A 72,089-nucleotide genomic window follows, 5' to 3' on the forward strand; every position below is an offset into this window, starting at 1 on the left:
TTTCAGTATTGTTTTATTTTTCCCCATTGCTCTCCTTTTGAGTAAAATGTACCAGCAGAATAGGAGGGGACATTTCTTTTTATTTCAGCTACTGTTTGTCTTTACATCTTCTGTTACTAAAGTTGAGCTCATTGCTACAGAAACAGATGGAAGGAAAGTTTCGAAAGAGATGAGATTTAAAAACCACGAACCTGTTAGGAAGTAGCCTTATTTCCTCATTCCCATGGAAACAAAAATTTGTTGGGAAATGCAGACACGACAGAAATCCGCGACTCTTCTGTTTCTGCTGCCCTCTGTCTGTATCCAAGGAAATGGACTTCAGGTCCTGCTTCCATTCGATAAAGGGGACATACCTCACCACTTAGTTTCCATGCCTTTCTTCCCCGCCATTCATTTACTGATCTTGATGTTACACCACACCATGTGAATTCCTTTTCACCTTGGAATCGTTGATTGTCCTTAGAATCAGAGAATGTTGTACCTGGGAAGTCCACAGAAATCATCTCGCCCGAACCAATTACATAACACATGAGAAAACAGAAGCCTGGAGAAGGGATGTAGAGGTAAAGATAGGATAGAGTTCAGGCTTGCGGCTCCTAGCCCATGATGTGTCATGTCAACTTTGCTTTCTTCCTGTAGTATGTCCATTTCCCAAAAAAACAGATGTCTCACCAGCTCTCTAGGACACTAACATCATACTGGCCCTCCATTCCTAGTCTGCACTCCCAGGCTCAATGTGCCACAACCCCTGTTTACTCCTTCAGCCACAAACAACCCTTCTAGCATAAACTATTAATGCCAAGACCTGCGTACCATCCCACAGTTAAATTTAGATGCAATTTGACTCTTATTTGGGCCCTAAGTCAGACATGAGCTAGAGCACTCTGTAATAGTACATAATGTTTTACCTGTCTGAAAATCCCATTACAAGAATATTGGGCCTTCCTCTCGACAACCTTTCTCTCATTTTGACTGAATGTTAGTGTGTTTCCATTTATATGAAAATCTCCCAAGTCACATTCAGCAAAGATGTTTTCTCCTCCAGTTAAAAGTGTGACATAAAGTATTATGATTTTCTTGATACTTCTGGAGTTATCCAAAGGTTGTAATTACTTTTTTAGTGTTTTTTCTTTTTTAAATTTATTTATTTATTTTGAGAGAGACAGAGACAGTGCATTTGGGGGAGGGGCAGAGAGAGAGGGAGAGAGAGAGGATCCCAAGCAGGTTCGACACTGCCAGTGCAGAGCCTGATGTGGGGCTCGAACCCACAAAGGCATGAGGTCATGACCCAAGCCAAAACCAAGAGTTGACAGTTAACTGAACCACCCAGGTGCTCCCGATTAGTTTTTAGCTTTTCGTGATCAGTTTTTAGGGTGGCCTTAAAAATTTTAAACTTATTTTTTAGGATGTTTCCTGTCACTCTCAGGGAAAGAAACCGCACCAAATACCTGATTTATTAATGACATTGTGCCAAGTAACTTGGAGTTTCTCTCTAGATTAAGGGTTTAGAAGCTTGGCAGGCTTCCAACCCTGTTTTGTTTAGGAAGAAACAAATTTCATCATAGAATTAACTGAGAAACTCAGGGCATAGACTAAAAGTGAATTTTTCATTTAGACTCTTTGTTTATGAAAATATAAGCCCATATTCCGATAATTGGGAAGTGTAAGAATCTTAACATGATAGGATTTGGGTTGATTTGGGATCTCACAGAGCCTAACTGACATCATTTCTGGAACCAGTGATCTTTATAGAGCCTTTTAGATATTAATGTAGACAAGGCTGAATGTTTATTGATCCCAGGATATAGCTAGTGGGTTGTTTGGTCTTTAAATATAAATCCTTGATATCAGGTCATTTTTCTTACTTACCTTGTTCTCCTAAACATTCAGGCCCACCCAAGCCTATTTTGGGTGAAGCTAGCCTGTAGTTGTGATGACTCTTAGGGCTCCTACCACATGCAGGAGCCCTGGGTGAAGTCTGAAGTGACAAGAAACCGGTGTCACCTCTACACTTTAAATAAAGACCACATCAAAAGGGTTAAGGGAGAGCCAAAGCAGACCGTCCTGTAAGCTAGAAAAGGCAGATTGTACCTAGATTACCTTCCACACACACAACTAAACAAGATTTATTCCTTTTGATTTCTAACATTTCTAGAAAACATAAAACTCTGTACTACCCTTTCATCAAGATCAGATTCTATGCAATATGGCAGTCTGCTTTGATCAATGGAGAGCTAGTGAGCAGACACATTACCCATAAATGCCATTGGATGACTAAGGCAACTGAAAGAACCAGGCTCTTTGTAATTAGCTTTGGATCAAATATTGACCAACCTTATTCTTTCATTTATTTATTTGTTCCTTTGTTCAATGAATGAATCATTCATTCAATAAACACCCAGTGAGTGCCTACTTCAGTGATCTTTAGTGAAAGGACCTCAGTTCTCTGAATCACAAACATTTTATAAAGGAGCTGCCAGATTTTGGGCAATGCATTAATTTTATTCTGATACAGATTAGAGTGTTTTATGATTATGGTGATGTCTGAGCAGGCCCTTTAGGACAGTACAGAGGGAGACACAACTTGCTGCAAGGGACAACTAGCACAAGTAAAGTCAATGCCTAAGAGAGACCATTTCCTCGTCAGAGAAGAACTTTGACTTCAGGAGTATATAAAAGAGTGTAATCAGGGATATAAACAATTTTTCTTCAACAGCAATACTGTTCTGAAGGATCATCAAAGGAAGACTGCAATAACTGCAAGGTTTTATAGACACTATAAAAATTGTTATATGTCAGTGGCGCGTGGGTGGCTCAGGTGGTTAAGCGTCCAACTTTGGCGCAGGTCATGATTTCATGGTTTGTGAGTTTGAGCTCTTCATCTGCACTGTGCTGTCACTGCAGATCCTGCTTAGAGTTCTCTCTCTCCCTCTCTCTCTCTCTACCTGTCCCCTACTCATTTTCCCTCTCTCTCAAAATAAATAAATAAGCTTAAAAAATTGTTATATGTCAGGTGTGATTTTGGTAATTTATTGCTGGCTTCTTCACCTCATAGTTTTAAGTCGTACACAGATAATTAAAACAGAACAGTTGACAAAATGCTAGGAGTGGGGAACAGAAGAAATTTCTTTTTAACTAAGTCACAAAGGGCAGGAAGGCAAGTTCAGGGAAGTGATCAAGGTGAGCAAAGGCTGGTCCAGGTGGAGAAAGTAGCAGACAGGTACCATAAATAAGAACCCTCCCTTTCTCCTATTTATTTATGTATTTTTTAAAATCATCAGTATGGGGGCACCTGGGTGGCTCAGTTGGTTAAGTGACAGACCTTGGCTTAGGTCATGGACTTAGGTCAAGATCTCACGGTTCACAGGTTCGAGCCCTGCATCGGGTTCTGTGCTGACAGCTCAGAGCCTGGAGCCTGCTTCCGATTCTGTGTCTCCTTCTCTCTCTGCCCCTCCCTTGCTTGTGCTCTCTCTCTCTCTCAAAAATAAATACATATCAAAAAAAAAAAAAAAGAGAAAATCATCAGTATGGATTGACATATTATTTTTAGTAGTTTATCATTGTACTTAATATTTTGGTGCTCCAATTATACTGATTTGGCCAGTGGGACTCCCAAGTTCTTATAACATGCTCCATTTAGTCTTCCATTTTGTGAAAGAATACCATATCTTTGGGTAGAGCAGAGGAACACCAGGTAGAAACTATGCTCTCCAGCCTCCCTTGCAGCTAAGCATGGCCATGTGACTAGGTTCCGGCCAATAGGATGTGAACAAGAGTCATGTGTGCAAGGAGACAAAGTCACTACCCCGGGGATCTCTTTTTGTCAGACATGAGGTTAAGCCCACTTCGACGCCGAGGATGACTGCAATACCCCAGGAGATGGGGAGGTAACAAGCTGTTGGGAACTTGGGTCCTTGAATGATGGTATGAAACAGTGTTGACTTGCCAGCTCTGTGCCACTCACCTCTGGACAGCTTCAGAAGAAAAACTAGTTTTAGGCCCTCTATTTCATTATCTCTTTGTTATATCAATGTCACCGCAAAGTCTAATACACCGCTAAAAGACACAGCGATATGAAGTGGCAGGATGTATGCAGGGAAATCTTGTAACTGGAACATCAAGAAATGGGTGGGGGAGTGGTGGGAGGTGGGGCAGGAAAGGTTGGAAAGGCGAGATTCAGCGCAGCTTTGTGTTCTAGAAACTGTGGCCAGGTGTGATTTCTCATAACAGAGGAATGATGGGTTGTGTAGAGTCAGCCTTCGTCTTAATAGGCCTGCTGTGAGGTGTCTTCTCTTCTTCATTGTGAGTCCTGCCTCCAAAACAGCTGGCCATGCACTGTCATACGCCATGTGTCTGCTCTTCCTTCTAAGCCCCCAACTTCCCATTTTGTCATTTATCTTCCAGTTGATAGTTTCACCTCATCCCTTGGATTTTCTTTGTGAACCAGCTGTCCTGTCCTGTCAACATCCTGCCTTGTCCCCCCTTTCCTCTCCAGAGAACTCCACTGAATACACCACAGATCCTAGATCACAGTTTGCTGGAGCACTCCAGAAATTTACCACCTTTTTGGCAAATCTGGCAGGTATTCTACTTCTAGGAAAAATTAAAGGAGAATTTTTCTGTCCATATTGAATTTTACTGCTGTGTTGTTAACAAACTCTCCCATACTTACCTTCTTGCGGGCTGTGGTTGACAATTTGGAAAATAATTTGTTCAGAGAAAATAAGGACTTTCAGAAACCCCATTTCCAATAAACAAGAAAGCAGTACTTCCCCCCCCGCCCCGCCCAGTTTTCTTATCAAACTCTTTAACCACTTCAATTCCAAGGACGCTCTATATACCAATCAGAACTCTTTCGCTTGGTGATATTGAGCGTCAGCTCTCTGTGCTTCCATAAAACTAAACATTCACTGCAGCTCTATGTAACTGATTGTTAGATCCATCTTCCCTTCCACATTCACTTTCTGCTCTTCTCTACCCTGCTCTGTGCCCTGGGAGTCTGACCTGTGTGGACTGCATCAATAGGTTCCTTCGCCCTCTGGTTTCCAGGTGGATTTGGCCAATGGGAGATCCTGGTGGGAGATCAGAGGGTGCAGAGAAAGTGTGGTCAGGGTGTTTGTTCTACACATCTCCCTCCCTGCTGGGTGGCCAGGGCTTGGCCGCAGAGTTGGGTACATCCCTCTACCAGAGGATCCGTCAGATCTGTACCAGGTGTCCATACAACTCTTCTCTGGACTTCAGGTTCTGGCAAATGCTCCCTCCCTTCATTTTTTCTGACAGTCCTAGCCTTCCCACTACTACTCTTCATGGGGAGCTGTACCTTCCCTTGTTGGTTTCTCTACCTCTGCCCCCCACCTTTGTAGATAGTCCCTTTATTACACTGTCCTCAATATCTAGTTTTGGTGTGCCATCTGTTTCCTACCAGAAAACTGACCGGTGCGGTGATTAAGCTGGAATTGTATAAAATGCATCATAGCACACAGACACTCAAAGGGGCTAGGGCATCAGGTATATTCACTTGGTCTAAATGACCTGATTGTTTTTCTTTAATGTTTATATATTTTGTTTTTGAGAGAGAGAGAGAGAGAGAGAGAGAGAGAGAGAGAGAGAGAGAGAACAAGCAGGGGAGGGGCAGAGAAAGACAGGGAGACACAGAATCCAAAGCAGGCTCCAGGCTCTGAGCTGTCAGTACAGAACCAGACGCAGGGCTCAATCTGATGAACTGTGAGATCATGACCTGAGTTAAAGTTGGATGCTTAACTGACCGAGCCACCCAGGCATCCCCTAAATGACCTGATTGTAACCAATGTCCCACCTTCATGTTATATATTTTTAGTCATTTCCTTTTTCTTATTTATTTTATTTTGAGAAAGAGAGAGAGAGAGTGTGAGCAGGGGAGGGGCAGAGAGAGAGAAAGGGAGAGAGAGAATCCCAAGCAGGTCTACACTGTCAGCATGGAGCCTGATGCAGGACTCCAGCCTTTGAACCATGAGATCACAACCTGAGATGAAATCAAGAGTCAGATGCTTTACCAACTGAGTCACCCAGGTGCCCCATAAGTTTTCATTTTTTTTTAATGTTTATTTATTTTTGAGAGAGAGAGAGAGAGAGAGAGAGCCTGAGTAGGGGAGGAGCAGAGACAGAGGGGGACAGATGATCAGAAGCAGGCTCCATGGCTGACAGCAGTGAGCCCCATACGGGTCTGGAAGTCATGAATGCTGAGATCATGACCTGAGCTGAAGTCCAATGCTCAACTGACTGATCCACCCAGGTGCCCCTAATTTTAGTCATTTCTTTAGGTCAGAGAACTAGTTTGTCCATCTTAACATGGGCTTGGTACTGGAATGAGTGCTTCTACAGGCAGAGGGAGCAAATGTCTCTTCCCTACAGGGTGCTTTTCTTCCCCCCCACCCCCCAGGAACTTTGCCAGGCCTCCACCCCCTCCCCACCTCTTTCCCTCTCTATCTCCATCTTTGTCTCTCTCTCTCTCTCTCTCTCTCTCTGTCATCTGTATGTGTATAGACACATACATATGTGTGTATGAATATAAAATTCTGTTTTCTGAACGAATTGAAGGTAATTTACATTATGGCACTTTACCTTTAAATACTTCAGTGCATATTTCCTAAGAATAGAATATTCTCTTACATAACCACAGTACAGTTATCAACTTCATAACTTTACATTGATACAATATTTTTATCTAATCTGGCATCCAGTTTCCAATTTTGTCAGTTGATCTAATCATGTTCTTCTTAGTGCCTCATCCACACAGGATCCTGTCTAGGGTCGGATATTGCATTTAGTTGCATGCTCTTTTAATTTCCTTTAATCTGAAATGCTTCCACAGCCTTTTGTATGACATTGACATTTTGAAAAGTAGAGTCCCACCCTCCCACACATGCACCTTTCTTTTTAAAAATAGAACAGTCCTCATTTTGTGTTTGTCTGATGTTTCTTCACGATTAGATTGGGGTTATACATTTCCAGCCATAATGCTGAACTGGTAAGCTTGTGTCCTTGGCGGGGCACCATATCGAGAGGCACACAATGTTCTCTGGTGAAAGTAATTCTGATCCCTGTGGAATAACTCTTAGGTTTTATTTTCTCCCCTGAACTAATATGCAGTCTGTGGGGGAGACACTTTAAGGCATGTGAGTGTCCTACTCCTCACCAAAATCTCCCCCTGGATTCAGCATCCATTGGTGTTTCTTCTTGACCTAATTTTCACTCTGTGGCTGCAAAATGATGATTTTCCTCCCCAGCACTCCCTGGGCATCAGTCATTTGCTCCTTAGTATTCTACTGTAAGCAGAATAATCTTCTCCTCTATTTACTTATATATTCTTAAAATATCATTGATATGGATGGATGTACTCCCATTTTTCAATAGTTTAGTATCATACTTAATATTTGGTGCTCCAATTGTCTGCAGTTTAGCCAATGGGATGCCTTTGAGCTGTCTCCTGAGGCCATTATATGTCACGTGCACTTTTTTCTGACTTAATACCATGTTCCAGGCTCATCTTACATCTCCCCTGCCCTAGACTTGGAACCAGCCATTTTTCTGAGTGGTCCTGGTCCCCTCCTTTTTAAAAAACTTTTTTTGTGTGTGTTTATTTATTTCTGAGAGAGAGAGAGAGAGAGAGAGAGAACGGGGGAGGGGCAGAGAAAGAGGGAGACCCAGAATCTGAAGCAGGCTCCAGGCTCTGACCTGTCAGTACAGAGCCCTATGTGGGGCTTGAACTTGTGAACTGCGACATCATGACCTGAGCTGAAGTTGAATGCTTAACTGACTGAGCCACCCAGGCGCCCCTTTCCTGGCCCCTTTTTGTGGGCAATGTCAGAGAGCACTGTCTGGGCACTGACCTTAACAAGCTATAGAAATGATCCCTGGAAGGATAGTCTTACCTGGGCACTAACTGAACTCATTGCTGCTTCTGGGATGTCTGCTTCTTGGAGCTTTTAGCAGGTGGAACTAGGAAACATAGGCATTTATGTACACTTACTCATATGCATACACACACATCAACTTCATACACAGGCATATAAACATGTATATACGTACACATGTAACATTTTAGAAATCCTCAGTTTGCGCAGTCCCTCTGATTCCTAGCCATTCTCAGAGTCCTTTCTTGCCCTGCCATTCTATTTTTGCATGACTCTTCTTGCACAGTGAGAACCCTGCAAAATCAGCACATTTATTCTTTTGCTCAATTCTATATTGCATCTAAAATATTTTCCAAATTGTTCCACCCATACCACTAAATTTAACAAATCTACCATATTTGTTAGGGCTCTCCAGAGAAACAGAACAAATAGGATGTGGGGTGAGACAAGAGAGAAAGGGAGAAAGGGAGAGACTTATTTATAGTAGTTGGCACATGGGGAGCCTGGGTGGCTCGGTTGGTTAAGCATCTGACTCTTGATTTTGGCTCAGGTCTTAATTGATCTCATGGTTTGTAGGTTTGAGCCCTGTGTGGGGCTCTGTGCTGGTGGTATGGAGCCTGCTTGGGATTCTCTCTCTTACCCCCCCCCCCCACCTCTCTCTGCCCCTTCCATGCCTCTCTCTCTCTCAAAATAAATAAATAAACTTAATAAAAAAAGTAGTTGGCACATAAGATTGTGGAACCTGCAAATTCAAAATATGCAGGAAAGAAAGAGAGAAAGAAATAAAGAAAGAAAGAAAGAAAAAGAAGGAAAGAAAGAAAGAAAAAAAAAGAAAAAGAGAAAGGGGTGCCTGGGTGGCTCAGCCAGTTGAGCATCCAACTTTGGCTCAGGTCATGATCTCATGGTTCATGGGTTTGAGCCCCACATCTGGCTCTGTGCTGATAGCTCAGAGCCTGGAGCCTGCTTGGGGTTCTGTGTCTCCCTCTCTCTGCCCCTCCCCCACTCATGCTCTCTCTTTCTCTCTCTCACAAAAATAAATAAACATTAAAAAAAATTCAAAATATGCAGGACAAGCCAACAGGCTAGAGACTCAAGGAAATGCTGATGTTGCAGCTTGAATCAGAATTCCTTCCTCTTTGGAGGACTTCACTCTTTTGCTCTTAAGTCCTTCAGCTGATTGGGTGAAGCCCACCCACAGTAGGGAGGCTAATTTGCTTTACTCAAAAATGTATGGATGGAAATGTTAACCTCATGTAAAAAACACCTTCACAATGACATCTAGACTCATGTTTGACCACATCTCTGGGCACTATGGCCTAGCTACGTTGACACAGAAATGGAACCATCATGTTTACTAAGAAAAAGAAAACTCTTTTCACAAAGGTATCTCAAAGAGAAGGTTGGTATATGACATAGAGGAATTGGGAGCGCCCCTATTTAAAGTGTGAGAGAAGAACACCCCCCCCCCCCATTTTCCTGGCCTCGCTTGCCCTGGATCCCCTAGAGCTCTGTACAGCCCAGATTGAAAACTACTGCTTTAGCCCAAAGGAATCTGTAATGAGGGAACTGAAGGCAGGATCACTGGGGAAGGAATCCCTTTGGGACAAGAGGACAGGGAAGAGGCCTTTTGGGTCCCTCAAGTCACACCTCATCTATGCCTCCCCACTGTGAGACAAGTCTCATCCACAACTCTGTTTCTTTGCTTCTTTTCCCTTGTTAGGAGCCACACCGAACAAGCTCTTTTCAAATTCTCCTCTCCCCCACCAACCCCTCCCCCCACCTCCCACCATTGTACACTTCCTCTTAGCCTTATAAGGCAAAGTAATACTATTGAATTTTTTTTTCTTCTTAAGTCCAGCGGATGGAGAGTCACTGCTGATATGAGGGATTCCCTAGGAAATTTTGTTATCTGAAAGTACATGGTTATGGTACTCCTCAGATAAATGTTTCTCTCTTGGGTCAGGAAAAGTATTCCAGATAACCATGCCTCCCACAGCCCGGATCTTGTGCTTATCTGTTTTGTGTGACTGTGTTCATTTTGCTTCAGAAGCATTTTATTCCGCTGAGACAGTGGGGAGCAGCTGTTTGATCCTTGGCCGAAGATAACCCTGGAAAGGTTCTATCTTACATGCTGGGAAATCAGAGTGAAATGGCCATTCACAGAATCCTTGAGAGAGAGGAAGGTCTTGGTTCTAGCCTAAAAGATGCCATCGAGTGCCACGCACACACCCACTCACTGGGCAAGATTCTTAAATGCACGGTGTGTGAAGGGGCTTGTTGGATCTCACAGGGGGAAACATGTGCTTCATCCCCTGTACGTCCATGGTCACTGTATAGGGCTCATGGTCATAACCCAGGCTGCAGCTGTTCCGTATCTGAGGCGGGAGAGTGGCTTGTGGTGGGCAGTCTGTGCCAGGGCATTCCTCAGGGCCCTGGAACGCTGCAGGCATGTCTGCCTTTGTCACAGGCAGTGACGTGCTTGGGGAAAAAGAGGGGCAGAAATGGAGGAGAGTAGAGAGCTAAGGAGAACTCCACCAGCTGCGGAGAAGGTGAGGGGGGAGGGGTCGATGGTAGAACCCATTTCCCAGGCGCATGCCCCTCTGTTCACTCCCCTGAGGAGCAGCAGGTAGAGCAACGTCTGCAATCCAGATTCAGGACATCTCTTCCCCGATTGACATTCTTCAGGATAAGGTCCAAACTTGCTTCTAGTTCTTGCTGTCCAGCCCGATTCTAGGAACCTTTCCAGTCCCTTCTATACACATAAATGATACGTGTCTGCCACATCAAACTGCCCTCTGTTCCCCAGGCAAACTCTCTTCCCTTGCGATGTCACGGCTTTGTGTTATGCCTTCACCTCCTGTCATGTCCTTCCGCGTTCTCATCTGCCAGATGTCTCTTCTCCACGGCCCAGTTCAGACCTCACCTGTTCTGCAGCACCCTCCCTGACTTCCTTTCCCTAATCTTCTCTGTGTTCCATGGCACCCTGGGCATGGTTCTCCCACAGCTGTAATTATTCATTCCTGCATCTGCCTGGTTCCTCGTGTATGCATGCATTTGTCAGGTGAGGCCCTGAGACTTGAAGCCTGTTTTCTTACCTGGTTCCACTCAGCCAGACCCTGCGCCCTGCTGTGTTCACAGCCCAGGCTCTAAAGAAGCTTCTCTTCTGTAGCTCATGCTGACTCAGTGTCCTGCTGGGGACCCCCATGGCTCCTGACTCCATAACTTGCCCTCCTTCTGTGGCCTCGTACTTTCATCCTAGATCCGTGGCTGGGCATTTTCGCTCCAGGACTAAGCACGCATTTTAGTTCCCATTGGCACTTGCCCTTTGGTTGTGATTGTTTTTGTCTCTTCCAGGTAACAACTGTGGTCATTCCCATCTGGCCGCAGCATCAGCCTCCCCTTCTGTTGGGAGTGGGGGTGCCGATCCCAAAGACAGGAGCCAGGCACCAGCACACTGTCAGCACTAAGGTGCGAGATAGCACCGTAACTTTCTTTGTACACTGACCCCGGCACAAGGTCTGCCATATAGGAAGGGGTCACTGCTCAATGAATAGTGAATACGTAAACCCTGATACTCTTATATGGTATTTATTTAACATAAAAGCCTGTTAATAGTACTTACCTCAGGGGAGTGACTATAGAGGGCTTAGGGGAGAAGAGAGAAATTTAAATTTTCAATTTTAAACCCTTTTCCACTGTTAGGATGATTTTTTTTAACCATAGATATGTTTTAATCAAAACCAAGTAATAATAAGTCAGATAACCATATCACCAACATGATGCCTATGCTTCGTGTATTTGCTAGGGCTCCCATAACAAACACTGGTGGCTTCAACAATAGAAACGTATTTTCCCACAGTTCTGGGGGCTGGAAAGCTGAGACTGAGTCAGCAAGGTTGGTTTTTCTGAAGCCCCTCTCCTTGACTTGCAGGTTGCTGTCTTCTTCCTGTGTTTTCATGTGGTCTTCCCTCAGTGTGTGCCTGTGCTCAAATCTATTCTTATAAGCACAGCAATCATATTGGATGAGGGCTCACCCTTATCACCCCATTAAAGACCCCGTCACCAAACACAGTCACATTCTGAGGTACTGGGGGTTAGGATGTCAACCTATGAATTTTGGGAGACCAATAGGTATTAATCACCACCAGTGGGCAGCAGGTGTGGGGGTTACCATAAAGTCTCCTCCTGCCTCTAGCCTGCCCTGTTTCGCCATCAAGAGCAGTCGGACTCACTACCTCCCTGCTCCCTAAAAGATCATTCGGTAGGTCTCTCTAGTTCCCATGGAACTAAGCCAGGCTCCCTAGAAGATCATTCGGTAGGTCTCTCTAGTTCCCATGGAACTAAGCCAGGCTCCCTAGAAGATCATTCGGTAGGTCTCTCTAGTTCAGACGGAACTAAGCCAGGCTCCCTAGAAGGTCATTCCGTAGGTCTCTCTAGTTCCCATGGAACTAGGCCAGGCTCCCTAGAAGGTCATTCAGTAGGTCTCTGTAGTTCCGATGCAACTAAGCCAGGCTCCCTAGAAGATCATTCCATAGGTCTCTCTAGTTCCGATGGAACTAAGCCAGGCTCCCTAGAAGATCATTCCGTAGGTCTCTCTAGTTCAGACGGAACTAAGCCAGGCTCCCTAGAAGGTCATTCGGTAGGTCTCTCTAGTTCCGATGGAACTAAGCCAGGCTCCCTAGAAGATCATTCAGTAGGTCTCTGTAGTTCCGATGCAACTAAGCCAGGCTCCCTAGAAGATCATTCCATAGGTCTCTCTAGTTCCGATGGAACTAAGCCAGGCTCCCTAGAAGATCATTCCGTAGGTCTCTCTAGTTCTGTTGGAACTAAGCCAGGTGGATGTTCAGATAGACACACATACTGTTCTCCATTCTGGCTGTGTCCATAATCCCTAGGAAGGCTTACACATTCTGATGCTAGGCTCCCTCCCTCAGAGATTCTGATGTGATTGATCTGAGAAATATCTGGGACATTACTGTTTTTAGAGCTGCCCAGGGGACTCTACTGTGCAGCCAAGGCCGAAAGTCGTGGATATAGACTCTCTCAGGTCTATGGAAATGGGTAGAATTTCAAGATAAAGGCAAGTGCTGCTGTGCTCTCTCTGTTATAGGTGATGATTTGAGGCAGGTGGAAGCCAAGATAGCACAGGATTTTGAGGCAGAGCTTTAAAGTCATTTCTAGAGTTGGTCAAAGCAGTTTCTAAAGAGTAAATAATGGAAACCCAGAAATTCATTTTATATTGCTAACACTTGGCAATAAAATCATAGATGCTTGATAAAAAGTTTTGAATAAGTAAACAAGGAGGTGAGTGAACACGTGAATGCATGAATGGTTACTGTCCAAAATGAAATACTCTTTGTTAATTCTTTTATAATAGAGTCTTCTGGGTATGAAGTCCTTGGGTGATTCTGAATAAACAGGTTTTCTTTTCATCTCCCCTTTTCTACACATCTAAAGACCACCATTATAATGTCATTAGACAGTTTCCAAGGCCATCAATTATGTAACAGCTTTCCTTAATTTTATAACTTTCCCGCAGGCATAGCCATGGTGTTGGGCAGCTTCCTGGGTCAAGAAGTACAGTCTCTGCACTTTCTACCCCTTCTACTTGCAGTTTCTTACTTTTATTTTTATTTTTACTTCTTAATGTTTTATTTTATTTGTAAAAGACAGAGAGAGAGTGAGAGTAAGAGAGAGAGGGAGAGAATAAGTGGGGAGGGACAGAGAAAAAGGGAGACACAGAATCTGAAGCAGGTTCCAGACTCTGTCAGCACAGAGCCTGACGTGGGGCTCAAACTCATGAGCTGTGAGAACATGACCTGAGCCAAAGTCAGACACTTAACCAACTGAGCCACCCACGCGCACCTCTCTCTCTCTCTCTTTCTTTCTTTCTTTCTTTCTTTCTTTCTTTCTTTCTTTCTTTCTTTCTTTCATGTTTATTTATTTTTGAATCAGAGAGAGAGAGAGAGAGAGAGAGAGAGAGAGAGAGAGAGAGAGAATGAGCCGGGGAAGAAGAGAGAGAAATGGAGATAGAGGACCTGAAGCGGTTCTGTGCTGCAGCAGAGAGCCTGATTTGGGGCTCGAACTCACCAACCCTGAGATCATGGCCTGAGCCAAGTTGGACGCTTACCTGACTCAGCCACCCAGGAGCCCTCTACTTGCACTTTCTTGAGCCTAAACTCTCCTCTGATTTCTGTCTACTCTGGGATGCTCTTCAGAAGTTATAAATTTTGTGTCTGCTAAGGATTTTCATTACAGCTTTACTCCTTCTCAACTAGTGAAGCAACTGATACCCAACCTTTCTGAGAAATAACAGAAAATGAATCTTTTAATGAGAATGTACTCCAAGCCAGACAGGGGACTGAATTCTTTATCCCATTCTCAAAATGACCTTATTCTGTGGATCCTACTACTGTTTTCATTTTACAAATGTGAAGACTAAGGCTCAGGTTTCAGAGTTTACCCAAGGTCACACACAGGAGTTGTCAGAGTCAGGATTCAAATCCAGACTGTGGTCTGTGCCCTTAGCCACCACAATATATCCTTTATAAAGTTAAAAAAAAAAAAAGAACCCACATACAGTTATAACTTTATTGATTTGGTTTATAAACAACAGAGTCACAAATTATTACAGATACAGTTGACAGACCATGGATTCACAAAGCCCTGGGAACGGTCATTCACAGTAGTTTAAGAATCTTCGTTAGAATGTTGACTTAGGACTGGGCTATTGTTATGCAACAGATTTACCTACCAATGTACAAACATACTGGTGTGGCTCACCCCACACTAGTTGATTTTTGTTAGCTTGACTCCCAGCAGGAACTAGAGAGCTTGTAATTTTACGTACGATGAGATACCACTTCACACCCAGTAGAATGGCTGACATGATATACACCTGCTAACAATTCCAAGTGTGGATGAGGATGCAAAGCAACCAGAACTTACGCTTTGCTGATGGGCAGCACATGCCATGTCATGGAGTCATCTGACTCTTTCAACCATGTCCATGTACAATTTTGATAAATATCTATTGCTTTAATTCTCTGCAGGAACATTTTATAAAACAAAAGCCTCATGATCATTTTGATATCTCATGTAAAAAGCATTAGAGAAAACTGGACAAAAATTTTCCTGACAAAAGTCTTTTAGAAAACTAATAAAAGAAGAAATATGCTTATCTCGATTAAGGGCTTCTACTGAAACTGACCAATAACATCATCAGTAATCATGAATAGTGAAAAGCGTTTCATGAAAAATCAGGAAAAAAACAAAATAACCACTATCACTATATCTATTTTATAATACAGGTTTTTTAAAATTTTTAAAGTTGATTTATTTATTTTGAGAGAGACAGAGAGAGCATGAAAGGGCAGAAGGACAGAGAGAGAGAGAGAGAGTGAGAGAGAATCCCAAGCAGGTTCCCCACTGTCAGCACAGAGCCCAATGCGGGGCTGCAACTCAGGAACTGTGAGATCATGACTTGAGCCAAAACCAAGAGTCAGATGCTTAATTGACTGAGCCACCCAGGTGCCCCTCAAATGCAGTTTTATATTAGTTTATATTAATTTATAATAAACTAGAGATCCTATGAGTATAGTAAGTTAAAAGCAAAAGTGAAAAATATATGGATTGCTAAGGAAGAGCTGGACTGCCACTGTTCATAAATTCTGTGATAGGCTACATAGGAAGTCCAAGGGGAGTCTATAGGCTAATTATTAAAACTCACCAATGAGTTTGGCAAGGTTGCTGGGCATGAGGGCATACAAAATCAATTGCATTTCTACATATTAGCAGCTAACTTAAAAAAATGTAATTAAGAAAGATACTATTTTAAATAGAAACAAAAATACCACAGTACTTAAGAATCAATCTTTCAAAAGATGTGTAAGACAACTTTAGAGATAATTATAAAATGTAAAAATTAAAGCCACTGTAAGTAGAAACATATATCATGTTTTTGGAAGGGAATACTCAATATCTAGAAGCTATCAAATGTCCTCATAGTAGTAGATTAAATCCTCATATTAGTAGATTAGTAGAATAAAAATTCAATATATCCCCCCCCCTTTTGTTGAAAGGTTAATTCTAAAGTGTATGTGGAAGCATAAAGGATCAAGAAAAGCCAAGAAAATTTTGGCAAACTAAAAGTTCAGGGGCTCCCTTTACTATATACCCTATTAAAAACCTTTAGTAGTGCAGATGGTAGGTATTGATGACAATGTAAATAGAGCAGCGGAACAGAATAGGGAATCCAGGAACAGATTTGTGAATATGTGGAAACTAGATATATGACAGAGGTGATTGTAAACTGTATTTCCAAAGGGCTGTCATGTCTAGCTCCTTTCTGTCTATAGCTTTAATTTTAAGTGCAGTTTGAGTGTAATATAGCCGTGAGCCTCAAAGACACTGCATAAAGGAAAAACTCTTTTTTCTCTTCTACTCACACACACACCAAATGTGTGTGTGTGTGCGTGTGTGTGTGTGTGTGTGAGGGGGTGGGGGATGGTTTCCACACCAAACAATTGGGTGTCTTACAAATTTAATTCAATTCTGACACTATCTACCTCGAGAGCCCCAGATCCCACAGCTTAAGGGCTCAGCCCCACAAGATTGCACACCATCTTCAGACACCAATCACAAATGTAAGTGGTCACCTAGGCTATAAATCACTGGTAGAACACTTCACGGAACTCAGGAAAGATTTACTTACTAGATTACTGGTATACGACAAAGGATATAACTCAGAAACGCCAGATAGAAGAGATGCATGGGCACCCTCTCAGGGAAGGGGCAAGGAGTTTCCACACCCTCTCCAACCACATTCCCAGTACTTCCTTGAGTTCCCCAACCTGAAGCTCTCAGTACTGTAGAGATTTTTATGGAGGTTTCATTACATAGGCGCAATTGATGAAATCATTGGCCATTGGTGATTGCACTCAGTCTCCAGCTCTTTTCCTCTCCCTGGAGGTGGGAAGGTGGGGCTGAAAGTTCTAACCTTCTAATCATGTGGTTGGTTCCCCTGATAACCAGCCCCATCCTTAGGGGCTTTGCAAAAATCACCTCATTCACATAAACTCAGGCACTGGTTGAAAGAGGTTTGTTAGGGAAAACACCATTATTACTCTTACCACGTGGGAAATTCCAAGATTTTAGGAGCTCTGTGTCAAGAATGAAAAGAAGACTTGGGGCACCTGGGTGGCTCAGTTGATTAAGCGTCCGACTTCAGCTCATGTTATGATCCCAGGGCTCATGGGTTTGAGCCCCATGTCGGGCTCTGTGCTGATGGCTCAGAGCCTTGAGCCTGCCTCAGATTCTGTCTCCTTCTCTCTCTGCTCCCCCCAACTCATGCTCTGTCTCTCAAAAATAAAATGTTAAAGAAGTTTACAAGAATGCAAAGAAGACCAAATATATATATATATATATATATATATATATATATATATATATATATATTTCTTATCATAAATCACACTATTACACGCTGCTTGCTTGAAAGTCAATCACTGACTTGCTAGCACCTCCCAAAGACCCCCTCTTCCATCACCCTCTATCAAGTCTTCTCTTGCCATTACATTACATTTCATGGACACACCCAATTTACTTAGTTTCAAAATATTGCTTGTTATTCATATAAACTTGTTTTCATCGCCTAGTTGAAATATTTTTCTCTCAAACCTACTTAGGTAACCTCAGTTACCTGTGTACTAGACCTTTTCACATTGGAAGTAGTGGAAATATTTTATCCGTTTCACAGCTTTTCCCTTAGCAGCAGAGTTTTCAGGACAGAGTTTTCAGGAGTCTCCAGAGTTGTCTGGAGCAAGGAAGAGAAATATATGGCAGCCTTGGTCATTTTGTCTAGATGGCAAGGAAGTCCTATCACATTTGGAAGGTAGGAAACAAGATAAAGAGAGTAGCAGAGAAAAACAAAAAGAATGGAAGAATCCGGGACAAGAACAATAGAAGACTGATACTTTATAACAACAAAGAGAAAGCATATTTTCATTATAGTTCTATTATCTATATCTGTAGTGGTATTATCTGAAGGGCTGCTGGGTTATTTGTGGAATGGAGTTGGTATTTTAGCATCACAGTGTCCAGGAATTGGGCTGACTCTATTAGCATAGATTAGAGCCAAGCATCTGTAAGGAATTATCTTAGCTACATCTTCCTTAGTTTAATGACAAGTGGTTTGCATTAGAGTCCAACCTGATTACTCCCTACTCTCCAACCTAATGTGGAAGACACAGTCTTTAAAAATATTTTCAGTTATAAAGAGGCATATGGTTAAGGTTATTAAGAGGCACACACAACTATTCAACAGGTAAGACTAGGCAGTGACTAGTATTATTAATAATAAGAGGTACCTGCACAACTGAGTTCTTGCTACACACCAAGTACTCTACCTGTGCGGAATCCTCACCCCAGCATCACAAGCCCAGTACTGTTATTATCCTATTTTAAAACCCAGGCCACTGATGCCATATTAAGTCATATGCTCCCCTCACAGAGTTAGAAAGTGGCATGGATTCCAACCAGGCTTTCAGATTCCATAAGACCTCAGAGCTGGTTCTTGGGAAGAAAAAATGGATGATCTAATGAGCCCACCAGGTATTTCTGGGGAGACATTCCCAGGACCCAGGGTGAGAGAAAAGCAGGGAAAGATTCTGCCTTCTCCAGAACTTGGCCATACAACCTTGCTTCATGGGAGACTGCTTGTTCAGATGAAGTTGTCTGCATCTGTACAGGTGGCTATTCTTCTGATGACAGTGGCTGGTGTAGGGGACGAGGGGAGGTGGGAGAACCAGGAGATGGCTGAGGAAACTCCAGCACTGCGATGGGCAGGTGCTTCCTCTGAGGGCACAGGGCCAACACCAGGCAATGTGGTTACACGGGATGTGCACCTCTGACTGCCCCACTCTTGTAAATGACCCCCTACTATCCTATCAGAACTGTAGACTATATCACTTAATAATGCAGGAATTTCAGGCTGAAGAGGATGCATGAGAGATCCCCTCCCACATAAGGGACTCCACAGCCATGCCACTTGGGGAACTTCCCCTGCCCACCCAGAGGTCAGACCTCCCCAGCCACCCAGCTCAGAGGGCACCATTCCCCGGAGACGTGTTTCATAAGTGAACAGGCCTCTTGTAACAGAGGTCGCTGGCTGACCAGCACATTTGTCCTACCCTGAGGGCAGTGGAGCTGCTCATGCCTTCCCTAGCACATCAGTTGACACGCATCTACTTAAGAATATCTTATGAGGAAAGAAATAATACCACATTAAGTGTTGCTTTGTAGTTGTGAGATGCATCCCAATTTCAGAAAATTAAAATGTGAGAAAAGATGAGTCATAGAAATCAAAAGTTGACAAACAGTTTTCTTTGCTGGAGTTCCTACTGTGCTCTAAGAGAGACCAGGGACTATTTTCTGTGGCAATTTTTCTCTGTTCCCAATCATAAATCTGAACCTGTGTCAGAAACACTCAGCCACTCATATCTTATGTTTGTGTGGGAGTGGAGTTTGCTTGCTGGTAGGATGCTGGAAATTAGGGATGTCAGCCAATTAAGAGAAACTTTGCTCACATTGGCCCCTTCTGATATTTTCATCCCACTCCTGGTGAAGAAATCGGCCCTGCATTAAGATGATGACTCTTTCCCACATCTCATGCAAAGAACAGGTGCTCACGGGGTTCCTCTGAAAAGCCAGGAGGGATATTTCCATTGTTGCAATCAGTCAATCAAGCAGCTTGGAGTGGGAAGTGGAGTCACTTAATGTTCTTTAGCTTCTCCCTGTCACTCTGTGTGCCTCCATGGCACAAAATGGCTAAGATGAAGGAGGAACTCAGCTTATGTAACAAGAATCTCCAAGGTAGGGTGGTTCTGGACTTGGTTACTTCAAAGGCTCACTGATGACACCAAACATGTGGACTCCTTCCATCTCTCTCCTCAGCCATCTTCAGCATTCCCTCTTTATACCAAGAAAGAGGGGAGAAACTCTCTCCCTCTTTATACCAAGAAAGCCACGGGATCAGCAGATGTCACGTCATGATGGAAGCATAAAAGGGAACCATCTTTTCCTGGGACCCTTTTAAATAGCCCAGAAATTTGTCTTAGAATCAAGGCAATCTCCAGAAGATTCTCTCTCATCTCATTTGTCAGAAGTGGATCACATGTTTCTCAGTGAAGCAGTCACTCTGGGGGGAAGTGAGACTATTGTGCTGGGCTTGAATCAGTCAGGATTTAGTGATCACTTGTGGGGAGGGGATTCCTAAACAATATAGAGGCACGAGGAAGGGGACTACTGGGTACCAACCCACTGCATCTGCTAGGAAGATCTACAGCGGACGTGACACCCTGGTTAAGAAACTGGCCTGGTTCTTGAAAGGATCTGTTGAAAGTACTTCATTATGGAAATTCTGACCTGCCCTTGTTCTGGTCAAATCTCCTGGGATGAAGGAATTCTGATGAAGACCCAGAGGTCTGTGGGATAACTGATCAGACAAGCTATCCTAAAGGGGGCTGGTAGGGTGACATCTCCAAATCTATACTTCACCCTATTTTTGTTTTTCTAAAATATAGAACTAAGCGTGTCAAAGCCCAACCAACCAAGTGACATGTCAACCTGTTCCCAAGCCATCTGTCTTCCCCTATCTCATTTCTTTTATGCGCGAATACCCAGGAACATCTTTTTCTTTTCAGTTCTTTTGTCTTTGCTGTGTCTTGAACACCCTTCTCTAGTTGCCTGACTGGTCAACCCTTACACATCCTTCAAGACTCAAATCAAATATCAAGATTCAATTCACTCCCTTCCTTTCATTTCTCCTTCGTTTGCATTTCCATACTCTTTGCTGTCATTGCTCTTAAATCATCCCATTGCTATTACAGCCTCCTGACAAGAAGGTTCTTCTTGCTCCCTTTATTTTCCACACTACAGAATATTTCTAAGGCATTGATGTATTCATGTCACTCTTTTGCTAATAGCCTTCATTGGCTACCCATAGTGCCCAGGATTGAAGCTTTGTAACATAGTTCGTAAAAACCGTGTTCATTAGGGTATCTATCTCTTCCCTTCACGTTGGGTGCTCTGCCATACCAAGTGATCTGTGATTTGTGAGTGTGGTATGCTCTTTCTCACCTCCCAGATTTGTGCAAATCCTATTCCATATTCTAGGAATGCTCTCCTTCACCACTCCTTCAGGCTTCTGGTCTCAGTTGCTGAACTTGATGCCCCCCCAGTCCTGGCAGGTGCTCTCTCATGCCTTTTTAAAGCCTCTTAAGTTTTCCCTATGATGGCACTTAAACCTCTGAGGTTTTGCACATTTTCTGAAGTTCCTTGAGGGCAAGGGCTGCTTTTGCACATAGTTGTAAGTATGACAAATAGAAAGGATTCAAATGTTTGTAAAGGATGACACCTGAGTTGATTCTTACAGAGTAAGTTGTAGCAATGCAGGACTTAAAGATATCCATCTCTTCAACTTTTTGGAGTCTTGGTTCAGGCTTAGGCATAGTGATTAAAGCTGCCAGCCTTTACTTTGGCATAAAACCATCATTTTAAAAAGTTTCTAAAACCAGGGCACCTGGTTGGCTCAGTCAGTTAAGCGTTGGATTCTTGATTTTGGCTCAGGTCACAATCTCACAGTTTGTGAGTTGGAGCCCCATATTGGGCTCTGTGCTGACAGTGCAGAGCCTGCTTGGGATTCTCCCTCACCCTCTCTCTGCCCCTCCCCCACTTGCAGGCATGAGCACTCTCTCCCTCTCTCAAATAAATAAATAAGCTTTAAAAAAAAGTTTCTAAAACTTTGCCTATGAATCATATAAATCGACAAATGTAAACATTTTCAAAAGATTCATCATAATTAAAAAAAATGAAGCCGAAGCATAATGTTAACTTACTATTATTATTAGTAGTGTCATATCAGTAAGAAGGATGATACTTGTTCACTATCTTTCACTAACAGAGCTACAGATACTTTGAGCCATTGGCCAGATTTTACATCTAGTTTATATTTCCCTTTGTTCTGTTCAACGACAGCATTTTAACTCTACAATAAAAGGTTTGGGAGATAGTCAGCAAGTGTTTGGTGTATTTTAAGTGCTTATGGGAGAATTACAGTGAGGCTTTTCACTGAGTACTTTCTCCATTCCGTCATCAATAAACTAGAAATCCAAGGTTGGATATTTCACCTTGGGAGACAGTGATGGATGGGTTATTAAATCCAATCTGAGTGAGTTCAGCTTCAGAAAGTATTTCTCCTCCTCCTCCTCCTCCTTCTTCTCCTTCTCCTTCTCCTTCTCTTTCTTCTTCTTTTTTTTGGTATGTTCTCAAAATTTAAAAATATGTTCATTATGCAGGATCAGATTATTTCTCCAGTGAGTGAAGAAAATCATCTAGGATTAGAAAATATTAAAACACTGAGCAATCAAATCATTTATATGACAATTCAGTCTTTTAAAGAAATATTAATAGCTTAGCATCAACATTAAAAATGATTATATTTCTGCCCTGAAGTGATAATTTTATGCTAGCTATTCGATATGTCAACAATATTATACACATAATATTTAAAGAAATCACTTGAAATCATAAAAAATAGTCTTCACTAGGGTAACCATATATCCCTGGGACAGTCCCAGTTTATGTCTATTATCCGAGTAAAATGATTAAAAGTGCCTCCTTTCACTCTCAAAAGTGTCCTTGATCAGACAACAAATTACATGGGTTCATTAGTCCTTCATGGCATTAATGGTATTATGTAATCTAGAAATGTTTCTATATGTGGGCTCATGTGAGTACTTTTGAATAAAATTAAACTTCTACATATGGTCTCATGTGAGTATTTTTTCCTATGACAGTGTGGAAAAGTGGAGTTTTTTAGTCACTGCCCTTTTCTTCCCCCTCCCACACAGCATGCTAAACAGTTTTATTGCTAGTGGATGTAATTTGGTCCTATTTATGCTTGCCATTATTTTCTTCAATCCCAAATCAAGATCAGGAGTTACAGCATTGAATGTGAATGAAGAATGTAGTAATGTGCAGACAGGTATTCAAGAATAAATTCTTTTACTCACAAGAAAACCCCTTCCTGGATATCCCCATCTGTCAACACCGACCCAATGCATTTTCCCCAGTCAATATCACTTTTCACAAGGGAATTTTCAATTAATGAGAATCTCTTTATAATAGGAGCATGCAATTTCAGTAATAAGTACAACATACACATCAAATATACTTTTTTCCTCACAAATGGACAGCACATATGCCAAGTACAGATTCATGCTCAGTATATCAGCAGTTTCATCCAACTAAAAAGAATACACACACACACACACAGCATGAATGTGAGACAGTACTTAATATATCATGTGTCGTTGTCATTAGATGGCATCCAATGGTTCCATTTGATAAAGAAATTTTGTCTAATAGCTCATTCTGTTTTCTCTCAAGCACTGTATTTTTGTATCTACAGAAGTTTTATAAACCTCATAGCAAAAGTATGGCCTGGGTCTAATTTTGCAAGGAAGAGTGAAATGATTAATAATATCTTAGTAATATTGGTCTCTGCTTTTAGTGACAAAATAAATTAGTTCCTTCCTCCGATGCATTATTTAGGTCTTGTGTTGGAAAAACTTCATTAGTTTACTGTAGAGATCACTCATCTTTATTTGAAAATTATGGGAAAGTTCTGCTGCCTTCATATCACTGTTTGACAAAATTTCAAAACAGAGTGTCAAGGAGTAGGGATAAATGAAATATTAGTCAAACAAAATTCAATTTAATATTTTCACCACTGTATGCTTCTTTTTTGCATTTTCTTCTTAGGCTGTATGTAGGAAATTATCTCATTTGCAGATCACCTTGAAGCAGAGCAACTAAATTCACATTCTATATTTTGCACTGAGTTTCTGATCACCATTCATGTGTTATACAAATTACATATGCAAAATATATAAGGTTAGATATGAACCCATTCTTCTGATAAAGCATAGTTCAAGTTTTAAGAATGAATTGGTTATTAAGACTGTAACAGCAATTCTGTGAAAATCACAATCTTTTATGTCACATTTATGAAATGTGAATTGAACCAAAGCCTCTTTGCTTTTCCCTCTGAACCAGCTGGAGATTAGCAGTGTTTTGAGAGCACATTTTTAGAACAGTGCCTCAAAGGGTGGGCCCACTAGTGGCCTATATATTGACCTTTGTTGGCCAGAAAGGCATAAAAATTACAGGACTGAAGGTTATTCTCCTGGGTGTCATGCTAAAATATCACTTTAGCATCGAGAAAATCATGTTGTCAAATGTGGAGATTTGAGAAGTCAAGAAAGGAGATTGTCTGAATTTCTTTGGTTACAACAGTGTTGTTTCACAGTCCTTGCAGCCTGAAAGCTCTCTCTACATTGCAAGAATGGAGAAAGCTCTGCCCGACAATGATATTAGTCACCAATAGCAACCAAGGAACATGAAGTGCAGAACTCTGAGATTTGATTACAAAATAGTGAAACTGGTTTTGCAAAGCTGTGTATGAAAACCAATCATGTTAAGTTAATCTATTCATTTATTCATTCACGTATTGATCCTTCGATGTACATTTATTGAAAGACCATTGCTCTCTACTCAAACTTACTATAACCTCTGTCTTTATCTTCCCCACCCCCACCCTATTTACTCCAGCAAATAGGTTTTTGCAGCAGATTTTGGGTCTCAGTTTTCAATCATTTTTTTTAAATTGAGGTATAACTTACATACAGTATATGTATAGATTTTAAATGTAGGTTTGAATTGTTTTGACAAATTGATATCAAGAGGCAGGACATGTCTATAATTTCTATAATATTTTGAATTAACATCTACCTGGTCACATTTTTAGGTCTCTTAAATAATGTATTAGATATGGCTGAAGAGAGAATTACTGAACTAGATGATAGATTTGAAAAACGACTTAGACTGCAGCATATATGCACAAAGAAATGGACAGTCCGAAAGAGAGATTACGAGATGTTGAAGCGGTATATCCAGAATATACAAAGAACTCTTAAAAATCAATAATGAAAAGACAAATACCTCAGTGTAAAAATGAGCAAAGGATTTGAATAGACATTTCCCCAAAGAAAATATACAAGTGGTCCGTAAGTCACATGAAAACATACTCAACATCAATTTGCTTTAGGGAAAAGCAAATTAAAATAACACTAAGATATAACTTCCCACACCTTAGAACAGCTATAAGAAGACGGAAAGAATAAGTATTAGGAAGGATGCTGAGATACTAAAATGTTCACGCAAAGATACTATAGCCATTGTGAAAAAAGTTGGATAGTTTTTCAAAAAGTTAAACATGGAGTTACCATATGACCCACCATATAAATTCTTAGGTAAATATCCAACAATAATGAAAATATATAAGTCCTCACAAAAACTAGTACATGAAAGTTTATGCAGCATTATTCATTATAGCCCCCAAATGGAAACAACCTAAATGTCCATCACTGGCACATGGATAAATAAAATGTAGTATATCCATATAATGGATTATTCAGTCATAAAAAGCAGAAATACTTATACATGCCACAACATGGGTAAATCTTAGGAACATTATGCTAAGTGAAAGAAGCCAGTTGCAAAAGGCCACATATTATATCATTTTATTTATATGAAATATCCAGATAGACAAAGGTATTAAAAAAGTAGATTAATGGTGGCCTAGGGCTGTGCTGGAAGTGAGGAGTAAGGAGGAATGGGCAGTGACTGTGCATGAGTATGAGAGTTCTTTTTGGGGTGAGACATACGGTCTAAAAGTAGATTGTGGTGATAGTTGTACAACTCTGGGAATATATTAAATTCACTGAATTGTAAACTTTATTTATTTATTTATTTTGTTTATTTATTGAGAGAGAGGGAGTGTGTGCATGCACACACATGGGAGGGACAGAGAGAGAGGGAGACAGAATCTTAAGCAGGTCCCACACCCAGCAAGGAACCCAACATGAGGCTCAGTCTCACAACCATGAGATCATGACCTGATGCCAAATGAAGAGTTGGAGGCTTCACCGCTTGGGCCACCCATGAATCCCTGAGTTGTAAACTTTGAATGGGTATGTCTTAAATATCTCAGTAAAGGTCTTAGAAATGTGACAAGCAAAACATCAGAAGAAATCTAGGAAAGGATTTTTTATGTTTTGCCTCAGAGTAGGAAAGGATATCTGAAATAAGTTCCCCAAAACGCAAATCATAGAGGAAATGATTGAGAAAATTAGCTACATTGATAAATCTAACTGCCTTTAATTAAGAACTTCTGTTTTTCAAAAGATATCGTAAAGACAGTGAGGAGACAAGCTACAACACCAGAGAAGGTATTTGTAACACACGTTCTGTATACTAAGTCTACAGCAGAATTAAAACTTGTAACCGCTTTTGAAAGGGATTTGATATTTATGGAAAATCCAACAGTGTGTTTTGTACCATCCTTCCTAGGCCTGGAATTGATTTTGCTTATCCACGTCTGGTCACTGCCACTGAGTCACGTTGCATCTCTACAGGTGTGTGGCAGGAAGGTGCTGGGGGTGTAGTAACCCAGGTGTTAGATCCAGGTGGCTAGGCTTGTGACAAGAAGTTTTTCTCAACCACAAGGCTCTCATGATAAGCTGAAGGCCATGGCCACCAGCCTGAGACGGCCTCTTGGAAGGGAGTAAGAGGACTCTTAACAGGATGCTCTCTGAACAGCCCCAGCTTACTGTGCTCTGGAATTTCTTATTAACAATGTATCCTTTCAGCTTGTGGCAGTAAAAAGGTATTTGCCTAGGATTTATGTACCTGTATTAGAATGCTTATTTTCACTGAGCCTCTGCCATTTGGGAGAGTTACACCATCTTCTATTCATCTTCTATTCTATATTTTATAGATCTAGTGAGATCTATAAAACTGTTCCAGTGGCTTCACAACCTTGCGAAGACTTGGCATTGTCCGAGTTTGACATTTGTGCCAGTCTGTGAGGGTATTTAAACATATAACATGCTGACTCCACCTTTGGTATATGTCCAAGAAACTTTGGACATGTGCACCAGGAGACCAGAATATTCACAGCAACATTGTCTGTAAAAGACTGCAAACCATCAATCTGTCCAATGAATGGAGAAAAGAAAAATGCTTTTCATCTATTCACACAATGAAATACTATCTAGTACTTAAGACGGTTGAATGACAGCTGTAAATTTCAACATGGATTTATTTTATATACATAATGTTGATGAAAAATCACAGAAAAAATGACTATAGCACAATTACCTGTGTATAAAGGTTAAAAACTTGCAAAGAAACTGTTTGGTTTTAGATATGTACGTGATACAACTAAAGGTAAGCAAGGGAATATACAATGCCAACTTCAGCATAGCAGGATAATAGTTACCTTTTGCAGGAGGGAAGCAGTTTGATCATGAAGAGACACACTGGGAGCATCAGAGGCATTGGTTTTGTTTTCTTTTTTAAGTTGAATGTCATGGGCATTCATTTCTCTATTATGTATGCTATTTGTATATATTAAACACATATTCTTGAAATGAATGCTTCACTACAAAAATTTTAAATGAGTTGTTAAGAATATATGACACGTTTATATAAAATGAAAAGTATCCCCAGTCTGTATATTTCTATATGCATATAGAAATGTACTTCAAACATAGTAACTATTCAATAGCTTTAAAGATTATTAATGCTCAAAACAGGCAACCTGGTTAAAACTTAGAGATGGGTGACAATACCCTCGAGCACATGTTCTGTGTAAACTCCTGAGCTACGTCCAATACAGTCTAGTACTAAAATATCTTAATGCTAGACCATTTAGCATCTTGGTCTTTCTTCTCTCTCTTGGCAAAGACTTCCAGAATTGCACGACTTAGCTTAACTCTACAGAGTTTGTTTTGTTTTGTTTTTCAAGAGTCTCGTACTTAACTTTACCCCAAACCCTGTCTTATTAGTCTAGCTTGGTGTGTTCCAGAGAAGAAGAGGGTCAATGGGAGAGAAACCTACCACACTTGATTGTAATAAACATATTGTTATGTACTGACATTTAAACAGTCATGTCAAATATTCTGCTTCAGTGGTATTTCAGGTAATAAATACAAAAATGTAAATTCAGTTTACAATGTAGCTAGATCTGTGCATTACTAGTTTTCAGTCTGCTTAAAACTAGAAAGACATTCTGAAAGATAATCAATTCTTTTCTAAAGTGGTTTCACACTTGTTTGTATATTATTTATTACCCTATTAGGACAAAGAGCCCGTATATGTACCAGGGGAAGAGGAGAGGGAATTTTGCAAAATAAAGAAAACCTCCCAAATGTACATATTCACATGGTTTTATCAAAACATATATTATTGTGTTATATATATATATATATACACACACACAAATATATGTACACATGTATGTATACACACACAAATATATGTATGTATATATATTTGTATTTACATATAAAATAACTTCTTTATTTATAATTTGATGATAGGAGATTAGTCTGGTTTGAAGTTTTAGAATTATATTTGGGAATAGTGAGACTGGAATGATAATCACTTAGAAGATAATACTATGTCTACATATGCATAAATGATGACATACATATAATATGTACATATAATAAATCTGTACATATAATAAGGTCTAGTATTTATTGAGCAACTATTTATAGGAACTGCTTTTAGTGCTTACATATACTAATTTAATCCTCACTGTACTCATGAGACAGGTTCTATTATTATCCCCAATATTACTCATCTGAAATTTAACACATTCAAAACTAATCTGCCTACCCCTACTTACATGCCTTCCTCATAGAATTATCCTTGTTAGTTCATGGAAATTTCATCCTTTCTGTTGTTCATGCTAAAGACCTGTAACTTATCCTTAATTTCTCTTTCTCTCTTGACTAACACATATGGTTGTGCAGGTTGTGCACTGTACAACATAAGGAGTCAGCCATTCACACTGTAGGCATCATAGATTGTGTAGTATAATAAATTTCCAGCAGCTGCCAGTTCTAATAGAATAAGTACATTATAACAATTTTCTGAGAGATTGGAGGATTCTGGGCCACTATGCTCTGTCCACCATCTACGCTGAATTATTGCTATGGCCTTCCTGCTTCCATATTCAGCCATTGCCAGCAAAGTAGTCAGCCTGACCCTGGAAAAGTCAGGTCACATTATGTCTCTGCTCAAAACCCTCCAGTGAGCCTTCATTCAGAGAAAAGTTAGAATCCTTACAACAGCTTCGTGAGCTCTATCCCTGCCTGGTACTGTTTCGTCTGTCTTTCTACTCCCCTCCTCGCGCCCCCTCGACTCTGTCATGCTCACTTATTTATGTTGCCTCCCCACTCCAGCTTCGCCACTTCACTCATCACTGATCACTCTCTTTCCACCTTCAGGTCTTTATTCAACTATCCCTCACTGTGGCCTTCCCTGGCCATCCTGTTTAGAATTGCAGTCCTGTCCCACCAGAACCAGTCCTAGCTTTTCTCATAGTCATAGCACTTACCACTATCAACATTATTGATACGTTTAATTCATTCTGATACGTTTTATTTTGCTAAGGGTAAACTCCAATGTGGGCAAGGATCTTTGTTTTATTCATTGAGGATCCAAAGCAACTACAATTCTTGGCACAGAGAAAGCAATTAATCATATTTGAAATGAATACATCTTCATTTTACAGATTAGGAAACTGAGACTCGGAAAGCATCAGGTTAATTTTTCGAGGCCAACAACCAGTAAGTGGTGAAAGCAGGATACAAAGTCATGGAATTGAACTTCAAACCCTGTGCTCTCTAACCTCTGTGCTCTACTGTGATATATCCAGCAACATGATTCTTTAATACTGATGTTGATGATGATGACGACAGTAGCTAATATTTTTAATGGCTACTTGTGTCATGCACTGTGTTTTACATGTGTTATCTAATTTGATATCCAGGAAATGTCTCATCTAATTTAGATTGGCGCCCTTAAAGTTTTGGCAAGTTAACCATCATGCCGTTCAAGTATAACTAAAGATGAACAGAACTTTATTCCCAAACCCTGAAGAGCAACATAAACTTCCCTTTTCCCTGTGGGGAAGGCGGGAAACTAGCAACTTCAAATTTCACATGAACAAACTGGAAATTGTGTAGCTACGTGAGAGACCCCAGTGTAATCATCCTATTATGGTTGGCTTCTTTCGCTCAATTTATTATTCATTTATTCACTCATACATTCATTCACATTCAATTATAATTCACTCACTCAACAAACATTCACTGAATGATTGCCATGTGATGTATTATGCCAAGTTCAAAGGCTACAAAGATAAAGATGACACATTCTCTGCCCCTGAGGGACTCACAGCCTAGCAAGGGAGACAAATGTAAGCACAAATAATGCCAGAGCAGGAAAAGCAGGAGATACCCTAAGATGAAGAGTTCACCAGGCAGGACTGGGGAGGTGGGGCTCCAGGCAGAAGAAGGGATTTGCAAAGGTGCGGAGGCATGACTCCTATAGACACCTGGGGCCCTGCACACAGCTAGGTATAACTGGAGGTAGGAAGCCACATGGGGGAGGGGTGGGAGGACGGAGAACAGGAGCCAGAGGGCTTTTAAATAAGGTCATGATTAGATCGGATTCTCATCTTAAGAAAATGCCTCAAGAGTCTGGACGGAAAGTGAATTAAGCAGGTAAGGCCAGACTGAAAGAGGCAGCAGCTACCTGGCACTTTGAAGCTGTTGCTTTGATGCAGGTGTTTTGGCTGGGGGATATTTTGAGGTGGCCTAAAAATAATTACATTTTCACCTCTTAAAAATTACCAAGTGATGTGCAAAACAGCCGTCTCACCTCATTGCAGAACCTCACCCCATGCCAACTCTTGAATCTGTGGAGGCCGGGAATGGGGTCAGAAGCAGGGTGAGAATTAGACAACATCTGGCAGAGAAGCCACACATAGCCAGGAATCATGTGCTTACTGCAGGCTCCTAGCTCAGAAAGAGCCATTAATATGCAGTGAGCACACTGCTCCTTCTCTGAGAGTTCCCTTGCATTTTGCAAGAGCTGTTACTCCCCAGCAGTTATAATTTTAACAGTGATTTACTTTTAGTTAATAAACATTATTAAGTGCCTTAACCAATATGTGTTCTACTTTCCATTAGAGAAATCTTAAGAATAGAAACCTCTGCTCTTATGGGCTTCCATATAATGTTCAATTTCTTTGGAGGTTTCATCTTATACACTGGAGAGGAAGCTGGAGAGAGGGTATGTTCATGAGGACTGTTTTAATTGTAATTAAAAAAGAAAGCCATTGTCTTATTGAACTGGAGAGTCTGGAATACTGCTGACTTCAGGCATAGCGGGATCCAGGGGCTCAGTGATATCACTGTGGATCTCTTGTTTTGAGACGGATCTTCTTCACATGGCAGGCTAAGTAGTCACTGGCACCCTAACACTCATCTGACCAGCTGAGCAAACCCCGATGAAAGAGAATTTTTTTCAAGATAGCTTTTGAAAAGATGTCCTGGGAAAGACTCTGCTTGGTTGGCTAGCATGGGTCGTATGCTAATCCCCTAAACTATGGTTCAAGACATGGGATATTGTAATTGGCCAAGCTGGAGGCATGTGTCTACCTGTAGAGGGTGGGGGTTGGAGAGCAGCAGTGTGAGGGTTCAGCCCCGTTGGGATCCCATAGGATGGATACTTCCCAGACAGGTTCTTTTCATCAGAAAAAAGAGGGAAATTGTATGAGATATCCATTCTAGGTATAGTGGATAAATAATGATTATTCCAGGACAACAGGCATAAACTGGAACTCTCCTTAGACCGTTTAAGAAATATGGTCACCCTAATTATGTGGGATGGGCTATTTGGGCACAACATGATCCTTTATTTATTTATTTATTTATTTATTTATTTAACTCCAAATAAATCTTCAGTGACATTTCTAACAGTGACAGAAAATCTTCAATGACATTTCTAACAGTTCCTTCAGTGCTCTTATACGCACATTATATATAACATCAAACTCACAGTTTGAGCTAACTTTTTAAGAATTTTTTTTTCAACGTTTATTTATTTTTGGGACAGAGAGAGACAGAGCATGAACGGGGGAGGGGCAGAGGGAGAGGGAGACACAGAATCGGAAACAGGCTCCAGGCTCTGAGCCATCAGCCCAGAGCCTGACGCGGGGCTTGAACTCCCGGACCGCGAGTTCGTGACCTGGCTGAAGCCGGACACTTAACCGACTGCGCCACCCAGGCGCCCCTGAGCTAACTTTTTATAGCTTAACCTTGATTTATCAGAATTTAAACCATCTTTTTTTCCCTGATTACAGTAGTCATCTTTAAAAAAAAACTCATGAAAAAATAATATTAAGTAATGTGACTAAAATAGAAAATCAAAGTGTCTGTAATTGGGCAGTCAGGAAATACGTAAGTGTCAGTATCTTTTAGTAATAGAAAAACTGAATTTTTTTTTCTGTAATTTAACTTTATTTTTTATTTTTTAAAATTTACATCCAAATTAGTTAGTATATAGTGAAGCAATGATTTCAGGAGTAGATTCTTTAGTGCCCCTTACCCATTTAGCCCATCCCCCCTCCCACAACCCCTCCAGCAGCCCTCAGTTTGTTCTCCATGTTTATGAGTCTCTTTTGTTTTGTCCCCCTCCCTGTTTTTATATTATTTTTGAGAAAAACTGAATTTTGGCCATGCAGTTTTGAACCAGATGCTTAGAGACAAATAGGAAGTTATCCTGGGAATCCACTGGTGAAACACCTCATCAGGGCCTCAACTAAGGTAGTGGTTGAGGTCCTGGAAAGAAGGCGACTGAGCTGAGAAATGTATTTAAGAGCTGGGCCCCAGGACTTGGTGATTGGCTCAAAGGTGAAAGGGAGAGACTGATGTCTTCGTCTGTGGACCAGGTAATGACATGGGAAGGATGCTCATCAGAGAAGCAAGAACTGTTGGAAGAAAAGGAGGACTGGAAGACATAAAGGGAAAATGGCTCCAAAACTCCTCTGGGTCTGATTTAATTTACAGCCTCATTCTGGGAAGAAATGCATGCATTCCCTGACAAAATGTGTAAGCAATTTTCTGATAAACTTTAATAGAATTAACACTCATTCTGGGAACCAGTCATCATCCCTCACCTGCCTGACCATCAGTCAAGAGTCTTGTGACCCACAACCAAAGCTTCTTTTCTTTCCCCTCTTTTTTTTTTTTTAACAATGATGATTTAACATTTTTTTTTACCTACAACATGCCCTGGCAAGACTTGGTCTTTGAAATGACTGCAACAGTTCTTTTCTGTCATAGCAGGATGATGATGAAGTTTCAACATGGGCTTGCAACCGGGGTTTGTCGAGGCAGATAGCATCTGCTTCATTTATAGATATCTTAAGTCCTAGTTCCATGGAAGCTTTTGTAAGATAAAACTAACAATTTAAAAATATTTATTAAAGTAATACACATTCACAGAAAATTTGAAAGCCCCATAAAAATAGAAAACATAGGAATCTTATTTTTACATAATCTTTATGCATTCATTTCCCATTATTTGTAGCTCTTTCTGTGAAAAATTTTTTAACATTTATTTACTTATTAAAGATTTTATTTTTAAGCACTCTCTACACCCATTGTGGGGCTCAAACTCACAACCTTGAGACCAAGAGTTGCATGCTCTACCTATTGATACAGACAGGTGCCCTTTTTTCTGTAAATTTTCTGTCCAAAGCCTTTGACTATTTTTCTATTGGTTTGTTGTCTTTGTAAAAAAATTTTTAATGTTTTTATTTATTTACTTAAAAAATTTTTTTAGTGTTTATTTATTTTTGACAGAGAGAGAGAGAGAGAGAGAGAGAGAGACAGAGCATGAGCAGGGGAGGGGCAGAGAGAGAGGAAGACACAGAATCCGAAGCAGGCTCCAGGCTCTGAGCTGTCAGCACAGAGCTTGCCATGGGGCTCGAACTCACAGACTGCAAGATCATGACCTGAACCGAAGTTGGACACTCAACCGACTGAGCCACCCAGGCGCCCCTGTTTTTAGTTATTTTTGAGAGAGACAGAGACAGAGTGTGAGCAAGGGGGGGCATAGAGAGAGGGAGACCCAGAATCTGAAGCAGGCTCCAGGTTCTGAGCTGTCACCACAGAGGTCCACACGGAGCTCCAACTTATGAACTGTGAGATCATGACCTGAGCCAAAGTTGGACGCTTAACCGACTGAGCCACCCAGGTGCCCTGGTTTGTTGTCTTTTTAAAATTAAATAGTTGGACCTTTTTTAAAATGAAGGATATTGCCCCAAATCAATTGATCTTTCTAGATGGGTGCTCGTGTTTTTGGGGAGGACTTCTGCTTTGGGGTGGGCTCCTTAGTAGTTCCTCTTATAGACTTGTTTTAATACTATTGAAAGCTAACTGCTCTTCAGCAGTTACTATGCATCAGGCACTTGTTAACTTGGCCTCCTGACAAGAACCATTGCCTTTGGCTGCAACCCCCAGGGATGAGCACAGTGTCTGGCACATGGCAGGGAATAAATACTTGATGAATCATGATGGCAGTAACATTCTTGAATGATGACTATTTACCAGGAGTTGCTAAGCACGCTGCATGCAACATTTCATTCGAATCCTCAAATTCTATGAAGCAAGTGCAATTATTGCCACCATTTTACAGATGAAGGAATTGAGCATAAAGAAGTTACTAATTCATCTGAGAACCCGCAGTTAGAGCTGAGATTAAAACCCAGTTTTGTGTTATGTTGGAGTATAAGATTTTAATTATGATGCTGTCAAGAGAATTGTATCCAGAAGGCGAATTTTAGACTTGAGGCACAGATCCTTGACTCTGTGAAGAATTCAACATTAATGTGGTCTCACATCACAGAATTTGTGTCCTAACGTTATTTTGAAGCAGTTTTATTTTTAATGAAATTGAAAGCATTGCATTATACAATTAGAAAAATCCCACATCATAAATTTCATGTTTCTCAAAGGTCCCAAATTCTAACCAGGCAGAGTTTTGCAGGAAAAGGACCCAATGGAGAATGAAAAGACCCCACAGGTAATAAAATGAGCTAATGATCCAGACTAGCTTTGTGAAACTACCCAGGAGAGCAAAAGGCAAAGTCAGTTTCACAGAATTATCTCTTACTTTGTTGAACTTTCATAGTAGCTCAGATTGAAACCTTAGTCTCATGTTACATCCAATTTTTGTAACACAAGGTAATTGAGACCATTTTCTACTCATACAATTTTATGAGGGCCGATATGTAAAATCCTTTCCCTATATGTAGAATCAGATTCCGAATTGAACTCAATTTAGCTTGAGTTTATGTTTGTACGTAGAGGGCTGGCCACCTCCCTCCTCCACAGCCCACCTGCCACTTTCTCAGCTCCTGCGGGGCTGACTTGCTGGGGTCAAGCAGATCAAGGTCTTATTCAGTTAGCTAACTACTCCTTTTCCCTGAGATACCCGTGAGGATGTCCCCATTTGCAGGGCATTGCAGCCAGGGTGGGAAGACAAGTGATGGGTCACACTGACTGGAACTACCAACTTTAGTCACAAGTGGGAGCATTTGTCGGTTTGGGCTACCGACAAGCATCTGCATTTTGCTCATCTTCCTTCTAACCCAGTTTCTCTACGGCTAGTCAGCTAGAATATATGTTGTGTGTTTTTGTGGAAAGAGCACAAGACTGTGAACCAGAAAACACGTCTCATGAGTCTATGTGATTTAGGACAAAGCGTTTCAATTTCTGAGCCTCAGTTTCAATTGTAAATGAGGGATAATAATATCTTTCTTATGGAATAATTGCAAAGATCAAATGAGATAATGTATTTGAAGATGCATCAGAAAGGTCTATGTACCTTATGAATATTCCGCCATATATAATTTTATTCTAGTTTTATAACTGAGGAGCCTGAAAGTCATTGGGATTAAGGCCGTGCCTCTAATAAGAGACAAAGCAAGAGTTTGAACTAAGTCTAATTCTAGAAACTCCGGTCTTTTTTTCACATGCTGCTTCCTTAAACAAATTCAATTTTCTACTGTGACTATAATTTTTTTTTTTTTTAGCAATGTATGCTAGAAAATGTTAGCCCTAATCTCAAGAGTCCCATCCAACACTCCTGAGGACCCTGACCCAGCTATCCCTAGTACCTAGCAAAGAGAAGAGTTACCCAGGTCTAGACCTCCTTCAGTAGCACACAGATTTCTCATAGACCAGAAAGAGGGGCACAACATAAATGTGTATCACAGTGGCATCAGCTGCTATTACTCAGTGTGCTATTTTAACACGAAACAATTCAGAGTGAAGAAAACATCCTGTGTTTATTCTTTGTCCATTGTACTCTGGTGCCCTACAAATCAAGTCATATAACAATATTTCATTGCAAGTGGCTTTAGGTAATTCTTTTTACCAAGATGATACAATAGGACTGCAACCTCCTGACCGTAACAAACAAACAAACAAACAAGAAATGCTTTCTGTCAGATGAACTTACTAATTAAAAATAATATCTGCTGGAAAATCTATCTATATGTAAGACACTTCAAAGGGGAGGAAAAGAATGGGATATTTTTCTGCTTTCTTGCCTGAGCTGTCCCCTCTAAAAGTTGATGCAGATCTTGAACTTGGGTAATTACAGTCTCTTTGCAAGTTACAAACATTTCTTTGTTGATTTACAGTTTCTCATTCAACATTTGTCTTGCAACTGGCTATGCGAATTCTATTAATTAAGTGACTCCTTAATAATTCCTCAGTTGCTACAGTATGGAAGGCTCTGTAGGCAGGTGTACATTTTACACACACAGCTTCTAAAATGTAAAAACCCAAGGTAGTGCAAGTGATCACTGTTTTGTGGGTGTCTCCATGTACCTGCTTTCCCTGACTGATGAGGGCCTCGGCTCTCCTTCTGACCTAGCACTTGGCACATATAACGTATAAGCGTCTACACCTCTTGGAAAGGGGGCCAGACATAAGGGAGCTTGGAGAAAAGAGCAGGGCACTGAAGTCACTTAAGGATTTACTTTTGATTTCAAAGCTGTTTAAAATTGAGAGCCCCAAGTAATGATGGGATCACTAGTATATATACTTGTGGCCACTAGATTAGGGTTACTTTGTTCCTTTTTACTGTTATTAAAGACGATCTTTTCGGGGCGCCTGGGTGGCTCTCAGTCAGTTAAGCGTCCGACTTCGGCTGGGTCACAATCTCGCGGTCCGTGAGTTCGAGCCCCGCGTCAGGCTCTGGGCTGATGGCTCAGAGCCTGGAGCCTGTTTCCGATTCTGTGTCTCCCTCTCTCTCTGACCCTCCCCCGTTCATGTTCTGTCTCTCTCTCTCAAAAATAAATAAACGTTAAAAAAAATAAAAAATAAAACCATAGTAGTGAAATTTCTGGGTTAAATTAGTATATTTTAAGGTTGTTGGCGCCTATTACTTAATTGCCATCCAGAAAGGATCCCATTTCACTCCTACCAGTTGGGTGGATGAGTGCAAATCTTGGCACTGTCATATTATTCTTTTTAATATGAGTCAATGTGTTGGATTTGAAAATGGCAGCTCACTGAATTATTTATAAAATTTTATTCTGTTGGGGCGCCTGGCTGGTTCAGTCAGTTGAGCGTGTGACTCCTGATTTCAGCTCAGGTCATGATCTCACGGTTCCGTGAGATCGAGCCCTGTGACTGGCTCTGTGCTAATAGCACAGATCCTTCTTGGGATTCTCTCTCTGCCCCTACCCCACTCATACACTCTTTCTCTCTCTCAAAAATAAATAAATAAACTTAAAAAATTTTTTTTCTTCTGTTATTTTTTTAAATTTTATTTTAGGGAGAGAGAGAGAGCATGCGTGGGAGCAGGGGAGAGGGGCAGAGGGGGAGAGAGGGAGAGAATCTTAAGCAGGTTCCATGCTCAGCATGGTGCCAGACATGGGGCTCAATCCCATGACCCTGAGATCATGACCTGAGCTGAAATCAAGAGTCAGATGCTCAACCAACTGAGCCACCCAGGGGCCCCTCTTCTGTTATTTTTAAATGAATAGTGAAGCTAAACAGTTTTTTCATATTTTTATTCTCCTTGGCCTTTTTCCCCCAATTGCTCATTTATGTCCTTTCTCTATTTTCCTATTGGTGAGTTCCTCCTTTTTCTATTAATTTGAAATACTGGTTATATTTTAACAATAACAACCATTGTTTTACATATGTAACCAAGATTTTCCCAGCACATAATTTATCTTTTGTGTGTGTGTGTTTCATCAACAAACATTTTTACCATTTACATTGTGAATCTCTTTTAATCTTTTCTATAACATTTTTCATCTTTGGTGTTTTGTTTATAATAGGTTTCCCTATCCAAAGACTGATTGGTCAGATCTGTTATGTTCTGGACATTTAATTCATTTGGAGTTTATTTTGGTTTATACTTTGAGGTATGGGTCCAACTTCCATTTTTTTTTTTTCTCAAATAGCCAAATAATTTCCCCAAGATCACTACTGAACAATCTGCTTTTATTGTATTCTAAATACTTATGAATTTTCATGTCTATTTCTGATGGGCCTTTGTTTTTAAAGCAGAGGTAAAGCAGAGAAGATAAGCTCTTTAGGACATGGCAAGGATTGGAGTCACTGCCATGGCTGTTTCTACAGAGCATGGCCACAGACTAGAAATGAAGGCATGAAAGAGAGAGGAACTTTAAAATGCAGATAATTATTTTCAAGTGTCTAGAAGATAGTGAGATGTAATTTTCTCCCAATTTTTCTTTGATGTCATTGGTTTTTAAAATGTGATCCCAGTTTAATTACTATTTTTTTAGACTTAAAAAAATGTTTATTTATTTTTTGGTGGGGGAGAGGCAGAGAGAGGGAGAGAGCATCTGAAGTGGGCTCTGTGCTGACAGCAGACAGCCTGATGAGGGCTTGAACTCATGAACCTCAAGATCATGACCTGAGCCAACACCAGATGCTTAATCAACTGAGCCACCCAGATGCCCCCAGTTTAATTATTATACATAAATAACAAATATATTTTAAAATTCTTTTTTCTTTTGTGTGTGTATGTTTCATCATACTAGTATGTTTTTTCTGTACTAGTCCACACTAGCTTGCCTCACAAATATTATTAACAAAGAACTTTTAGTAGAATCAGTTTGCACTTGGTTACAAATGCTTTGCAGATAACTAGATTAAAGCTAGCAAAGCCAAAATTGAGATTTTTTTCTTTAACTAAAAATAGGGGGGAAAATATCCCTTCTTCCTACTATTAGGACCAGTGCTAAACTATCTAGTAACAAACAAGCTTTGCTTTAGTGACGGTTAGAGAAGGTTCCATATTCTCTTCTTGATATAGCGCATTCCAATATTTAATGATTTTCATTAATATAAAAATCTCTCATGCAGCAATATAAGCCCTTCCTTCCTTCTTTCTTTCTTTCTTTCTTTCTTTCTTTCTTTCTTTCTTTCTTTCTTTCTTTCTTTCTTTCTTTCTTTCTTTCCTTCTTTCTAACTAATTACTCATTGACGGTTTTCTTTGGCTATTGTCCCTCACACTTCTCCAGATTGAGTAATTCCAACCCCATATGCAGATCACATCAAGATAATTTATCATATCTATTTGGTGTTCAAGAACATCAGAACAATTGGAGACACTAACTGAGGACCAACCACACACACACAAGCATATGCACATGTACACTCCATCATTTTAAAAATATTTAAGAATGTCTCCAAAATTTCTATTTTAATTTTGGCAAAATATCTTTCATTTTGTGTAAACACGAACCAACTGTAATATACTGAATTTGCTTTTCATTTTAGTGAAAAATTTGAGCAAAGCCCAAGAGGATCCCTTCATTTCAGAGGGGCCTGGATTTGGCTGTGGGAGGCAGAGAAGCACAAGACCATGTTTGTCATGAACATAAACTTCTAACACTTGCTGTCATTGTGCGTGGAGCTCTGCTCTGAGTCTGCACTTTCAGAAGGAAGTTTATCCTGTCCTGGGGAGAGAGGGCAAACAAATAACACATTCACATTAATAGATAAGATGGAAGCATGGACAATGAATTACAGCTGTAGAGCTAGGGGATTGGACAGTAGGAATGGCAAATGACATGGGTCAGAAGACATGAGTTCTGACCTGAAAGTGTTATAAAGACATAGGTTCAGTAGGGTTTGGGGCTGTACTCTAGGTTGAGGGGCCTCAACCAAAGAACTGGGCACAGCAGAGGCCAGTCACGTTTCAGCACCCTGCAGAGCCCCTTACCCAGGCCCAGCTGCCATGAGAAAGGATTTCATTTCCTAGGCCCTTTCTTCTCCACCCTGTCCCTTCACCCATAGCTACTTGCTCCTCCTAATTCCTCCTGATGGAGGTTTCAAGTATGGGGCCCAGACACTCTGTGGAAACAATCTGTGTCAGGTGGATCTTGGCCAGAATGAAATGATGCCTAGGGTAACAGAGCTGGGGAGTTTAGTGACTTTAGATTCGTCACTTAGTGAAAATTGTCTGAGTGACAGCACACGTCTTGCTTCCTCTTTTATCTGTAATGGACAGCTTTGCTTTGATCTATCTCCCACCCACTCCCCAAGGGGAAGTTCTGGAACCACGGCACACTCAAATCCCCTAGGATGGTGCTATTGCCAGTGTGAACCAGTCAGATCTCCAAGACAGCAAACCCCTGAGGTCCAGGGACCTGGCCAGAGGTGTGGGCTTCTTGGCAAGCTGACATGTTGGCACTCCTTCAAGGTAATATTTAAAAAGACTCTGGACTTTTCCATTCAGTGTTTGAAGCAGACTGCAAGTGTTCTGGCAGGTGGGGAGAGCAAGAGGACATGGCGGGGGTGGCGGGGCGGGCAGGGCTCAGCACGTCCTCTATTGACCCAGTGATCCTGCGTACCTCACAAAGGAAAACAAAAGCTTAGTAATGAATTGCATTTATCTTCCTTAGAAGGTAGTTAGTGGAACCAACTACTTTTATTCAGCAATGCCTCTTAGAGGTTCTACTTCCCAGCCCAAGTGGCTATATAAGATCTTTATGCCTTTGATTCACATACAATACTTTCCCTGAGAGGAGTTTGGTTGAGTACCATTTTCAACCTCTTGTTACATTTGTAGCATTTCGTTTTATTTTGAACACACACACACACACACACACACACACACACATGCACACACACACACACACACTCAATGGATTGGGAATCTTGGAAATTGTCCCTACCAGCCCCTATCTTGATCTAATTCTGCATGGGCAGTAGTTCACACAGCTCACTTATTGCCCTGTTACTTTTTGAGTTAGTGCAAACAAAACCAAGACTAGGACAGCTTACTTCCTCACCAAATCAGAGCAATTCACAAAAAGCTATATCCCAAGTTTTGTTCTCAGATTACATCAGACAGGCAGGAAGTATTTTTAGCAGGTGGCTTAGGCTCTGTGGGATTGTTTTTTGTTAAGGAAATAATCTTTCATCATCAACAAGCTGGGAGCCCGAGAAAAAGCCTTTGTTACTTTAACTTGGGCACATGGTGTTTGTCCAGCTGCCCTGACCTCTCCTGGTATGACTGAGTCAGTGGGGAAAGGGAAAGGCGGTAGCCCTGGAAGGCAAGCCTAGGGATCCTTCTGGAAGGGATAAGCAGTGTCTGGATAGAATCAGAAAGAACAATGGGTATCCCAAGATTTCACTACCTGAAGAACCCATTTAATAACAGTAACAGTGAAAGAGTCACCCAGTCAGCAGTTTATTGCATGGTCTGTGGGGAAATAAGGAGGTTTAGGGTCCCATTTTGCCAAGAGAAGGACTCAATATTTAACTTAGATCTCCAAGTTTACCCAAAGGTACCCCTATGGACACCTAAACAGACACTTATCCTAGAGGCTGTGCAGATTGTTTTTTGGACTTTCTGGTCCAGGCCTTTTCAAAAGCATTAAAATAAGCCCACACTGCAAGAGAAGGTCAGAATTATTTCAACAGGGTTAAGAAATCCCAGTTCAGGCAAGTTGGTTAGGGGTCCTAAGCTCGCCATAGTGGGGTGAATGTAGCCAGTGATTGGTTTGGTTGGCAGGGTGCTTTAATTTTTGAAAAAATTTGCAACCCCTGTACAAAGCAGCAATAATACTCCTGACATTCAGGATTTTGGCTGAGGCTCACAAGTGTTTCCTGAGCACATGATGGGGCAAGGTTTCTGACAGATTGTTCATTCAGCCACTCACTCCTGCTAAGCCCAGTGGCCTTAAAATAAATCACGGAACTGAACAGCAAAGGGCCCTACCTTCTGAGTGTTTGAGCCTCTCCTCTCCCAAGTGTGGCTCAGGGTAAGATTAGGAGAATCTTGTGCTGGCAACAGATAAAGGGATCCACGGAGGCAGAAGTGGGCCTGCCGAGGCCTTGTGGACATTTACATAAGCCTGCTAGAAGTAGGGGCTCAGAGGCCCAAAAGAGGCAGGAGGAAACCAGACCAAAAGAAAACATCTGTAATGGGCTGTGAGGGCAAGTGGGCTGCAGAGGTTGGAGCAGGTGCCTCCCACCTACAGAACAATCAAGCAGCTGCCAAAGCAAACCTTTTTCCAGTTGGGTTTTCTTTTATTGTCACTCTTCCCTTCCCAGGGCTGCAGGGACTTTGAACTAATCCTCAGTGGGAAAGCTAGAAGGGTGCACACGCAAGAGGCCTTTTAGAAAAATCTTAGGGAAAGTAGCTAAGCCCGGCTGGGAGCAATTGCAAGGTGACTGGGATGGAGGAAGCCAGGAAGGATTGTGGGGAGACCGGATGGAAGAGAGACAGTGGCTTAAAATCTTAGCCATGGCGCGCCTTCTTAAAGCTACAAGCCTCCTGCCCAGCCGGTGGCTGCATCCAGCACTGTTTACAGGAGTCCTCCTTCAGTGTGGACCCCGTTCCTGGGCCTGCCAGGGGAGCAGAATAGATACGGTGACCCTAATGACTGTGCCCCCAACCACAAAGGATCCTTTGGAAAAAAGATCCTTTGTTGATCTACCTTCATGAATAAGCAATAATTAGTTGAATGTTTAACAAATCACCTTTGTATTAAAAAAAAAAAAAAGGAAGAAGTAGAAGAAAAGTAAATGGAAAAAAAGCACAAAACTTAGTGAATAATAGGAAAATTAGTTTTCTGGGACCACTCTCCCATCAGACTCAGACACGGGGCTTGCACTGTTGGGGACTTGCCAGAAACAGAAGAGAGAGGTAAAGAGAAGAGCAACCTTAGCTTTTGGGGGCAGATGCTGAGGACTCTGGCATGAGGCTGGAGAGATTTACATGCAGGGTGTAAATAGACAGGACACATACCTCATTGGCCCTGCCCACCAGCCCCAATAAAGAATTCCGAGGCTCTGTAGTCTGAAATAAACCCCAGGCAGAGATTTGAGGTCGGTATGGGGAAAGCCAACAGGACCGTGGCATGGAAGATCTAAGCAGGAGAAGGCCAGAAACTGCCCCCAAGTTTAGTTTCTGATGACATCCAAGGGGCCTGGAAAGGGATCCAGAAGATTTTCCAGATAAGAAAGTTAACAGAAGTGTGGGTGGGGCGCAAGTCTGCTCCAGGATTTCTCCAGTCCAAGTGAAAGGCCAAGCAGCAGCAGATGTAGGCAGGAGGCCCATGCTGACAGTGGGCGAAGGTCACTGCTGCAGTCTTGGAGGCATCATCAGTCCCGAGGGGCTGAGTCGGAGCAGCATGGACACTCATGTGGAGATGGACTCTCACCGTTCCCAGGAGCAAAATGCTTGGGTTGGTTGGGCCAGGAGCAAGGCTGGCCTGGGTTACCTGGGATTGGGGGATGGAGAAACTACTATAGCATGAGTCCAGAGCAGCTCACTGTCCTCCTCTAATGACCCTACTCAGGATTTTGTATTAACCCCCAGGGAGTTTAGGAAAGGCATCGCAAAGAAGGGGAGGTCCTGAATGGCCCTGAATTGCAGGTCACTGGCCAGGGCTGACGAGACCCTGGACGTAGCACTCGTTATGTGGCAGTGAGGGCTGGTGCTGATCTAGGAACCAATGCCACTGGGGACCCCTGGGCAAGTGGAGGAAGTGCTTAAGTAAAAGACAAACAACTTGTCTAAGCCGGCCTATTTAGATAGCTCTAGTGCAATAGATCCTTCCGTAAGGAAGTATCATTTAGCAGTAATGGTAAGTGTCCCTTTTCTTGCTTCTCTTCAGATTCCAATTCATGGATACGAAGGAAGGTATTCATAGAGGAGTATAGTATCTGCAACAGTGGCAATGAGGATCAAGGATCATGATCATGTTGCAACATTAGACATTTCCCTCTTAAATTTGCAGTATGTTGTTCTAGATTAGTAGTTCTGGGGACCCCTGAAGTCCTAGAGACTCTTTCAGGGTCTGTGAGGTCAAACTATTTTTTCATAAAAGTACTAAGATGTTATTTGCTTTTCCCACTCTCATGCTTTCTCAAGTATGGAGTTTTCTGGAGGTTGCAAGACATGTAATGACATCATTGCTCTGAGAGTTGGTAGAATCTGTGATTATATATTCTTGGGTTTTAAAAACTTCCCAGCATTAGCTCAGGTTCCCGGGCTGCATCCATGCACAACTGTCCCCGCCTCTCCTCTGCCAGCATGCCATTCCTAGTGAACACCAGTGTCCCCCGAGCCTCTGTGTAGTACCAGCCCCTTTCTGAGCTTACCCAGCAGCTGACACAGGCCACCGGCAAGCCCGCCCAGTACACAATGGTGCATGTGGTCCCAGAGCAGCTCGTGGAGTCTGGGTGCTCTAGAGCCGGCGCAGGCTCTGCAGTCTGCAAGGTATCAGCAAGATCTGTGGCGAGCCAAGAACTGTTCCTACAGCAAGCTGCTGTGGTTTAGGGAAATTAAGACTTAACCAAAGGCATTCATCTCATCAGTGTTGGGGCTTGAATTCTATCACGGGTCTGTCTGAATGAGAACCGATAATGCTTAACAGTTAGACACATGGCTGGCAAAGGAGAGTAGGATCTGGGATACCCTGGAGGAAAGATGTGCATCACAGATGGTGGGGCTTTTGTTTTGTTCTGTTTAAGCATTACTTTTTTTATTGTGAGTATGAACTAATGTATACTTACCGAAAAAATTTAAAATAATAATAAAAGAAATTGCAGAAAGAAAAATCACAATATCACCTATAATTCCACCATCCTGACAGAACTATCTGAAAAATTGCAGAGAGGTGGGCATTTCTTTCCAAAGTTTTTCTATGTTTTTGTACACACACACACACACACAAATGTGATTGTGAGGGCACCTGGGTGGCTTAGTTGGTTGTGGTTGGGCATCTGACTTCCTCTCAGGTCATGATCTCACAGTTGTGGGTTTGAGCCCCTCAACAGGCTCTGTGCTGACAACTCAGAGCCTGGAGCCATCTTGGGATTCTGTGTCTCCCTCTCTCTCTGCCCCTCCTTCACTTGTACTCCGTCTCTCAAAAATAAATTTAAAAATGTTTTAAAAAAGAATAAAATCTGATTGTGTTATAAATTCTGTTTACAAACTGCCTTCTCTACTATTTTGTGGACATCTTTCCATTTGAAGAAATGTAGATTTACGTAACTATTTAACAATCGCATAGTATTCCATTTCTGTGGATTTGCTGTCATTTACTAACCTTTCCCCTATGGTGGACATTTGAACAGTTTCCAGTTTTCACTATGACAAACAATACTTTAAAAGTCTTTGTGCACTTATTTGATTATTTCTTCAGAAAAAAAATTGCTAAGACAAAGTTTGGAGGTCAAAGGTAGCACATTTTAAGACTTTTGATCTGTTCGATAAATTACCTTTTGGAACTGTTATACAAATTTGTATTCCTACTGGCACTTCCTGGGAACATATTTCCTCAAACCCTTACCAGCTCTAAACATTATCTTTCTCTTTAATCTTTGTCAATTTCACAGACCACTGTGATTTCTCAGGATGATTTTAATTTGTATTTCTCTGATTACTAATGAAATTAAATATATTTTGTTGTGCCTATTGGCCATTTTTACTTCTTTTATGAGCTGCTTTATTATACTCATATCTTTTGCCTATTTTTCAGTTGGGATGATTTTTTCAGAATGCTTCTTTCTTAGAGTTACTTTAGCCTTTAACCTACTTTAAAGCTTTAGAGTTACTTTAAAAAGATGGGTTTTCCCTTGATAACCAAAGTAGTAGTGTTTGCTTATTATAGAAAAATTAAAGCCTAGAAAATATAGAGGAAAAAAAGTAAAAATGGTCCATAATTCTTTCTTTTTTTTGAATTTTAATTTTATTTTTTATTTTTAAAATTTACATCCAAATTAGTTAGCATATAGTGCAACAATGATTTCAGGAGTAGATTCTTTAGTGCCCCTTACCCATTTAGCCCATCGCCCCTCCCACAACCCCTCCAGTAACCCTCAGTTTGTTTTCCATATTTAAGAGTCTCTTATGTTTTGTCCCCCTCCCTGTTTTTTTTATTAGTTTTGCTTCCCTTCCTGTACATTCATCTATTGTGTTTCTTATATTCCACATATGAGTGAAATCATATAATATTTATCTTTCTCTGACTGACTTATTTCACGTAGCATGATAACAATCTAATTCCATCCACATTGTTGCAAATGGCAAGATTTCATTCTTTTTCATCTCTGAGTAATACCCCATTGTATATATATACCACATTTTCTTTATCCATTCGTCCATCAATGGACATTTAGGCTCTTTCCATACTTTGGCTATTGTTGATAGTGCTGCCATAAACATGGAGGTGCACGTGTCCCTTCAAAACAGCACACCTGTATCCCTTGGATAAATGCCTAGTAGTGCAATTGCTGGGTCCTAGGGTAGTTCTATTTTTAGTTTTTTGAGGAACCTCCATACTGTTTTCCAAAGTGGCTGCACCAGCTTGCGTTGCCACCAACAATGCAAAAGAGATCCTCTTTCTCCACATCCTCGCCAATATCTGTTGTTGCCTGAGTTGTTAATGTTATCCATTCTGACAGGTGTAAGGTGGCATCTCATGGTGGTTTTAATTTGTATTTCCCTGATGATGAATGATGTTGAGCATTTTTCATGTGTTGGCTGGCCATCTGGATGTCTTCCTTGGAGAAGTGTCTATTCATGTCTTTTGCCCATTTCTCCACTGGATTATTTGTTTTTTGAGTGTTCAGTTTGATAAGTTCTTTCTAGATTTTGGATACTAACCCTTTATCTGATATGTCATTTGTAAATATCTTCTCCCATTCTGTCAGTTGCCTTTTAGTTTTGCTGATTGTTTCCTTCATTGTGCAGAAGCTTTTTATTTTGATGAGGTCCCAGTACCTCATTTTTGCTTTTGTTTCCCTTGCCTCCAGAGACGTGTTGAGTAAGAAGTTGCTGCGGGCAAGATCAAAGAGGTTTTTGCCTGCTTTTTCCTCAAGGATTTTGATGGCTTCCTGTCTTACATTGAGGTCTTTCTTCCATTTTGAGTTTCTCTTTGTGTATGGTGTAAGAAAGTGGTCCAAGTCATTCTTCTGCATGTCGCTGTCCAGTTTTCCCAGCACCACTGGTTGAAGAGACTGTTTTTATTCCATTGGATATTCTTTCCTGTTTTGTCAAAAATCAGTTGGCCATACGTTTGTGGGTCCATTTCCGGGTTCTCTATTCTGTTCCATTGATTTGAGTGTCTGTTCTTGTGCCAGTGCCATACTGTCTTGATGATTACAGCTTTGTTGTATAGCTTAAAATCTGTGATTGTGATGCCTCCTGCTTTGGTTTTGTTTTTCAAGATTGCTTTGGCTATTCGGGGTCTTTTCTGGTTCCATACAAATTTTAGGATTATTTGTTCTAGCTCTGTGAGGAATGCTGGTGTTACTTTGATAGGGATCACGTTGAATATGTAGATTGCTTTGGGTAGTATCGATATTTTAACAATATTTGTTTTTCCTATCCAGGAGCATGGAATCTTTTTCCACTTTTTTGTGTCTTCTTCAATTTCTTTCATAAGATTTCTATAGTTTTCCGTGTATAGATTTTTCACCTCCTTGGTTAGATTTATTCCTAGGTATTTTATGTTTTTTTGTGCAACTGTAAATGGGATCGATTCCTTGATTTCTCTTTCTGTCACTTCATTGTTGGTGTATAGGAATGCAACCGATTTCTGTGTGTTGATTTTATATCCTGCAACTTTGCTGAATTCATGAATCAATTCTAGCAGTTTTTTGGTGGAATCTTTTGGGTTTTCCATATAGAGTATCATGTCATCTGTGAAGCGTGAAGTTTGACCTCCTCCTGGCCAATTTGGATGCCTTTTATTTCTTTGTGTTGTCTGATTGCAGAGGCTAAGACTTCCAATACTATGTTGAATAACAGTGGCAAGAGTGGACATCCCTGTCTTGTTCCTGACCTTAGGGGGAAAGCTCTCCGTTTTTCCCCATTGAGGATGATATTAGCATTGGGTCGTTCATATATGGCTTTTATGATCTCGAGATATGCTCCTTCAATCCCTACTTTCTTGAGGGTTTTTATCAAGAAAGGATGCTGTATTTTGTCAAATGCTTTCTCTGCATCTATTGAGAGGATCATATGGTTCTTGTCACCATGATTATTTCTTTTTTAAAATGTACAAAGTAAGGGGTGCCTGGGTGGTTCAGTCAGTTGAGTGTCTGACTTTGCCTCAGATCATGATCTCACGGTTCGTGGGTTCAAGTATTGCCTTGGACTGTGTGCTGACAGCTCAGAGCCTAGAGCCTGCTTCACATTCCGTGTCTCTCTGCCCATCCCCTGCTTGTGCTCTCTCTCTCTCTCTCAAAAATAAATAAATAACCATTTAAAATGCACAAAGTAAAAAGTGAATGTTTTTCCCTTCCTACATTACAACTCTGTCAACCTGTAGTAGGCATTTAGACAGAAGACTTATTTGCATATTAAAGATAAGATGGTAATTTTTCCTCCAATTTTAACATCATCATCATCATCATCATCATCATCATCATGAAGAAACTTTGTATTCATTTCTATTGATTTTTTTCTAGGATGTTCTCTGCTTTTCTTAGGCCATTTGCACTCCCAAAGATATATAAATAAACAGCTCTATCTTCTTCTGATAATGTTATGGCATTATTTTTTTTAACCCTTTAATCCATTTGGAGTTTATTCCAGCATATGATGCGAAGTAGTGATCTAACTTTATATTGGTTGAATGGTTATTCATATCATATATTGAATTGCCCATCCCTTTCAAGCTGATTTCAAAAGTCCATGCATTATTTGGTAATTTCTTTTACATGCTTTTGGACTTTGCATTTTGGCACCAGTTTTGGACATTTAAAGATCTAGCAAGGCAGTTATAATTTGCTACTTTTGTTTTTGGAATTTTTGAGGCTATTCTTACTGCTTCATTTTATTGGTGTAGTACTGTTAAGCATATAGATAAATTTGGGGACACTTGATATCCTTTTTTTTTATTTTTTAAAATACTTATTTTTGAGGTGGGGGAGAGACAGAGACAGAGACAGAGACAGAGACAGAGTTCGAGCAGGGGAGGAGAAGAGAGAGAAGGAGACACAGAATATGAAACAGGCTCCAGGCTCCCAGCAGTCAGAACAGAGCCTGACATCGGGCTTGAATCCACGGACCAGGAGATCATGACCTGAATTAAAGTTGGATGCTTAACCAACTGAGCCACCCAAGCACCCCAACATTCTTTCAATAATTAACTGTCCTAATGTAGGACCACAGCATTTCCCTACAGTAATTAAAATCTTTTATGTTCTTCAATAGACTGCCTCTGGATATTTCTTGCTAAATTTATTTCTGAGGGTTTTGTAATTTTTATTATTTAGATCATTTATTCTTCTATCAAGATATCTAACTGGGTATTGTTGAAAAGAGATGGACAGTGTCTTAGAGGAGCGAGTTCAGGGATATTCATCAAGGGAAGTTAAGCAGAGCCAGGGTTCTGTCACAAGGAGATGCAAACACACTTTAGCTCTATGACACATCCTGTTCTTGAGGAAAGGTAAATGCAAACTCACTGGAAAAATGAAATTTATATCCTCCTAATCTGGTTTATAAGCTTTCAAAGAAACTATTTTTTCCTGTGTTCTCCAGAGCACAATATAATTTGAAGAGTTTCAAATCTGAGAATGTATTTTTCAGCAATTCCTTTTCATGATGACGAAAAAAAGACTTTAAACCCCCATATACTTCTGGGGTGCCTGGGTGGCTCAGTCACTTAAGCATCTGACTTTTGGTTTCAGCTCAGATCATGATCTCACAGTTGGTGGGATTGAGCCCAGTGTCGGGCTGTGCCCTGACAACACAGAGCCTGCTTGGGATTCTCTCTCTCTCGTTCTCTCTCTCTCTCTCTCTTTCACACACACACACACACACACACACTAGTTAAACTCTTAAAACAATTAAAAAAATCCCCATAAGCTCTAGCCTAATAGACTCCTCCCGTACGCTGCTGTGTATATGATATTCCTGATGGCACGTTTATTTCTTTTGCCTCAGCTATCCTAAGGGGTCATCCCAAACTTTAGTTATTCTTTCAAAAGTAATGAAACTAGCAAAAGGAGGATTGTATTTATCTAACAAAAAGTGGGAAATATACATCATTTTCGTGAGTTTTATCTTAGATTTCTGGGTGGTATCATTTAAAACTCCCATTGACCGGGGCGCCTGGGTGGCTCAGTCGGTTGAGCGTCCGACTTCAGCTCAGGTCACGATCTCGCACTCCGTGAGTTCGAGCCCCGCGTTGGGCTCTGGGCTGATGGCTCGGAGCCTGGAGCCTGCTTCCGATTCTGTGTCTCCCTCTCTCTCTGCCCCTCCCCCATTCATGCTCTGTCTCTGTCTCAAAAATAAATAAACATTAAAATTAAAAAATAATAATAATAATAAAAAAAATAAAACTTCCATTGACCAAAGATACCACCAATAGTTTTGGAAACAAGTCACAGACAGGCGAACATATTTAAAATTTATATAATCCAGATGCAAATTATAAAAAGACCATTGTATATAAGAAGGCACCCCTGCAAAACAGGAGGGAAAAATGAGCTATTTTAAAAATGGGCAAAAGGTTTGTTAAGGCAATTCACAAAAGAGCACACCTGAGTGACCAATAAACATCTGAAAAGATAAGATTACTTACCAATAATCCTGTAAATCAAAACAATGAGCCACCATTTCACCCATCTTTAATATTAAAAAAAATAAGCATGCTAATAACACATGTTAGGACACAATAGGAGTTCTGATAGTTTGCTGGTTGTGGTATAAACCAGTTCAAAGAGTAATTTGACCATATATATTAAAGTTTAAGATATTCCTACCTCATGATTCAACAGTTCCATTTCTAAGAATATTCCCAAGAGAAACTTGCATAAGTACACAAGGAGACATGTATAAAGATGTTCAGTGTAGTGTTATGTATAATAATGAAACATTGCAAACAATTCATATATACAATTGGGTATCAGGTTCACATATATTACATATCAGGTTTTTTGTTTTCCAGAACAGAATGCTAAATGGACTACATCTACGGTTAGATGTTGATGACTAATCTCAAACACGCAATAATGGATAATAATGTTGCAGAATAATTCCTACAATTTGATTCCAATCAATATCATATATTGTTCATGTATACATATCTCTGGAGTAAGACTAGAAAGACACAGGTGGAAAGGATACACCAACTCATGATGCTGGTTGACTCTAGTGAAATAAGGAGCCAATTGGGATCAGATAGAGTGAAAAAGAGACTTCAATGCTCTTCAAAGCTTTATTTCTTAAAAAAAAGGGATTCAAATATGAAAATATGGAAACACTTACTGAATATTGGTAGTGGAAATAAAGATATTCATTATTATTCTCTGTACTTTTCTATGTGTTAAAATAGCTCATATTTAAAAATTCAGTTGAAATAACCTACTTCTCTAATAGAAAGTTAGCCAGCCCATATCTGTGGTGAGGACACCTACTGGATTTCTTGCTCTGTGACAGAACATAGCCTTCCCATTGCTGCTCTAGCCTTGGCATCTATATGTATGACAAACTTACGACATACTTCCTTTCAAGCCTGTGATTTTGTAAGTTCAGAAAATCTTCTCTACCAGTTCAGGGGAATTACGAGGCTCTGGGGGACCACTCATGCCAATGAGTCACTAGAAATGACTATATGAAGTTTGATTTTTCATGATCTAAAAACTGGACTTCATTAGGGAGTATATGCTAATTTTCTATGGGACCCCAGGAAGAAAAGTCTAGTCTTACCTAAAAACTAATAAATTTCCTTTTATTAGGCATTAAGTACTACACAGGTCTCTTTCTAGATTCCCTTTATGCCTGGGCTTTTAGCAAGCTAGAACTAATGTAATGACCAGTTGAATTTACCATCTTATTCTAGATCCTTATTCTAGACAATTACTTTCCATTTCCCCTATATAGTTTTTGATTTTTCATTCTGACTTATGTGACTGCTGTATTTGCATGTGTTTGTAACTGTTCTTAGAGCCATCTAAAAGGAAATGCACTTTAAAGTAATAAGCAAGCCTATTGATGGATAGATGGATGGACTGATTTACGAACCATAGATTGTATTAATTTACCCTAGGAAGCATGACTGCCAAATAGACCAGCATGTTTTATCAGATGCTCAATATATATATTTGCTTGCCAGTATGAGAGTCTACTTAAAAAAGTTTCCAGCAAAGTTTCTCAGTTTCTCGGTCAGTCTTTCCTACGATAATTCACACTATGTGACTGCCAGATTACTTTTCCCCAAATACAACCCAAATCTTATATGCCTGTTTGAAAACCTTCAGAAGTTCTCTATGGTCCTTGGAATTCAGTAGAAATTCCTCAGCTGGGCATCTTATACAATGCCCACCCCAAAATTCTCACTTCTGTGTCTTTTATTCCTAACATGTTCCCTCTGCCTCAGCCAAATTGGAAAAACAGTAGTTTTCTGAGCATCCCCCACCTACCCATATCTTTCCTTTTTCATACTGCTTCCTCCACCTATATACCTCCCTCCACCTATATGCCTCCCCCACCATAGAATCTTGCTTATTCTTAAATGTCCACCTCCGAACTCATCTGGTGATAGTAACGACAGAGATTCACGTGTTAACTTCTTTGATCCTCATACAATCCTATACATGGTAAGTAGTACTCACGTATTTCCTAGATCAGAAAAAGTGAGGCAGAAAAAAGCATGCCACTTTCCCAAAGTGACTAATGAGAGGTGGAGCTGAGAGCTGGGATCCACCCTGGCTCCAGAGTCCGTGTTCCTGTTGATGCAGTTCAGGACACAGTACCCAAAATATGGCACCTTGGCACATTGAGGATTTCAGGCTGAGGGAATTTGAAAAATGGCAGATGCAGGAAGGGCTTTCTTAGCTTCTTCCAAAGCAGGTCACAAGGCCCTCATGTGAGAGGTGCTCTCCCTACACCTGGAGGAAAGGAGCATCCTTTTCACTGAAGACAGATTCGTGACAGAGAAATAGGAATGAACATGTCAAACCTGGCCCTCTTTCAGTGTTCTCTACCTCAGGGAATGGTCCCGTGGCCTACTTCTTTGCCTGCCTTACCAGACCTGTCTCCCTCTCACTCTCAGTGCTCCAGTTCCATGTCTTCTTTCAGTTTCTCAATGTCCTTCTCCACCCTTGCCTCAGTGCCTTTGCATGTACTCTTTCCTCTTCCTGGAGTTCACCCAGGTAACCATCACTCAGCCTTCCAATCAGGCTCAAACTTGACTTCCTCAGAAGAGCTTCTTTGACCCCATAAGCCAGATCATGGGCCTCAGCTTTCGCTCTTAGAGTTCTCTGTATTTTTCCTTCCTAGCACAGCACAGTTTGCAGTCCTGTGCTCTACATGCCACATTAACACTGGCCCATGGGGCCCAGTCCCAGCACAGGGTCACTCTCAGAGATATGAACTCAAGGTAAGTAATTAAAAGCAATTGAATTTGTTACCGAAACCAGAGAATATCAAGGGGATCCAGTTAATGATTCACACTACACTTTAGAACTTCACTTCTGCCCTTCCTCTTGCCCTCAGTCACACTTTGCATTACAGCCCCAAGAACCTTCCCTCCAGCTGCTGGTGTGCACCCTGGGGTCACAGCACTGGTGTTGAGTTCTGGCTGCACCACTTATGAACTCTGTAACCTAGTGAAAGTTACCTTAACTTCTTTATGCCTCAGTTTCCACGTTTGTTAAGTAGGGAGAAAGTCAGTACCTCTCCCAGTGTTCGGTGGGGGGGGGGGGGAACTGTAAGCGATAACGCTAGCAAGCTGCATTGAACTGTTTCTGAAACATAATAACGTGGCCAATAAAAGATATAAAAAGCAATAGTTTAGATAAATTCCTCGTAGTGCTATTGTTGCTGGGTCATAAGGTAGTTCTATTTTTAATTTTTTGAGGAACTCCACAGTTTTCCAGAACGGCTGTACCAGTTTGCATTCCCACCAACAGTGCAAGAGGGTTCCTGTTTCTCCACATCCTCACCAACATCTGTTGTTTCCTGAGTTGTTAATTTTAGGCGGTATCTCAGTGTGGTTTTGATTTGTATTTCCCTGATGATGAGTGATGTTGAGCATCTTTTCCTGTGTCAGTTGGCCATCTGGATGTCTTCTTTGGAAATGTGTATATTCATGTCTTCTGCCTATTTCTTCACTGGATTATTTGTAATTTGCAAATAATCTTCTCCCATTCCGCCGGTTACCTTTTAGTTGTGTTGATTGTTTCCTTTGAAGTCCAGAAGCTTTTTATCTTGATGAGGTCCCAGTAGTTCATTTCTGCATTTATTTCCCTTGCCTTCGGAGACGTGTTGAGGAAGAAATTGCTGCGGCTGAGGTCAAAGAGGTTGTTGCTTGTTTTCTCCTCTAGGGTTTTGATGGTTTACAGAAGTGCTGATTTATAGGAGCACATGTACCCCAATGTTTATAACAGCTCTAGCAACAATAGCCAAATTATGGAAAGACCCCACATGTCCATCACTGATGAATGGATACAGAAGATGTGGTTTATATATACAATGGAATACTACATGACAATGAGAAAGAATGAAATCCTGCCATTTGCAGCAACATGGATAGAACTGGAGGGTATTATGCTAAGTGAAGTAAGTCAGTCAGAGAAAGACAGATATCTCTTTTCACTCATATGTGGAACTTGAGAAACTTCACAGAAGACCATGGAGGAAGGGAAGGGGTAAAAATGGTTTCAAACACAGAGGGAGGCAAATCATGAGAGACTCTTAAATACAGAAAACAAACTGAGGGTTTGAGGGGGGTAGGGAAGAGGGAAAAATGGGTGATGGGCATTGAAGAGGGCACTTGTTGGCATAAGCACTGGGTGTTGTATGTAAGTGATGAATCACGGGAATCTACCTCAGAAACCAAGAGCACACTGTATGCGCTATATGTTAGCTAACTTGACAATAAGTTATGTTTTTTAAAAAAGAGCAAAAACAAACAAACAGACAAAAAAGAAATAAGACCAAAAAAAGCAATAGTGTAAACATTTTAATTTTTGATTAAATTATTTCTATCTACTTCTTTTCTTTCTTTCTTTCTTTCTTTCTTTCTTTCTTTCTTTCTTTCTTTCTTAAAATAATTTTTTTAATGTTTATTTATTTTGGGGAGATAGAGAGAGAGACAGAGTGGGGAAGGGGTAGAGAGAGAGAAACACACAGAACAGACTCCAGGCTCTGAGCCTGTCAGCACAGAGCCTGAGGCAGGACTCAAACCCACAAAGCACAGGATCATGACCTGGGCCAAAGGCAGACACTCAACCGACTGAGCCCCCCGGGTGCCCCTCTTTCTTTCTTTTCCTTCCTTCCTTCCTTCCTTTCTCCACAAGTTGCTTGTCCTTAATTCTAAAATCTAGTCTCTCTTTCCCCATTAACTACATCTGGCATCACGACAGCTCAGGAACTCAGCTGACGGAGAAAGGATTCTTGTTGGCATGGGGCAGGAGAGGGAGTGAGTTGGGAGAAGATTAGAAGACAAAAAAGGAATTCTCTTTGATGGTTGAAAGAATGAAGGAAATTACAAATATTGTAATTAACAACTTACTCTATTTTCCATCCATCATACCTCCTATGATTGATTATTATATAGCATCCTGCACTGGGCTAGGCTTTAGGAGGGCAGAATCTGTGTTTCTTCGCCTCACCCTTGTATCCACAGTTCCTGGAACATAAGAGGTACTCAAATGTCTGTAAATGAATAAATGGGGGAGGTCAAGATGATCAAACAGAATCATGCTGATGAAGCACTTGATACAGTGCCTGGCACATACCCATTCTTGGTATTCTTCTATTATTATTTCTCCTTTAACATCCATTTGCTTCTCTGTGAGAAATTCCCCCTGTGCCAGTTTTATACCTAGTCTATTTCCAAAGTTCATCCTCAGGGCCCTTTCTCAGGAAGCCTTCCCAGAACACTCCTGGAGTAGGGGTCTCACTCAGGTGCTCCCACAGCATGCTGCACTGCTCCCTAATACAGGATTAGCCTCTACCATATCTCTCTCTTCACCAGATTGTAAACTCCCAGGGGGCAGTGACCATGTCGTATTTGACTTGCAATCTCCAGTGCCTGGCACGCTGCTGGAAACATAGCAGGTATTCAATAGATGTGAAATGAATATTATTAAATCACAGTTTCTCTTAGATCTGTTGCAACATGGTTTCCATTAATCCCTTTGTGAAACTTGGGAAATGCTAGTTTCATTAGTAATATTTGCAAATCCTCTCTTAGAGTTGCATTACTTCAGCATATGGCTGATATCATTCATTCAGTGTTGAATCTTTCTAGTTTCAGAATGAAATATGATATGCTCTGATGATCCTGTTCCCAAGTGTGGGAAATCCGGTCTCCCCTCTGCTCTGACTAGCCCTTTTAACCTGGCTTCTGAGAGCTCAAATACATGGAAACACAGAGTTGAAAGGCTTTTCCTTCTCCAGTGGGTTGCCTAAACTACCCATAGCTAATGGTTGTTGAACATATTTTCAAAACGCTCCAGTGATGATAATGACAGAGCTTAATCACCTTTGCAGCTGAGTTCTGCCTTAGGTCAGAGAAACCCTCTTGTTGCATTCTAATCCAATTTTGTCTGGTTTTCATCTCTATAGAGATGGAGAAAAGCCAGCTAGCACCGTCCTCCAAATAAATGGTCCTGTTCTTGAGGAAAGTTATTAAATCAGTCCTTGCTGGTAATTTTCAAGGCGAAGCCAGTTCAATGTTTTTAATTTTTTCTCACGGGTTTTCTTTTCCATTGTTTTAATGGTTTCTGTTGCTTCTCTTTGCACCTTTTCCAACTCCTCTATGGATCTCTCAAAATTTAGAAACCAAAACTTGGTTTGACACTAATAAGGGTCTGACCAATGTTAAATATAGAAAAAATTGTAGGTTCTCAGCCTTTGTATGTCTTACCGTCAGTGCCTGTCAGGGCAGGAGAATACCATTAATCCAGACATCACTAAAAGCATCATTTGTGATATTCTAGAAGAAGGTTGAACAAGGATTTGGCACTTAAAAAATATCTTTTGCTTTACAAATAACATAAAGGGAAGCATAGGAGGATATTTAAAATGTTCACAACAATATACTATTTCAAGCATTCATTAATGAAAAATAATCAACATCACACATTATAAGCTGTTTTTAACTTTTTACCAAGCCAATTTACCTAAAGAACTTTTTTAATATAATTTTTTTGATGTTTATTTATTTTTGAGAGAGACAGAGAGAGCAAGGATGTGGGAGTGCAGGGGAGGGGCAGAGAGAGAGGGAGACACAGAATCCAGAAGCAGGCTCCAGGCTCTGAGCTGTCAGCACAGAGCCCAACATGGGGCTCGAACTCATGAACTGTAAGATCATGATCCAGGCTGAAGTTGGACTCCCAACTGTCTGAGCCAACCAAGTGCCCCTTACCTAAAGAACTTTTTAAAGCATTGGCTTGGTAGAGCAGATTGCATTTCTGTGAGTATTTGGAAAATGATGCTGCATTTTGACCCTCATATATATTTTTGTACTTTAGAGTTTTATTGATTCAATTGCCTTTTGAATTTCTTATAATTTGTGAAGATTTGTGAAAGATTGTTTCCCAGAATAGACTTTCACATTCTCAGTTCCCTTGTTTTGCCTAGAGATCAGATCTAGTGTAAAAGGCTAGCTAGCACGTGCTGTGATCCTTCTGGAAAGGAGGTTGGGTGTGAGGCTGTCCATGTGTACATTTCCAGTGTTCTCAACCGCTGTCCATCCATCTCCTTATGGACTTATAATTCCCAGGTGGATAAGAAATGGGTCCGGAGACCACCAGCCTCTTTTCTGTAAGATTGCTGATTCTTGCCACAGATTTCTAAGTTTCCACCTTAATTTCTTTTGTTCTTCTGAGCATGACTCTCAAGGACTACTCCCTATTACTTAATCCATCCCTATTCTTATAAAAACATTTCTATATAAATATATCATATTATGAAGGCTTTGTTTGGGTTTGTGAAATAACTTCTTTAGATGTGTTTGCCCTTAAGTCGCGTAGATTCTGCTTAGTTTAGATTTTCTTTTAGTTCCCCTATAAGCAGAGTCCTACCAAGGATTTGGGTGCAGTGTTCTATTTGGGAAGTTATCCCAAAGAGCAGGAGGAAGGGAAAAGAGAGAGTGGGCCAGGGAAGGAGAAAAAGTTGATGGAAGCGTGTATTATCAAGGTCTAGCTTCAGGCAGAAATTTCTGAGATTTAAGGACCTCTGAGGAGCATACAGAATTCCTCCTGGGATTGTCTCCTGAAGGACAGGAGGCCAGCGTGTTTGTCCATCAGCACAGAGCACAGACCCTTTACCTTATCAAATATTTCATATCATGAACTGGAATGATATATAAGATTTCTTGGAAGAAGTGGAGCCCCTTGACAGGAATATATGTGCCATGATGAGGCTCCTAATTAACCTCTAATTGCAATGGAAATTGAAATTTGGGGAGCAACTTTCAATCTCTTTGGAATTAAAAAAAATCAGCTTTAATATGAATCTACACCAATTTGAGGGTACCTTTGACAACAATGCCATGGAAATAAATCTCTTTTGCCTCCTCCGCCAGTGTTGGCATAAGGAGCAAGAATCAGGCAGAAACCAAAAATGTTTAGAGAGTCCCTGGGGAGAGAACACAAGAGCAAGCTCCACAGAGCAGGTCAGTCTGAGATCCAGGGATCTCACAGGGGCTCAGCTGGGTAACCTGGATATGCTACTGATTCCATGCAACTGGGGCACCATATTTATTTGAGAAGGAACATTTTGTTATAGTCACATGATGAGAATACTTTTCATTAGATAGGGTGTCTGGAGGTGGCTCAGTCAGTTGAGCCTCCGATTCTTGGTTTTGGCTCAGGTCACCATCCCAGTGTCGAGGGATCGAGCCCTGTGTCGGGCTCCACACTGAGCATGGAGCCTAGTTAAGATTCTCTCTCTCCCTCTTCTTCTGCCCTGTCCCCTGCCTTCTCTCTATCAAATGATAAAAAAAAAAAAGAGAAAATATTTTTTCATAAGAAAAGGTGTTAGATGTATTTGTGTAATTAGAGCAAATTGACCAGTCTGTACTAGTGGTTTAGAGTTTTGTGTGTAGAGGGCTGGTCAGTGTCTCAATTTATTTTCAGACAGTATTCTCAAATCTTTTTGGCCATGACCCACAATAAGGCAAACATTTTATGTGATGACTCAGTAGACACATATACAAATATATAACTGAAACAAAATTTCCACAAGATAATGAATCTTATTATGTGCTCTGATCTATTCTATTCTATTCTATTCTATTCTATTCTATTCTATTCCTCTATCTATCCTACTTGTTCTACTCCACTTTTTAAAATGCTAGTCTAGACTCACTAAATTGTTTATGTGACCTACCAGCAGTTCACAAAGTGCAGTTGGAAAAATGCTGCTCTAGGGCACCATAGCTTTGCACTCACAATCCCTCAACTGATTTGTTTCCTTTCATGTCATAAATCAATGTACATATAATTTGTTTCCTACTATAACTGTGGAATTGGTTTCCTTTCCAGCCTTTTTCCTCCCACCAGCTCTTTTTCCTTCAGCCAAGAGTGTTATAATGTAGGATATATTGTTTTGGACGCACTGGAAACATTTCTAAATTCTTTGGTAACTCATTCTAAAAAGGATAAGCTGTAAAACCTACAAAAGAGGGTCCTGGATCAGGATTCTTTAGATTGTAAGCAACAGAAATCTTGCCTCAAGCTGTCTTAAATAATATAGCAATATAATACCTCATAGTGAGGAAGTTCAACGCTAGGCTTGGTTGACTGAGTGGCTCACTGATGTCACCGAGGATGCTGGTTTTTTCCATCTCTCAGCTCTGTCAATTTCCAAGCTTCATCTTCAGGCTGGTATCAAGATGTGCAGATGCTCCAGGTATCACATCCAGGAGCAACTACATCCACAGGAAAAAGAGCGTGACTCTCTCCTATTGTTCTTTTATGGAGAAGCTCCCAGGAGATGTCTTGTCATTTCTCATTCATATGCCTATTCCTAAATCAGTGACTGGCAAAGAAGATGTGATTACCCTTAAATCAATTTACAGAGGAGACAGAGATGCCTGCACAATTACGTTAAATCCTCCCTTTTTCTTATCTTCATATCTAATTTCTCTCCAAATCTTGATGATTCCACCTCTAAATACATCCGGAATCAGGCCACTTTCCCCCATCACCATTACTACTACCCTGGTCCAAGCTGCCAACTTTGCTGCCTGGATATTTCCAGAGCCTTCAAATTGCTTTCCCTTCTGCCTCTCTTCACTCTCCCCTTCGTTTTCTTCTCGTCACCAAGTAACCTTGTCAAAGCAGCAGGTCAGGTCAGATGTCTCCTCTGCCCAGAACTCTTCCATCTCCTTCAGAGACATTCAGAAGGGGCTTGCCTTCTATGGGGGATAGGGATACACCCAAACCAGTTAAATCGGTAAAATACATAGTATGGTGGATGGTTGTAAGTGTTAAGGATAAAAATGAAGTGGTTCCTTGGCATCATGAGGTTTGTATTCTTTATTTTTTTAATGTTTATTATTTTTTTTGAGGGGGGCGTGCAGAGAGAGAGGGAGACACAGAATCTGAAGCAGGCTCCAGGCTCTGAGCTGTCAGCACAGATTCTGACGTACGGCTGGAACTCATGAACCATGAGATCATGACCTGAGGCAAAGTTGGACGCTTAACTGACTGAGCCACCCAGGTGCCCCACATTCTTTTTTTTTTTAATGTTTATTTATTTTGAGACAGAGAACACAAGAGAGTGGGGGAGGGGTAGAGAGAGAGAGAGAGAGAGAGAGAGAGAGAATCCCAAGCAGGCGCCACACTGTCAGGGCACAGCCCAACGCAGGGCTCGATTGCGGGAGTCCAGCTCCAGCAGGTCCAGGGGTTCCCGAAGGATGAACGGCGTCGGCGAAAAAGTGAAAATAAAACAAAACAAAAATAAAAATGGACACAGACAACAGCAGCGTGTTGAACTGGCCGATTTATTGCAGTAAACGTGGCATTATATTCGCTAGTGATTTCCTTGTAACATACGTCATCTATGTTTTTCTAACATTACCCAATTCTAAAATTGTTCCTTTGTATAATCACCCAATAAGGAATAACTTGATTGTTTGGTCATAACGTTCCCTCCTGCCCTTTGCTTCTTGATTAATTTCTTTTATTGTTTTTATTATGTATCTATGTTTATCTATAATTTATAAAGTATTTGCTTTGCTGTTTTCACGAAAGGCCATTTATCTCTCAACATCTCAAGTGGAACAGTTACAGGGACACGACCTCTTAGTTGTTTCCCTGAACCATTCGTGGTTTTAAAGAACAAAAGGGTTCGCCTGGGTCCGAGGTGCCAAGAAGGGGGCCAAGAGGGCCTTAGAAACCCACGCCTTATACATTCTCAGAGAGACAATGCACCTAGGAACCAATGAACCATTCTGTAGCTTTAACCGACCAGGTTCAATCATCATCTGGAATGCCTCCTGGGGGCCAGGTGGGCCTAGGGGTCAGAGTGACCTGTGTCCATAGATACACTCCTTAGTTACCGGAGTGGGGCTTTCGGATCCATATGTCTCTCCTTCGTTGGCCGCCTTTGCTGGCAAATGCATGAGGCTATCCTTCCTGTAAGTAGAGGAGTCTCCATGGGGATGGCAAGGGCCAAACGTAAGGCCGCACAATTTCTTGCGGAACCTTATTTTCTTCCCTAATGGTTCTTTTCAGGGGCCTGCCGAGGGCAATTCCCCAACAGACAATAACCCAGGTAGTTTTAAGGCCGAATTACCTAAAAGCGGGAGTACAAGAAGCTTCACTGTCGGCGGGCCGCCTTGCAGTCACCAATCCGTCCACAGCCCGGGCTTTGCCACACAGGCTGGGTAGCTCGGCTTCCAGCACTCAATCCCACGAACCATGAGATCATGACCTGAACTGAAATCAAGAGTTGGGGGACGCCTGGGTGGTTCAGTCGGTTGGGCGTCCAACTTCGGCTCAGGTCATGATCTCACGGTTCGTGAGTTCGAGCCCCGCGTCGGGCTCTGTGCTGACGGCTCAGAGCCTGGAGCCTGCTTCACATTCTGTGTCTCCCTCTCTCTCTCTGCCCCTTCCCTGATCATGCTGTGTCTCTCTCTGTCTCAAAAATAAATAAACATTAAAAAAATTAAAAAAAAAAAGAGTTGGATGCTTAACCAACTGAGCCACCCAGGTGCCCCAAGAGCTTTGTATTCTAACAGATGTGAAAGGCCTGTTATGGAGTAGGCCCCTGATATGTGATAGCTACATTAGTTACGGTTTCACTTGAAAGTGGCAGAAACCTAGTTCATACCAAATTGAGCAAATCAGGACAAATGCAAAAGCAGGCATAGCTTCAGGCACAGCTGCATTCAGAGGCTCAAACACATCACCAGGAGCCAGTCCCTCTGTCCCTGTCCACCAGGCTTTTCACCATATTGGCTTCATTCTCTGGTACATTGTCACCAAATAGGAGCAATGATGGATACCATGGCTCCAACTAACATCCTAATATTGTAGCAACCTGGTGGGTAAAGCGTGTCACAAAAGTTCTAGCCACATTTCAAACCACATTTTGAAAAACATGGCAACATGGCCCCAAATAAATTATTAATGAGACTCTTAAATACAGAGAACAAACTGAGGATTGATGGGAGTGGGAGGCTGGGGAGGATGGAGAAAATGAGTGATGGGTATTGAGGAGGGCACTTGTTGGGAGGAGCACTGGTGTTGTATGTAAGTGATGAATCATGGGAATCTACTCCTGAAGCCAAGACTACACCGTATACACTCTATGTTAGCTAACTTGACAGTAAGTTATTAATGTTTATTTATTTTTGAGAGAGAGAGAGAGAGAATGAGTGGCAGAGGGGCAAAGGGCAGAGGGAGATACAGAATCTGAAGCAGGCTCCAGGCTCTGAGCTGTCAGCACAGAGCCTGATGTGGGGCTTGAACTCACCAACCATGAGATCACGACCTGAGCCAAAGTCAGACGCTTAACCTACTGAGCCAACCAGATGCCCCTTGACAGTAAATTATTTTTAAAAAGTTTTTTTAAAGTTTTTACAAAAATGTTTATTATTTTTGAGAGAGAGAGAGAGAGAGAGAGAGAGAGCGCAAGTGGGGGAGGGGCAGAGAGAGAGGAGACAGAGGATCCAAAGTGACCTCCACACTGACAGCAGCCAACCCAGTGTGGGGCCAAACTCATGAATGGTGAGATCATGACTTGAGGTGATGTCAGACACTTAACCGACTGAGCCACCCAGGAGCCCTAGACAATAAATTATTAAAAAAAAAAAATCTAAATTATTAAAAAAAGTCATTTTCCTTTTCTGTAAATTGAAGGTATTAATAATAATACCTATTTCACAGATAACTGTAAGAAAAGTTTGCTTGATGTATCTAAAGGCAACTTGCATAGGATTTGGCTGAAAGTACACACTTAACTATTTACTCATCATTAATTTGTTTTCAGATGTGAGTGACTTAATCATAACCACTGCCTTAGAGACTGGAAATCAACAACTCTTATCAGTGCTTAAAATTAGCACTTTGTCATATATTATCCTGACCTGTGACTATTTCTTGAGAACAATTTCTTCAGTTATACTGCAAAGTCTTCCTTGTGAAGTAAAGTAGATGAGTTTGGAATCTGAAAAGACAGTGTTCAAATCCTGCTCTGCCACTGAATTTTGTGGGGCATTATACAACTGAGCTACCTTCCATGATGTTCAATTTGGTGACTTGTAAAGTGTAGATAGTGATACCTACCTCACTGGGGTTGCAGGAAGGATGAGATGGGATGGTACCGTTTCCTTAGCGCCATGATGGGTTCCATATGTAGTAGCTAGCAGCCTATTATGGTGTCCACCACATAGCGACTATTGAGTTAACGCATCCTTGGGATTAGACACACATTCTAGACCCCCAGGTTTGGTGGCCCGTGCCTGAACTCTTGGGGCAGCTCTGCTTCCACAGGTATTTCTGCAAACTTCTTCTTCTTCTTTTTTAAGCTTATTTATTTACTTTGAGAGAGAGAGAAAGAGAGAGAGAGAGTGAGTGCAAGTGGGGAAGGGGCAGAGAGAGGGAGGGAGAGAGAAAATCCCAAGCAGGCTCCATGCTGTCAGCGTGGAGACTGATCCATGATCCACTCACAAATGTGAGATCATGACCTGAGCCGAAATCAAGAGTCAGATACTTAACTCACTGAGCCACCCAGGCACCCCTCCTCAAACTCAGTCTTAAGAATTTCCTCAGACACTTTGTTCTGAATAGTCAGGGTTTCAAGATACTTCTGTGGTTTAATAACTATCCAAAAAGATGTAATATTACTCTAGCTTTTCTTAAACTAAATTCTGTCCCACACTAATAATTACCCTTCTCTGTCATTTCCCTCATATATTGCACATAATTATCTTTTTTTCTCAAGTAAGACTGTTTCCAAAGGGGCTCTGGGGTAGACAGGGGTAGGGGACTTGTGCACCTGACTTCTCCTAAGCTTTTGGTTTAGGAGAAAGCATGAAAGGGTAGCTCTGAAAAGGAGAAGAAAGTGATAAGGTGACACATTTAACGCAACATGCATTTGTGTGTGGAAGGGGCTCGTGTCCCCAGGTAGAAAAGCAGCACATTTTGGCATCAGCTGGTGGTATTGCCATCCTTCCTCCATTCACTACGTTTCTCTTTTTGTCAACTTTGTTTGACTCAAAAAATATTCGTTGAGCTTGTGTTATATACCAGGCTGTGTGCTGGCTGTGGGGCAAGGCCCACACTCTGCCCCGAAAAGACATAGTATTCTTGGAGAGGTGACTGGCTGTGGACAGAAGGGGATTCCAGTGGGAGGGGCCCGGAGTGAAAATGGGCGTGGTTGGTGGTCAGTGAACACAGCTGTAGTCTGACTGGAGTCCACGGACATGCAGAAAAGGGTGCATGACAGAATAGGTTGGACGGTGGGATGGGACCATATCACATGTTAAGGAGTTGGGACGTTCATAGCACAGATACCACCAGAAGGGTATCAAAAACCATCTATTGCCATCCTGCACTATCCCGGCCATTTCAAGAGTGAAGCTGAGCAAAGAGGCCAAAAAGACACTGCAATAGCTCTTCAATGGCATCTTCGAGGGCACCGAGTTCACCATCTGCTGGGCTTCCTCCCTCTTGTGATTTACTTGGACTTTAAGAGGAATACAGATCCTGAAATGCCCGAACCAATTGTTTTGAGCCTACTTTGGGGATAAAGGACTATTTGATCATCTGGATTTGAAAACAATGAATAGGAGCAACATGGAAAGTGTATGCTCCATCAATCAGATGTTCACGGCTTGGATGGCACAGGGATCTTTGCAGCAGCATCTGTGACACAATGGAACCTCTACTGACTTATTTATGATAGACTTTATCAAAACAAATATTTTTAACAATGAAAAGACAAAATAAAAAAAAAAAACTACCCAGCTTCCTTGTCTTTAGGATAATCAGGAATTGTCTCCGTTTTAGTAGTGAAGACACTAAGGTTCAGAGATGTTAAATGACTTTTCCAAGGTCACACAGCTCCCATGGGCATGAAGTAGCTTCCATAACCATATCTTTAATAAGTCTCTGTTCTAAAAGGGAGCGTCAATGTGAGTTACAATGAGATTTTCATTACCCAGTTGACCAATAAACTTCATAAATAATGACAACTATAAATATTTTAGTATTTCTTCTAATATATTTGCACTCAGCTCAGGGAAAAATAATCTAAACAGAAACACTATTTAGATTTCATTCATTCATAAACACCTGAGCACAGGGCTAGAATTCTTCAATGAAGAATAAACAGTAGGTTATTTCTCTTCTACTTGTATGCACACTAATAATAGAGTCTTAAAATGAGTTCTGTGGTCCATCAAGCTAATAAAACCTATCTATTTTGACATTGAGCTGCCCATTATCCAATACAGAGAAATTTTTTTATTAAGACAATCTTTAAAGCAGTTTTAGGTTCCTAGAAAAATTAAGGGGAAGGTACAGAGATTTCCCATGTACCCCCTGCCCCCACACATACATAACCTCCTGTTATCAACATCCCCACCAGAAGGGCACATTTGTTACAGTTGATGAGGCTACAATGACACATCATTATCATCCAAAGTCCACAGTTTACATTAGGGTTCACTCTTGGGGTTGTATATTCTACAGGTTTGGACAAATGTCCGATGACATGTATCCATCACTATGGTATCGCACAGAGTAATTTCACTGCCCTCAAAATCCTTTATGCTTCACCTATTCATTCCTCTCCACTCTGAATGCCTGGTAACCAAAGATATTTTTACTGTTCCCATAGTTTTGCTTTTTCCAGAATGTCATACAGTGGGAATGATACAGTATATAGCTGTAATATGATTTATAATAAGAAACATATATCTGGTCCTGCTCCAGTTTCTGGAATTTCCTAAGTGATGAGAGCAACAAAGGTGTCTCTTGTCAGGTTACTGAGGTGACTTTTGGACCCCCACCTGAGGATGGGGGCTGCCTGCCAGGAGAACCAGTCCTGTGATTAGAGAGTTGGAACTTTCAGTCCCACTTCCTGCAGGAGGGAGCAAGGGGATCTGGAAATGGAGTTCAATCTCCAACAGCCAATGATTTAGTCAATTGTGCATAAGTAATGAAGCCTTCATAAAAACCAAAAGGATGGGGTTTGGAGAGCTTCCAGACTGGTGAACAAGTGAAGGTGCTGGAAGAGTGGCAAATTCTGAGGGCATGAAGGCTTGAAGCCCCCTTTACCCACACATAGCCCTGTGCACCTTTTCTGTCTAGATGTTCCTAGGTTACATCCTTTTATAATAAACCAGTGATCTAGTAAGTAAAGTGTTTCTCTGAGTTCTGCTAGTTGCTCTCGCAAATTACCAGACGCAAGAAACGTAGTGTTGGAACTTCTAATCCAGCCAGTTGGCCAAAAGCACAGGGGACAACCTAGAGTTCCAACTGGCATCTGAAGTGGGTGTGTGGTGGGGAGGGCAGCCTTGTAGGACTGAACCCTTAACCTGTGGCATCCAATGCTCTCTTTAGATAGATAGCGTCAGAATTGAGTTGAATTGTAAGACACCCAGCTGGTATTGGGGAATTGGCTGTCGGTGTGGGGAGCACCCCCCACCTCACATTGGAATTAGTATCAGAACCTGGAGTAGTCTTTTCAGATTGGCTTCTTTCCCTTAGTAATATGCACTTACGTTTTCTCCATGTCTTTTCATGGATTGATAGCTCATGTCTTATTGGCACTGAATAATATTCCATTGTCTGGATGTACCAGAGTATATGTATCCATTTACCTACTGAAGGACATCTTGGTTGCTTCTGAGTTTTGGCAATTATGAAGAAAGTGGCTATAAACATCTGTGTGCAGGTTTCTGTGTGGACATAGTTTTCAACTCCTTTGAGTGAACACCATGGACCATGATTGCTGGATCATGTGGTAAGAGCATGTTTAGTTGTGTAAGAAACTTCCAGCTGTCTTCCAAAGTGACATTGCTATTTTGCATCCCCATTAGCCATGAATCAGTTTTTGTTGCTCCATATTCTTGCCTATATTTGGTGTCATCAGTGTTCCAGATTTTGACCATTCTAGCAGGTGTGCAAAGCAAGTTTTAATATAAGGAAAACCAAATGATTTTAATTTTTTTAATGTTTATTTATTATTGAGAGACAGAGCATGAGCATGGGAGGGGCAGAGAGAGGAGGAGACACAGAATCTGAAGCAGGCTCCAGGCTCTGAGCTGTCAGCACAGAGCCTGATCCAGGGCTCGAACTCACAAACCATGAGATCATGACCTGAGCCAAAGTCGGACGCTTACCCGACTGAGCCACCCAGGCGCCCCCCCCCCACCAAATTATTTTATATATCTATATCTCTGATGGTTTAGTGACAAAAAGATATACTTAGGAATCTGAATAATAAGAATCCCAGTTTCACCACTTCCTAGCCACATGGTTGTGGGCAAATTATCTAACCTCTCCATTTCTTCTTATATAAACAGGTCATGTTAATGGCATTCTTACAGCATTTTGAGAATACTATATAAAACAACATATGTGGGGGGCGCCTGGGTGGCTCAGTCTATTAAGCGTCTGACTCTTGGTATTGGCTCAGGGCATGATCTTGCAGTCATGAGATCGAGCCCCTTGTTGGGCTCCATGCTGAATGTGGAGCCTGCTTGGGATTCTCTCTCTCCCTCTCTCCCTGCCCCTCCCCTACTTGTGTTCACTCACTCTTTCTCTCTCTCTCTCTCTCTCTCAAAATAAGTAAATAAACATTTAAAAAAACATATGAAAAGCACTCAGCAGTGTGTGGTCACATAGCAAGCGCTTAATGAGTACATGATTTCTTCTCCTCCCCCTGTAAAACATGAGGTTCACATGACCTCTTTTGATCATAGTAGCACTTCTCTATCTCTATTACCTCCCCATTGCAGTCAATGACTAACATGACTAGCCTTGACCTTCTCATTTTTCAGGATATATTTTAATCTTTTTTTACAGAATAATGGTGAACTTAATCTAAACCACTTGTCTTTTGTTTTACTAGTAGCTACACATCGCATAAGCTATAACTTAAAGCAAGATAGAACCTAATATTAGATACTTGTTATAGGTAGTATTCTTTTAAAATAATTAATGATCAGATCTTCCAATTTGATGGAAATTTCTAGATTATTAAAAAAAAATCTGTCAAGTAAACAGAAGTTGTCCTGACAATTTATAGATTCCCACTTAGATCACCTACCCTGCAACATGCTAGAACTCAGATTTTTAGGTCTCTGTTTCTGACTATGGTGTTCTTCAAAGGGAAATTATTAAATTGTTTCACATAAGGAACATACTACATACATAAGTTAATCTCACATGCAGAGTGCTTTCCATACAAGAACCACAAGAAATCTACCAGAAAAGATGACAAAACTTTCATAATTATAACAGACCATCGGAACAAGAAACATTGGTGGCACAGAAAGGGGAGAAAAAGAAGGAAGTAGAACTTAGAGAATTGGTTCAAACCTCAGCCAAAGGAATTAGGAAGCTGGAAACATGATGGTACGAGCAAGATTTGCCTTTGTTTATTTCTCAAGTAAAGGAAAGGAAACCATGAGCAGTGGAAAAATTCCTTCCACCTCCCCAAAGGGAAGCAGAAGGGGCCTAGGAAACCTGTGACCTGCTTTGAAAATAAGAAACTGAAATGCTTACAGCCAGTTTTACAGCCAGCAAAATGCAGGCTCTTTCTAAATGTAGCTAATGATGGGCACATCAAACTAGGACGACTTAATTTTAATTCTAAGACACACACATCAACAAAGCCTTGGTTTTCCTCATCTTGCTTTTCTGTTACTTCCATAAATGATGTAAATAGTACACTTTCATCTTTGAGAAGAATAATGGGAGTGGTTTGTTTTTTAACTCTTCTGTTTGTGTTGATACACTTGACCAGGGAGAAATCTGCCAAATGTATAATAATTTGCAAACAATTCCACATGCACCTTGAGGCTGCAAATTCTTTGAGGATAAAGGCCATTCTAAGTGCTATTTTCAGATCCTTCAGTGTCTTGCTTGTGCACATGGGGAGGTATCCCTGGAAGCTGGCATTCAAAGGAAAATTAGGGAGGGATTCCCTAGAGGCCTGGGGGCAGTCCTCACCCTGAGGGTCACAGACGCTTGTGTCCACCAAGTGAAGCAGGCAAACTAAGAGGAGGAGGCCTCTCCCTCATAAGTGTGCTTCACATGCAAATTGCAAACAGAAGGTGGTAACTGATTCTTCAAGGAAATCCTTTTATGAATGTTGGCATCCTTGGTATAGCAATATCCTGTATGCATTAAGCTATAAACTGGTTTCTGTTGATTTTTTTTTTTTTTTTTTTTTTTGTCTTGGTCCAACATGTGGCTAGCTGTGGATCCTGGGACCACCATGGTGGCAGGTTGATACATCCTGTCTTTCTCACCCCTCAAAAGATCCACCTTTGGGCCCTTTACTCTCCTTCTACCGCTCCTCTTCTTCTTTTCCTTTCCCCTTTCCCACCTCCTCCTGCTCCTTTATCTAATTAAGCATTACCATTCACTGTTTTTCACCTAAGACCCATCTTCGTAATTGTACATTGTCATAATACTTGGACTTCAGGGTGGTGTCAACAGATCAATAGATCAATGTAAATTGAAAACAACTGGGAGAGGGGCACCTGGGTGGCTCAGTAGGCTGTGGATCAGACTTCAAATCAGGTCATGATCTCACTGTTCGTGAGTTTGAGCCTCGCGTTGGGCTCTGTGCTCACAGCTCAGAGCCTGGAGCCTGCTTCTGATTCTGTGTCTCCTTCTCTCTCTGTCCCTCCCCTACTTGTGTTCTGTCTCTCTCTCAAAAATAAATAAACATTAAAAAAATTGGGAGGATTTAGTCATTTAATATGGTTTTATAACCACCTCTGGTAGCAAAAAGAACAAATTATGCCATAATACTACTCTTTAGCATTTTTTGAGCACCTAGTATGTGCCAGAGAGGCAATGTGATAAGAATCCTGTCTATATTATTTTATACAGTTCTCACAACAACCTGATGAAGAAGGTACAATTATTCCCATATCACAAATGGGAAAACTATAACAGAAAGATAGGTGAAGTCACTTGCCCATTGTTGCACAGCTAGTAAGTGATGAACCCAAGAATTTTGATTTTTGAACTTTGACTCTTGGTTGCTATCCTATTCTGCATTATATCCTTGAGGGGGGCGGAAAAAGCACCATTCCTGTTTTATTCCCCTGAAGTTTCAGTACTTTGTGTTTAATTTTTCAAAGTACCATCTTGTGAACTTCTGGGAGTCTGTAAAATTGTCTCAAAGTCTTTTACTTATGAAAAATCTTTGTTTGAGGATGCAAGTCTGTGGATCTTTTTAATAATTTTCTTTGACTTAGCTTTTCTTTTATTTAGCTAAACATTTATAATTTAGTACTCTGCTTCAATGTCCAAATGTCCCATAAACTATGATGATCATTCGGACAAAAGCAGGAAGAAAACTCATGATCTTAAAATTTTTTTCTTTGTAACATGATGAATCAGACTTACAAAGTTCATAGCACAAAGCTCCTGATGAATGCTAATTCTGTGGGAGCTGTGCAAAGCACCCTCTTTTTAAAACAAAACATTCTTTAGATGTTCTGTTTGTGGTAGATTTTCCGGATTTAAACTAATGTTCTCCTTCCTTACTGATGCCTGAGTAGAAGCTTTATTAGATCATACATTCCATGACAATCTCGTATTTATCACCGGGAGACCTTAAGCAAGTCATTTAATTCTTTGAGTCTGAGTGCCTTCACTTGTAGAATGAGGTGTGGTATAATGAAGTTTCCAGTGACTACTCCCTCTCCTTACCAAGGCAGTAATGGCATCCTGCCTTTGTTAACTCTATCCTCACTGACTGATAAAGAAGATACAGATTTTAGTAAACTCTAAAGTTCCTTCTAATTCTAAAGTAAGTGTTATCCCTTTATGATATATCCTAGAAAGTTTTCTCATCTGGGAAAAGAGATTGTCTCTTTTATAATGCTTAGTTAATAGAACATACTCTGACAGGAGCCAGCACATCTAAAAAAAAAAAAAAAATACTGGACTGGGAGCCAGGAGATCAGGAGTATTATCAAACAGATATACAATTCTTTCTTTCTTTGTTCTCTTCCTTCCTTTCTTC

Source organism: Acinonyx jubatus, chromosome B1, assembly GCF_027475565.1.
Source record: "Acinonyx jubatus isolate Ajub_Pintada_27869175 chromosome B1, VMU_Ajub_asm_v1.0, whole genome shotgun sequence".
Lineage (NCBI taxonomy): Eukaryota > Metazoa > Chordata > Mammalia > Carnivora > Felidae > Acinonyx > Acinonyx jubatus.